The 71922-nt window shown below is 38.1% G+C and overlaps 4 protein-coding genes and 5 non-coding genes across 11 annotated transcripts; 5 read left to right on the plus strand and 4 right to left on the minus strand.

The window, feature by feature from the left end:
- The first annotated feature begins 12852 nt into the window (after window positions 1-12852).
- On the plus strand, window positions 12853-12959 carry LOC118483596. The gene has a single exon (XR_004870883.1). It is a non-coding gene; the product is annotated as a small nucleolar RNA R71 (small nucleolar RNA).
- Window positions 12960-16369: 3410 nt separating this feature from the next.
- LOC110886664 lies at window positions 16370-19252 on the plus strand. Of its 3 annotated transcripts, none has more exons than XM_022134496.2 (4): window positions 16378-16538; window positions 16625-16762; window positions 17645-17758; window positions 19047-19252. In XM_022134496.2, exons 1-3 carry the CDS (start codon window positions 16455-16457, stop codon window positions 17741-17743), a joined length of 321 nt encoding a protein of 106 aa, XP_021990188.1. In that variant the 5' UTR covers window positions 16378-16454; the 3' UTR covers window positions 17744-17758; window positions 19047-19252. The 3 variants fall into 3 exon arrangements, with proteins under 3 accessions (XP_021990190.1, XP_021990188.1, XP_021990189.1); XM_022134497.2 differs by having other exon boundaries at window positions 19063-19209; XM_022134498.2 differs by lacking the exon at window positions 17645-17758 and having other exon boundaries at window positions 16370-16538.
- A 2137-nt stretch (window positions 19253-21389) lies between these two features.
- Window positions 21390-29536, plus strand: LOC110886663 (FIP1[V]-like protein). Its single transcript, XM_022134495.2, has 9 exons — window positions 21390-22417; window positions 22869-23113; window positions 23249-23375; window positions 23450-23518; window positions 23598-23732; window positions 25060-25161; window positions 25238-25578; window positions 25707-26850; window positions 28761-29536. Exons 1-9 carry the CDS (start codon window positions 21611-21613, stop codon window positions 29277-29279), a joined length of 3489 nt encoding a protein of 1162 aa, XP_021990187.1. The 5' UTR covers window positions 21390-21610; the 3' UTR covers window positions 29280-29536.
- Window positions 29537-30586: 1050 nt separating this feature from the next.
- Window positions 30587-35082, plus strand: LOC110886661 (actin-interacting protein 1-2). Its single transcript, XM_022134494.2, has 6 exons — window positions 30587-31125; window positions 31619-31780; window positions 31872-32058; window positions 32141-32563; window positions 33355-33762; window positions 34353-35082. Exons 1-6 carry the CDS (start codon window positions 30734-30736, stop codon window positions 34608-34610), a joined length of 1830 nt encoding a protein of 609 aa, XP_021990186.1. The 5' UTR covers window positions 30587-30733; the 3' UTR covers window positions 34611-35082.
- A 542-nt stretch (window positions 35083-35624) lies between these two features.
- LOC110886660 (ABC transporter I family member 1) lies at window positions 35625-38756 on the plus strand. Its single transcript, XM_022134493.2, has 2 exons — window positions 35625-35863; window positions 37849-38756. The coding sequence occupies exon 2, from the start codon at window positions 37883-37885 to the stop codon at window positions 38558-38560; it is 678 nt and encodes a 225-aa protein (XP_021990185.1). The 5' UTR covers window positions 35625-35863; window positions 37849-37882; the 3' UTR covers window positions 38561-38756.
- A 1006-nt stretch (window positions 38757-39762) lies between these two features.
- On the minus strand, window positions 39763-39923 carry LOC118483505. Its single transcript, XR_004870795.1, has one exon. It is a non-coding gene; the product is annotated as a U1 spliceosomal RNA (small nuclear RNA).
- Window positions 39924-42898: 2975 nt separating this feature from the next.
- LOC118483538 lies at window positions 42899-43059 on the minus strand. The gene has a single exon (XR_004870828.1). It is a non-coding gene; the product is annotated as a U1 spliceosomal RNA (small nuclear RNA).
- A 1095-nt stretch (window positions 43060-44154) lies between these two features.
- LOC118483527 lies at window positions 44155-44315 on the minus strand. The gene has a single exon (XR_004870817.1). It is a non-coding gene; the product is annotated as a U1 spliceosomal RNA (small nuclear RNA).
- Window positions 44316-52705: 8390 nt separating this feature from the next.
- Window positions 52706-52866, minus strand: LOC118483516. The gene has a single exon (XR_004870806.1). It is a non-coding gene; the product is annotated as a U1 spliceosomal RNA (small nuclear RNA).
- Window positions 52867-71922: the final 19056 nt, after the last annotated feature.

The following is a 71922-nucleotide window of genomic DNA, read 5'->3' on the forward strand; positions in this document are numbered from 1 at the left end:
GGGGTTAATCACCTACCTAACTATGGTCTTATACCCACTTTCAATTTGGTCAGTGGCTGGACCATGAGAGTATAAACCGAAAGTCAAAGTAAATGTATGATACTTGACTTTTCGGTTTGAAAGAACATAAACCTGAACTAGTGAGTGGGCTAAGGCACTTACATATGGTCCATGCTATCTTTTCTACTAAAATTAAGTTCCACTTCAGCTCCTAAGGCTCCAGATTTGAGAGATAGAATGATAGAATGAAAGGTGTGGTGAAAATGGGTAAATTAGCTTCCTATTTATAGTTTTTGGTTGAGGATTTGATCAAGACATGTGTTATATGGATCTCTAGGATCATGGCAGGTGTCACAACAGCTGGCCAACTTGTTTTGGAGCCCAAGGAATCGATTTTGATTGGTTAGAAGTGAATGGAGTAGTCACCAAGGAAGGAGAAGGGCAGCTGTCATTTTTTCTGCTAATCAGACCTGCATACGGACCGTATGGTCCTATGTATATGGTCCGTAAGGACCTAGTCTGCATACTAAAAGTTTCATCAGTTGGCAGTTTTGGCCCCTGAACGCGTATCGTTGAGTTTTTGGCACTTCTAACATCCGTTAACTCCATTTCAAAGCTCCATAAGGAAGTTAAAGTATATTTAACTTCAACCATGCTCAAAAATATGCCGGGTGTAGGTTCGTTTGGTCGTACGGTCTCGTTGTTCGGCTAATTACGACGAAACACGGACAGACGCGAAAAACGATCCAAACGACGCGACGAATGGAATTTTATCAAGCCAAACACTAAAACAAAATATTTTAGTGCTTACATAAATTTTTGGGTGTCCGGGGATATTCAGAATGCGAGATATGCGCGAAAGTGCAAACTTGTGCACTTTTTGACACTTTTAGTCCCTGCATGACATAAAAGTTTATTTTTGTGCACCAAACACCTCTAAGCCGATATCTAAGCTATATAAAGGATAAATAGGGTATGTTTAACTCATGGACATATTCCGGAAGGTCCGTTATCAAACGATTTGACCTACATTTGCAGTTTGACGCAATTAGTCCCTTAATTGCGCAAAGTGGCGCGAAATACCGTTTATTGATATCCAAGCCTTCTATAGCCCATAATGGGCATCCCCGAATGTATGTCCAATTATTACAACGCTCTGGTTCGCCTAAAAGACCCCCGAGAGGCGTAGATTCAAAAGTTGATGCTTTTGGTCCCTCTAATGCGCAAACTTGCGCATATCATCATTTAATAGCGTCGAAGCCTTATCTAGTCCATGTTAGGCATTCTTGAGAGTATTATAATACAACACGATGCTTCGGGTTTTTTTTAAAAGGTCCTTCAGAGGTAAGAATTAACATGTTGACACTTTTAACCCTTATTGCGCAAACTTTCACATAATTTCGCAAACGGATCCTCTCGTCCAACAAGTGGCTCATTTGAGAATACGGACACCGTATAAGGTCACTTAGAGGCCTAGTTTAGGCATGTTGACACTTCCAGTCCTTCTATAATTGAGGTTTTTTTTGATTTTTGACGAAAATAGTCCCTCATAGTCAATGTTTGACTTTATTAGTGTTTATTACACGTGTCAACTCATTATTGGACACGATTTTACGAGGTGTTACAGCAGGTGGCATATTTCCTGCTTTCAAAACTTTAAATAACAATAAACAATAAAAAGACAAACTGGAATAACAATTCGAATTTGTCCTATGTTCTTGTCTAGACTCAAGTATGTGCAATTGTGTAACTGAGATTAAACACATAGGCTAGTGTTTAATTCACTCAGTGTTGGCTCTGATACCAACCTGTCACACCCCGATTTCCACGTGTCTCACCGGTGGGCCCGGTGGGGGATTACCGTGACGTAGTTGGCAACAATATAGTCAAACCACACAATTATATGAATGCACAGCGGAAGCAATAAAGATAAATATATTTCAACTTTATTTGTAATATCAAAGTATCACCGTTGTTGAAATAAAATCCACAGGGGATCAATAATAATAACAAAAGTATTGTTCAACAGACTTCAGGCATCTTAAGCTTGCGAGACTTCTAATGATGCTAAGGAGAAATCCCAGCCAATTACGCATAGTCTTTTTGGGAAAATACGTCAGTTTACACTGGTAAATACATTCAACTGACAATTTTGTAAAATGTTTAATAAAATTGGTTTAAATGCACAAGGCACAAACTCTTTATAACTTGGGATAATTTATAATTAAATCTTGTAAAGAATTACATGTTTGCTATGCGTTCGGTCGCCCGGATCGAGTCCGGGTTAAAGATCAATAGACACACCACATAGCATAAACCGTGGCGGGTAACCAACGGCTATACCTTTACAAATTATAGACATAATGCCGGGTGTACGCCTACACCCGGATGTCAAGGTCGTGGCCATTTCGTAGAATGTTGCCAAGGATATCCGGGACATGGTCATTAAGGAAGAAGGCCACAAGCGGAAGCAACCGATGCTTTGGTCATTCAGTTGACTCCTTGCATTAGAATGAGCAGTGGGACTAGGGGAAGGAAGGGAGGCTTTAGTCTGGACCCCCAAAGGCGTTAAGCCAAACAAAACAAATTTTTAAATGGGTCACATTGATAATACCCAACTACTAATGAGTTGGGGTCAATTGCCCGACCAAGCGGTATTTTAAATACCGTAACCCAAGCCCGTATAACGAAAAATAAGTTAAAAGTATTTACCTTTGCAATTAAAAATCTTTAAAAATCCCAAAATATTATTTTACATCAGTGTGTAAAAGGTTTGATGTCGAAATCCGGGTTTAGATAGGCGTTATGCTAATTGCGCTATTTAATTACTAAAGTTTCCGCAATTTGCGCTATTTAGCATAACTCCTATTCTGGACCTCGGATTGACGTGAAATTTTTAGGGACATGCTTAGAAATCAGTAGCCAAGGTTATGATCTGTTCACGTGTCCGAAATTCTCGTTTTAATTTAAAAAGGGCGTTACGGTCAACTTTTAAGCATTTAACGGAAAGGTGTAAAAGACTCGGACAAACAACGAACCGGTCACAGAGGGTTATACCATCATGTAACCTGGTCCTAAGAGAGTCCTAAGGCATATCTATATCATACTTTAACGGGTCAGAACTGAAGTCAAAGCAAAAGCAAAAGTCAAAGCTTTTGCGACTTTCGGCTCCGAACCGGGTCAAAACAGTGAATGGTCGGATCAAACAAGATTAGACTAGTTAATATACTTATTATCATGTTCTATGAGTGTTTAAACAGGTTACATACCACCTACATTACAGATTATGCATGAAATCGCAAAATGACATTTCTGTTGACTTTTTCTAAGCATGTTTGACTCGACATTCGGACTAGTTAGAGTGGGAATCAGAGGGTGCCCTTTTAGGGGTTTAAAGCCCACATGATTACCAACATATAACTACCTTTGATTCGACAAACCACTGGACCATTTGTGATTTATCGCAAAGTCAATCGTTAATTACGACGGATTGACTTTTAAGCTAAACTAAGCAAAAACTAAGCCATAAAAGGGTAGACACACTTACAGAAGCTTGGTGCACGACTTAGAATGTTAGAAGAGTGCTTGAGAGCTCCAGAGATGGTCAAGAGAGCAGATTTGAGGTGTGGTAAACATTGGTGCAATGTATGTCCTTTTATAGTGAAAATTTGGACTTAGGATCATTACACATCACCCTACCATGGAGCATGGATGTTCAGCAGGTGGCCCTGGGTGCTAGGGGTCATGTAGAGGGCGCCCATGCTTCATTTATTGCTCAAATGATCGTTCACAAGTTCAAGCAACAAGTCTGTCCAAAGTTTCTGCATCTGGGACTTATACGCGGCCCGCATTAGGATTCAGCAACTCACACGCGGGCCGCATGGATCCTAATGTCAGAAAACGTATCTTCCTCTGGCGCGCAGCCCGCATTAGCTCTACCTTAATCTTAACGTGGCCCGCCTGAGGGTTAATTATCAAGATTTTCAAATCTTTTGTAATGATTAGCCTGACCTTTCGGTTTCGAAGGGGTAACTTTGCGATTTGGCCCTCGATTATTTACAATTAAGGGCCTCGTAACTTCTACCAGCACTGTTAAGTCCCCGGTTAGTTTAATTACCATCCGAAAAACCTTATTGTTGACGCTTTTAACCCCTCTCATACGAATTTGATCATAACTTTCTCGTTTTAAAACGGAACTTCACGAAATGTATATAGTATATTCTAGTGAGCGTATTTTACTGTTACAAAGCCTCAGGTTCGTCAAAGGGTCACTCAGAGGTATAAATTAAACATGTTGACACAATTAACCCCTGTAGCTTGTAATCTCTCATTTTCTCCCGCGTTTCGCTCCGTACGATCCATGATTTATTCGTTTGAAGGTACGAGCATCATTTAGGGTTACTATACAGTATATTTACCCTTCGTTGACATTTATAACCCTCGAATTTACATACTTTCAAGGTTTGTCAACTTTAGTCCTTTATTTAATATTAAATGCCACGTGTAAACTCATGACACGTGTTAACACATTATTGGACACAAAATTTCGAGGTGTTACAGCCGCGCGTTGCGGCGGCGTCATACGCGAAATGAAAACATATAGACTACAATCAAACAAACTCGTTTTCGAACTAAATTTATGTCAAATCGTATGATAACTCAGATTTATACCTTCGAATCAAAACGTATTACATTTGGCCCGATTTGTTTCCAAATAGAATTTACGTCAAATCGTACTCCAATTCAAAACATACATAATAAACATTTTATAATTGACCTAGCTCATTTTTAGACAAAAATTATGCTAAAGCGTAGACGAACTCGAATTTTATACCGACATGTCCATAAAAATAAAAACTTAAGAAATTAGTTTTAGGGTAAGCTTGAAACTTTAGAAAGATGAGAGGGTCAAAATGACATTTTCAAAGTTCAGAGGGTTACCTCTGACATTATAGCAACGTTTGGGGGTAGAATGGGTTACATATCAAAAGTTTGAGGGTTAAAGAGAAGTTAGAATGTATGGGGGCCATTATGTCAAGTTGGAAAGTATGAGAGTCATTTTTATCAAATTAGAAATTTTAGCAGTGAATTTTATATATTTAGAAAAGTTAAGGGGTGATTTTTGTCAAAGGCTAATGGCAATATTGTAATTTATGGAAACTTGAGTGGTTGTTTTGTCGATGGCATATGCCACCAACATTTCTCTTTAATATTATCCACTATATAAATAAGCAACATCTTTAAGCTTTGGGTAGTTGTATCCTTTAGCTTTAGGTGGTTTTCAAAAAAAAAAAAAAAAAAGAGAATTTTACTTTTCAACCCAATTCTTTCTATTTGTTAAAATTTATCTTACAAAATTGATTTTGTTCACCTTAAAGCCAAAACTTTTCTTCTTTTACAATTTAACCTCACAATTTTTCTACTTTTCATCTTTCGCAAATTTTCGATTTACGTTTCGTACTAAATTTTACGAGTTACCACGGAGCAACGTGCTTGCGTGGTTCCACGTTTTTACGTTTTGTTCCTAATTTTGCGAGTTAACACGGCACAACGTCCATGCGTAGTTCATGGTTTTTACGTCTATTGTTTTTCATCTTACAGGTTCGTCACAATGCGTGGGGCATTGATCAACTTAGTTATTAAAACACTATAAAGAAGCAACATATCTATGCATATATGTGTTGTAATCTTGGCTTTTGGGGGTTTCAAAGAAAAAATGGTTATGTATATGGTTGTTGAAACCTTGGCTTTAGGGGTTTTTCAATAAAAAATTGATTTTTTTACTTTTAACCCAAAACTTTTTATCTTTTGCAATCCATCCTCATAACTTTTTTTACTTTCAACTTTGGTCCTTTATAGTTTTCATTTTCCGCAAATTTTTCGCTTTATGCTTCGTTCTAAATTTTGTGACTTAACACATCGCAACGTGCGTAATTGGTTTAACGTTTTTACGTTTCGTTCTAAATTTTACGAGTTTACACGACTCAGCGTGCGTGTGCGGGTGAACGTTTTTACATTGTCTATTTTTTCCCCGTTTGACAGGTTCAACATAACGTGCGGGTCCTAAATCGACTTAGTTATAATTAAAGAATCCCCGCCGCATTGCGGCGGGTCGTAATTCTAGTTTATATAATTTGAGTAGATAAAAACAAAATGGAAATGTGCTCTGGTGGTTTATGTGTCACATTATGAAGAGGTTGGGAGTTCGATCCATACCCTCTCTATTTTTTTTTCAAACAGTGTTTTGGATTTATGTGATGATACTCACATATAACTATATAATCTTTTTCTCAAGATGATACTAATATTTGACTTGCTAAAACTAAATTAGTTACACATAATTTTAAATTTATTGATTTAATATATCATAAAAACAAAGGTTCGTCCCTATATTTTTTAAATTGAAACCAACACCCCTTATTCTTTAAGTAAGTATTTATGTCTAATTAACCATATTAATGCCTAATTACTTTTAAGACTTTACGTCGCTATCTAAATTTACTTTCATGACTCTACACCGCAATATACGAAACATACTCTTTTTATCTATGTCTAATTACGTTAATATCGCAAACGTAACAAGGGTGACAGTAAAAAACACGTAACGTCACGTGCAAACACCACACATTAATGCCATCATCGTACACTGTAGCCGCAATGCCTATATAGGTTACACCGAGTTAGATCGGATACATCGAAACACTTTATATGGTTAATGCATCACATAACATGTAGCCATATAAAAACAACTAAGATGTCGCCGCCACAACGCACGGCTATGGCAACAATCTAGTGTAGATTGAAACCATTACTTAAACCTCTGTCTAAACAACAATATCCTCACCTGTCTCAACAAAATCAATATCATGGTAGAACCAACATATATCATCCTCCAAGCTCCATCTCAATCAATCATATCTAGTAAATCTCACAAATAACAAAGCTACTTGTGAGGGTCTGGAGGGGGGGGGGTGATGTAGGCAAACCATATCTCCATCTCTAGGGATAGAGAGACCACTTCCAGAGAGACCCTCGGCACTAGTAACAAATGACAGTAAAAAAAAGGCCTCAACATATAGACATAAACGACAACCAAATAACAGACATAAGGTTGTGGATGAGTAACATAGTAATAGTAAAGTATAAACAAGTATAGAAGTCATAAGACCACATATAGACATAGATGCAAAAAGGTACTCACATGCAAAGTCTACCTCAGGTTTAGGAACTCTAAGCCCCATACAATCAAGCTCCCCCCCCCCCCACCACCACCTTTTAAAAGTCCTTAACCTTAATCCCACGTCTCCATAGACCCCTATCGTGTACCATGCCCTTAGAGAGGTGTAACTCTAATAAATCATGTTTAATCCGCTCATCCCAAGTCATTTTGGGTATACCTCTACTCATCCTCCCATCCAGAGTCAAGGATTCCACTGCTCTAACCGGCGCTATCAATTGTCTCCTCTTCACATGTCAAAACCATCTCAATCTCCCTTCCTGTATCTCATCCAATATGCTACCCACTCCTAACCTTTCCCCTGAGAACCTCGTTTCTTATCCTATCTAACCTTGTATACACACACATCCATCTTAACATCCTCATCTCTGCTACCTCCATCTTGCACGCCTCTGTCTTCTTGATGGCCCAACACTCTACTCCATACAACATAATCGGTTTAACCGTAACCCTATAAAATTTCCTCTTTAATTTAGTTGGAAACCTCCTATCGTACTGATGTGCGTGAAGTGTGTTATATTTTTAGATATATATTTAAGCCCTTTTTACACTTTTAGCCAAGTTTTAAATTTATAAAACACGATATTTACTAACACTAAACACACATATGGGCAAGTGCACCCATCGTGGACGTAGTATAGTGTTGGTAAGATACCGAGGTCGTCCAAGGACACAAGAGCTTTTAATACCGGTTTATCCTCAACGTCTAATCAAATCAAAAAGTTAGAAAAATGTTTTAAACTAAGAAAAATAAAAACTAACTAAATGCTGAAAAAGAAAATAAAATAAAAACAGATAGACAAGATGAATCACTTGGATCCGACACGTGTATTAGTATAACCTTTGATTATTTTCGCACTTTTGCACTTGTTTAAGAGATTATCTTAGTTATTGTAGTAGGCCCCTCTTTTGAAGGCGACGTTACCCTCAACCCAGTAGTTTGAGTCAGCAAGGATACAATCCTAAAGGGTCGGATTATTGAAAGATAATGAATTAAGTTATTAATGCAAATTATGGTAGGCCCCGCTTTTGGCGGTGACGTTACCCTCGGCTAAGTAGTCTGAGTCAGCAGGGATACAGTCCTAAATAGCCGGGTTATAGTATTAATAGTAGTTAGCTTATGAGGGGGTCAAAGAGTTTGGATCCCCGCCATCCAATACCTATGGGCATTGAAGGAGATCCTACTAAATTTGACCCAGGTCCCAAGCAGGACCTCTAAACGCTGAACAAGGGCAAGACCTTTACCAAACCGTTCCCTTAACCCCCGACCAGGTAGCCAACATACCTCCATATAGACCGTGGAGATATGAATGGTGAAAATCTTTTATTTTATATAGACAGTAAAATAATGCCAAGACACCACGGACAAACGATAAGGAAAGATCACCTTCAACATAAGTAACTAGTTATTAAAGTCATTAATACAAAACCAAATAAAAAGTGCAAAAGATTAAAAATAAAAAGTATTATACTAAACACTTGTCTTCACCAAGTGATGTAAGAGACTTAGGCAAACATGGCCTTGATTGTCAAGAACTCTTACGATCAATCTTGGATCCCGAGACGACTCACACACTCTATGATGGACAATGGATGATGGTGGTGGATGATGGTGTTATGGTGGTGGTGGGTGGTGGATGAAGTGTGAGAGAGGTGGTGTGCCAAGGGATGAGAGAGAATGAAGCCAAGCTCCTCTATTTATAGGCTGAACAGAACGCTGGACACGGCCCCGTGTTCGCTGAACACGGCCCCGTGCCCGTCTGACATTCTCTCTCTTCATTAATTGTAATTGCGAATTACAATTAATGCGCCTGCTGTACTTTCAACACGCCCCCGTGTCCGCTGGGCACGGCCCCGTGGTGAGCAATGGAAGCTTCTACTGGTTTGTCTTTTCTGCTGCTTCCTGGGCACGCCCCCGTGTTCACTGGACACGGGGCGTGTTCAGGCTCTGTTCTCTTCTCTTTGTCTTGGGAGGTGCCGTTGAGGGTCCGGGCAGTTTACTTTTGTTCCTTTTCTTGTATTTATGGTAGAATTAGTGGTCTTTTTGCTTCTTTTGTGATTTTGAGCTCATTTCATCCTGAAAATACAAAAGGAAGACAAAAACACTCTTTTTCCAACATTAGTACTTAAAAAGGGTTAGTTTTATGCCTTAAATGATGTGTTTTATATGTTGCATTTTACACACATCAAATACCCCCACACTTGAACTTTTGCTTGTCCTCAAGCAAAACTCTTTTAATGTGGCTTACACTCCCAAATGGAATAGGTAGAAGAGAAGTTTCTTTTAACTTGTCCTAGAGTGTCGGGAATCCAAGGTTTGTATAGGTTCTATTTTTACCTTATTTACAATCTTATTCGTCATGGTTTATTTTGAACTTTTCATAAGATAAACTACTTATTTGGGCATAGCATGCCTTATTAAAATTCCATTTATATACAAGTTCACATACCTCACGGGAGATCACTCAATCACTCGGCCGAGGGTGTATATTTAAGTGAATCGCTCGAGAGCGGCACGGATTTACATTTTCCATATGCTTGCCAAGCGATCAATCCTCCTCCTTTTTAACTTTTTACCTTTGTAAATATCAAGAGGTCTTTTGGGGTGAAGGCTTGGGTTTAAAGGTGGGTGGTTGGTTAGTGGTTAGTAAAAAGGGTGAAAATCGTAACAAATGTCGGTTTTCGTGAAATACCTTTTTTTTTTCGGTGACATTTATTTTTGAAGTATTTCTCCAAACAAGCTTTTTGTAGCTTATGTTTGTTTTTACTTCATATATATATATATAATTTTTTTTTTTTTTTTTTTTTTGTCACGTAAAGGTATGTTTATGAAAAACCGAGTTTGTCACTAAAATAAAGGTGAAAAAATGAAAAAGGTTTTTGGTGGGTAGAAAATTGTTTTGGGGGTAATGAAATGAAAGGTTTAGGCTCAAAGGGGTTTTCTAGGGGGGTTTTGGGTAGGTAAAAAAAAAATAATGGTTTTGAAAGAAAAATAGTTAGTCCTAATGCCTCCATCATTTACTTACTTGGGTTTAAGTTGGTAAGGACCGGGAATGTATCGTCGTGGCAAGTTCTAGATTTGTAAAGACCGAGCGGCTATTCACACAAGAAACGAAAAATGAGCATTTAATCTAAGTATGTGTATTTTTATGCTCAATAAAGGCTCAAAACTCACTTTTTGTGGGAATGGGTTTTTAATGTGATCAAGCATATATAATCGAATTTTAGCTAGACTTGTTATACCGTTTCATAATTTTCTTATGTTAGTTCTTTTTATCACGACGCTATCGGTTGTAAGTTTGTAAAAATATAACCCTTTTATAACTTGTTATTCCCAACTTAAACTAAGACAAGTAAATAAAATAAAAAATTGAAAAAGTTTTTGAAAAAATTTGGGGTGTTTAGCGGTTCCAATAGAGTTTTGTGTAAGGCTTGTTTTAGGATTTTGCAAAATTCCAAGGTTTTAGCATCCCCCCCACACTTAAATTACACATTGTCCTCAATGTGTCCAAAAATAGAGTTTTTGGTTGATTAGAATATGTAAAAGTGTGTTTAAAAACAAAGATTTGTGTTACTGGCGCTCTGGACACGGCCCCGTGTTGACCGGGCACGACCCCGTGGTCAAGTGCCAGTAACAAAAATTATAGAAATGAAACAGAAGCCTGGACACGGGGGCGTGTTCGCTGAACACGGCCCGTGTCCAGTTACCTGAACTGGGTGATTTCCTGCAGGGGGCTCAGCACGGGGCCGTGTTGGTTGGGCACGGCCCGTGTGGAGCCTTCTGTTTTGGAGATTTTTGTCGGTTTGTTCTGTTCTTCTGCATGGTTCCATTTTTTTCTCGTTCCCTTTTTCATCCATTACCACCATGAGTGTGATTTATTCTGCAAAAACTAAAAGATTAAACTAAACTAAGGATAGGTCCGCGGAATGCCTCCGTGGTGCGCCACGTTTATAAGGGTCCTTGGCTAGACCCAATTCCCGGTCACACGTCATTTGATTGGGGTGCCTTGCCTCCCAAGTTACACCGTCGGAGAGCGGCATCCAAGCTTGAGTCGATAACCTTCATGTAGTGGATCGGGTCGTCATCCTCTATTCTTTTCCCAACTCCGAATTTTACCTCATCGTCCCCATATCTCAAAGTTAGTGTCCCGTCATTCATGTCCACCACTGCTTGTGCGGTGGCAAGGAAAGGTCTCCCTAGAATAAGAGGGACCTCGGTGTCTTCCTCCATGTCGAGTATGACAAAGTCAACAGGATAAACGAATCTGCTTACCCTTACCAAGACATTTTCGATGACACCTTGCGGGAACTTGACCGATCGATCCGCGAGTTGTATGCTTATTTTTGTGGGGCTTGTGGTTCCCAAGCCAAGCCTTTTGAACATTGAAGAGGGCATGAGATTAATGCTAGCTCCTAGGTCGGCCAAGGCATTGCGAACGGGAGATTCCCCTATTGAGCACGGAATCGTGAAACTTCCGGGATCGATCTTTTTTTGGGGTAGTTTATTGAGTACGAGGGCAGAGCATTCTTCGCCTAAATTAACTAATTGCAAATTTTCAATTTTCTTTTTATGTGTAAGGAAGTCCCTCATAAATCTAGAGTATTTGGGCATTTGTGTTAGGACTTCGATAAAAGGAATATTGACATGCAATTGCTTTAGCAAACTTTCGAATTTTGCGAATTGTTCGTTGGTTTTCTGACGAATTAACCTACCGGGGTACGGAACCCGAGGAGCCTTGGTAGGCTCTGTTGATGGGGGAGGGTCCTTCTCTTGCAGATTTGTTGGTGTTGATTCTTCCGCGGTTGGAGGTACTTCTGCAGGCCCTACGGTCCGGTTTCGTAGCGTGATGAGGTGAACTTGCGCCTTCGGGTTGGTTTCGGTATTGCTGGGTAATGCGCCTTGTGGTCTTTCGGAAAAATTTTGAGCTAGTTGATTTATTTGTTTTTCTATGTTTTGAATGCTAGCCTGTTGATTCCTAAAGTTAGATTCTAATTGTAGGAATCTTTCCGAATTTTTCTTGTCAGTGTCAGAGACGAGGCGAGATATAGTATCTTCGAGCCTTTCTCTTCCACTTTGTTGTTGAGTGAAATTTTGTGACTCATTTCTTGATTGCTGAAAGTTTGTTCGTTGTGGTTGTTGGTTACTACTATTGCCGGGCTCCCTCCAACCAAGGTTTGGGTGGTTTCGCCATCCTTGGTTGAAGGTCCCCGTTGGAGGACCCGACGGCCTAGGTCTATTGTCAATGTAGTTTACCATTTCTTGTTGATCGTCCGTTTCTTTCATGCAACTCCAATTTTCATGTGACCCACCACACCCCTCACAAGCCATAACCGAGACTGTTTTTGTCATTTCTAGTTTTTTTATTTTTGAAGAAAGGGCCTCGATTTGGGCTTGTAGAGAGGTGCTTTCGTCCACCTTATGGGCGCCCGGGGCGATAGTTTTATTTCCCCGGGGAGTGTGCCATTGAAAATTGGTTTGAGCAATTTCCTCAATTTGATTATATATTTCGTGTGGGCGTCGATTACCTAAAAGTCCCCCGGAGCTAGAATCAAGTGTCTGCCTAGTATGTGGCAACAACCCATTGTAGAAAGTGGATACTTGTTGCCATATTGCGAGGCCGTGATGGGGACATTTGCGTAATAGCTCCTTGAACCTTTCCCAAGTTTCATATAAGGATTCCCCGTCCTCTTGTGAGTATGTGTTAATTTCAGCCATTAATTTAGCAGTTTTAGAAGGAGGGAAATACTTATATAGAAATTTTTGGGCTAGTTCATCCCAGGTGTTTACCGATCCAGCTGGGAGGGTGTTGAGCCAAGCTTTCGCTCGGTCTTTTAGTGAGAATGGAAACATACGAAGGCGGATGGCGTCGTTTGATGCTCCATTGATCCGAAATGTATCACATATTTCTAAGAAATTAGTTATATGTAGATGGGGATCCTCGTCCGCGAGCCCGTGAAAGGTTGCGGAGTTTTGGAGCATTTGTATCAAGTGCGGTCGAAGTTCGAAGTTATTGGCTTCGACATTCGGGGCATTGATAGCGGCGCCGAGATTACCTACGGTGGGCCGTAAGTAATCCATGAGGGTACGTTGGTCCGCCATTGGGGTTGGGTCACCCGAAACTTTCTCTTGGTTTTTGGCTTTTAACCTTTTTCTGAGAAAGCGTTCGGGTTCTTCTAATGGTTCCTTTATGTCTTTATTGGAACTGGAGCTCATACACTACGCGAGGTTGGCGTCGGGTTCCAAGTCCTGCAATAAAAACAGAAAAGAATGTTGGTCAGAAGGTTCACCACGGCCCCGTGTCGAGCGAACGCGGCCCCGTGGTCGGAGATACAGTGGTTGTTTTTCAGATCCCAGTTACTGGAAGTTGGACACGACCCCGTGTTGCACCGACACGGCCCCGTGGTCAGCCTCCTGTTAACTTTGAAAAACAAAAACTGCCAGTGACGTTGCTGAGCACGGCCCGTGTCCGACCAGGCACGGCCCCGTGCTGAGCTCTGCAGAAGCTGAAAAAATCTAAAAAAAAAATCCTAAAAAATTAAAAAAAATAAAAAGATGATTAGGCCGTTGATTCCTAACTTTCTTAAAATCCTTGTGTCCCCGGCAACGGCGCCAAAAACTTGATGTGCGTGAAGTGTGTTATATTTTTAGATATATATTTAAGCCCTTTTTACACTTTTAGCCAAGTTTTAAATTTATAAAACACGATATTTACTAACACTAAACACACATATGGGCAAGTGCACCCATCGTGGACGTAGTATAGTGTTGGTAAGATACCGAGGTCGTCCAAGGACACAAGAGCTTTTAATACCGGTTTATCCTCAACGTCTAATCAAATCAAAAAGTTAGAAAAATGTTTTAAACTAAGAAAAATAAAAACTAACTAAATGCTGAAAAAGAAAATAAAATAAAAACAGATAGACAAGATGAATCACTTGGATCCGACACGTGTATTAGTATAACCTTTGATTATTTTCGCACTTTTGCACTTGTTTAAGAGATTATCTTAGTTATTGTAGTAGGCCCCTCTTTTGAAGGCGACGTTACCCTCAACCCAGTAGTTTGAGTCAGCAAGGATACAATCCTAAAGGGTCGGATTATTGAAAGATAATGAATTAAGTTATTAATGCAAATTATGGTAGGCCCCGCTTTTGGCGGTGACGTTACCCTCGGCTAAGTAGTCTGAGTCAGCAGGGATACAGTCCTAAATAGCCGGGTTATAGTATTAATAGTAGTTAGCTTATGAGGGGGTCAAAGAGTTTGGATCCCCGCCATCCAATACCTATGGGCATTGAAGGAGATCCTACTAAATTTGACCCAGGTCCCAAGCAGGACCTCTAAACGCTGAACAAGGGCAAGACCTTTACCAAACCGTTCCCTTAACCCCCGACCAGGTAGCCAACATACCTCCATATAGACCGTGGAGATATGAATGGTGAAAATCTTTTATTTTATATAGACAGTAAAATAATGCCAAGACACCACGGACAAACGATAAGGAAAGATCACCTTCAACATAAGTAACTAGTTATTAAAGTCATTAATACAAAACCAAATAAAAAGTGCAAAAGATTAAAAATAAAAAGTATTATACTAAACACTTGTCTTCACCAAGTGATGTAAGAGACTTAGGCAAACATGGCCTTGATTGTCAAGAACTCTTACGATCAATCTTGGATCCCGAGACGACTCACACACTCTATGATGGACAATGGATGATGGTGGTGGATGATGGTGTTATGGTGGTGGTGGGTGGTGGATGAAGTGTGAGAGAGGTGGTGTGCCAAGGGATGAGAGAGAATGAAGCCAAGCTCCTCTATTTATAGGCTGAACAGAACGCTGGACACGGCCCCGTGTTCGCTGAACACGGCCCCGTGCCCGTCTGACATTCTCTCTCTTCATTAATTGTAATTGCGAATTACAATTAATGCGCCTGCTGTACTTTCAACACGCCCCCGTGTCCGCTGGGCACGGCCCCGTGGTGAGCAATGGAAGCTTCTACTGGTTTGCCTTTTCTGCTGCTTCCTGGGCACGCCCCCGTGTTCACTGGACACGGGGCGTGTTCAGGCTCTGTTCTCTTCTCTTTGTCTTGGGAGGTGCCGTTGAGGGTCCGGGCAGTTTACTTTTGTTCCTTTTCTTGTATTTATGGTAGAATTAGTGGTCTTTTTGCTTCTTTTGTGATTTTGAGCTCATTTCATCCTGAAAATACAAAAGGAAGACAAAAACACTCTTTTTCCAACATTAGTACTTAAAAAGGGTTAGTTTTATGGCTTAAATGATGTGTTTTATATGTTGCATTTTACACACATCAGTACAATACCCCAGTTGCTACTCTCCACCTACACCATCCAAGCTCCATCTCAAGAAAACCCAAACAACAACAACAGGCATCTTAAACCTTATCCAACTCAACAAAACCCATATGGGAAGTTGCTAACATTGTCTAGCCCATCTTAACCATTATTTCCTCTTATAGTTAGTAACACATTCTTCAGATTTCACGTAACTTAAGTCGCACAAAGATCTTGATAACTTAGATCTTTCCTTCAATCAATTATCCGACAAAGTCCCATTCAATGGACGACCGAAGGATCTCAAGTTTTCAATCACTTTTGTCTTTAACCTAAAACCTATAACATATATGTGTTAACTCACCATATGTGTTATCTTCAACATTTGAGATTATTAAATCCTTATATTAGATTTTAAAAAATATAATAATCTTTCACCTAATTTAATATACTTTACAAATAATTTGTTATCCAAGTTATTGATGCAGGAGCATATCAGCATATCTTATATTTTATTTAAAATTTGAATTTCCTATTTTATCTTTTTCATAGTTATAAATTAGGGTCTAGGTTAATTGTTTATTCAGTTTTTGATTGATTATTGAATAGAAAGAACTTTGTTCTTGAACCTTTGGTTCGTTTTCTGTATCAGTTATCTTACCTAAATTGAGGGATGAGCATGGTATTAGATCATCGGTATCAAATAAATACCGGTATTAAAAGTACCTGTACCTAAAAACTCGAAAAAATGAGTCTCAGTACCATTATCAAATATACTGTCGTGCCCAAAAAATGAAAAAATAGGTACCGGTACCGAATATAACCGGTACGATACCAAATGCATAGGTTATTTGTTATCCAAGTTATCTTGTTGAGCACGCAAAAGATGAGCTGAAAAGGCAATAATCAAACAATCCGTTGGGCCATGGCGATGGAAGCTTACACCTCCAAATACCCGGACAAAATCCATACAGACCTCCTCTCCGACGCTAGACAAACTTGCTACAAGGTATCATTCGGTTTATTCAATTCACTTGCAAAATAACAACAAATCTTTCATATCCAATCAACCGTCACAATTTCCCTAATTAACAGGCTCGCGATGCGTTCTACGCTTGTCTAGAGAAAGAATCGCACATCAAAGCGAATGAAATTGCTGCAGTAGGTCTGCTGTATCCTGTTCAATGCAAGAAAACGAGAGAATTTTACGAGAAAGTCTGTCGCCGTACTTGGGTAATTGTTTGTTTAACTAAACCCTAATTTGTTTTAATACTGATTTCATAGTTAGGGTTATTGTTGGTGACTACGCAGTTAATGCGGTAAAAAATCCGGAGTGAATTTCAAGTATTGTACTTTATTTTTATATCCCTGTTCAAAATTGACAAGTTTTGCCCTTTATGTTTTCATATCATACACGTTTTGTCCTTTAAGCCTAACGCAGTTAGTTTTTTCAGTTAAATTTGGTCATATGCTTTGCACACGAGGGCATTTTTGTCAATTCAAAGGTAAGTTCAACTGCAGTTTTACAACTCAAAGCTTCTGCAACCTTTGAATTGACAAAAATGCCCTCATGTGCAAAGCACATGACCAAATTTAACTGAAAAAACTAACTGGGTTAGGCCTAAAGGACAAAACGTGTATGATATGAAAACATAAAGGACAAAACTCATCAATTTTAAACATAAAGGACAGCGCCTGAAAATGAGTATAAAGATAAAGGACAATCCTTGAAATTCACTCAAAAATCCGATATCGGTTATCGCGGTGGGATATCATGTTGAATTTATATATATAACAATTTAACGCTAACATTAGGAACTGATTAAGACTTAAAACACTAACAATTAAGACTTAAAACACTAATATCAGCAATAAGAAGAAAGAGGAATGGTAGAACTAAGAAGAAATGTACTGATATCGAGGAAAACGGTGATATATTGGTCAAATATCATTTAAATATCGACGATAATTTCGGTACTGATATTCTGACTGATGTTTTGCACTGATATCTCACCGGGGGACTAATAACCGATATATCAATGATATATCGCGATATTAACTGCTTAGGTTGGTGATTGGTGGAGTTTAAATATTTGAATTGGTGATGTGTTTTAGGTGACGCATTTTGAAAGGAAATATTGTACTAAGAAGAGGGCTCTTCAGACGCTTTTAGATGATAATGAATCCAAGAAGGCCGCAGGCGTCTATGTTTAAATCGTAGAATTGAGAGTATGATTTAGTTATGTGTTGGATACTTGGATTTTATCATGATGAGTTATGATATATGCATGTGTAAAGGGATTGGATAAGGTGCTAATGATTACTTGAAAACCGAATATGTTGCTTGATTGGAATGTTATGTACTTGCATATCTGTCATATAATTCGATATTCGCTGATGAATGATGTCGTCTAACTAGGGTTTGGATGAAGATTTCTTGTGAAAGTAATTAGTATGTGCATTAGTTTGTGGTTTTGGGAGGGTATGTAGGTTATGAATAACGAACGGGTCGATTTAGGTTGTGCTTTATCTCAGACTAGGCATACCAAAAAACTTAGCTAAATGGAGAACCGGTTGAATTGGTTGTATCGCATGAAGTTTATACATAAATCATAGAGTAAATTCCCATTTTAGTCCTTGAGTTTTTGTCCAAATTGCCATTTTAGTCCAAATAGTTATTGTTTCTCCTCTGGGTCTCTGACTTTTCCTTTTTCTTGCCATTTTGATCACATTGCCTAACTTAGTATAAAAAGCAGGTTATAATCAGGGGTATTTTTGGCATTAAATTTTTATGAGGTTTATAAATTATGTTGTAAAGTGTAAACTACCCCTGGTTATCACTACACAATAGTTATGCCAAAAATCCCCCTGGTTATAGAGTTAGGCAATGTGATCAAAATGGCAAGAAAATGGAAAAGTCAGGGACCCAGAGGAGAAAAAAAAACTATTTGGACTAAAATGGCAATTTGGACCAAACCTCAAGGACTAAAATGGCAATTTACTCTAAATCATAAATCATTTTTGTTGAAATATTTGGATTTTTTATCCTAATTGATGCATTGATCATTTAGAAGAAGTTAATGGAAGATAAGTGTTTACAGGTTGAACCATCCCGATCTTGCTCGTTTGACCCGTTATCCAACCCTATGACCTGGTCATCTTGCAATCTCTACATGTTAACTTTACCCTTTGACTTATATAAATATTGGTTCCAGTTAGATAAAGATGAGTATATACAAACAAATATATTGAAATTGTCCTCTGCCAATTTGGTTGTTTAATTTCTGAGTTTTTTACTTTTTGTATACAATTGAAACTGTGTGTTCAACATGTTGTTTTATGTTTGTAAGGACCCCCTACTGACCTACTGTAGGAATAAATAATCTCAAAAGTCAAAACTCATTTTAATTATCATAATCTCATTTGGGTGTGTTAACATTACTATTTCTAACAATTACAATAATTGCCTTTGAACCGGATTTGTATAGTTTACTTTTTCATACCTGATTTGGTGCAGGATTACCCTGATGCAGAATCTGAAATCGAAAAAGAAACGATCAAGAGCAAAGGAGAAGACCTCAATATAGTTGTATAGGTAGCTCACCAATTTCATACCCGCGTTATATTTTTCATTCCAAAACCTTTAATCAGAATTTGAGAGAAAGTCGTTAAAATAGTCATTTTTGGTGCGTATATTATATCTTATTATATGTTTATAGTCAATGGATACGTGAGTCCATAGTCGTGTATCTATGTTAACTCTCTTACCTGTTTGACATAAAATAATTAACCAGTTTATATTATAGAATCGAGATAGTTGGTAAACGGGCAACAAGTTGCGCCGCTTTCCCTTCAAAAGTAGCAACTCAAGTCAAATGTTCCATGGTCATCGAAGCTTTGCATTCGCGTATCATCACTAAACGAATTTGGAATTTTGTTTAAAAATAAATAAAGTTGATTTTGTAAATTTCATAGATTCGTGAATAACAAGTTGTGAAACAATTGTTCATTTTTGGGCCTTGAAAATGCAATGCATATTAGCGTGTTTTTTTTCTTGGGCCTTTAAAACCCAATAACATATAGTTTGATTCTTTTAAAAAAGGGTCAAACTTAATAATCCATTTGGCCACATGTTTTCAAAAATAGACCATTGCTCTGCTAATTGAGTTTTAAAAATACGACAAATTACATAAAAAAGTATTGTAATACACACACATACATACAAACATAATGCCATGAAAACTGTGAACTTATAACAATTAACCTTAATCGAAATATTCATGAGTTCAAATCTCCCAATCCTTAAAAACATCTAATTTTTCCATCAGTCGACCTTTTGAACCCACCAAATATGTTGTCCGACATGGTGAACCCGGCATAACTGAAAAATATCTATATATAAAAAGTTGATCCGATTGTTTAAACTTGGCTACCGGTTCAACCGTTGAAAGTCCTCATTGATTGACCAACCTATACACATACGGCTCGCAAATGCTAAATGGACTAGCATTGTTTGCGGGTCCCAGTTAGACCAACAATGTGATCCTAAAAAACTTTGTGCTAATAAATATAAGCTTAATAAAACATAACATATACCATGTTTATATATTTTATTTGCGTAGCTAGAGTTAATTACTGTTTTCGTCCTTGTGGTTTGTCAAAAATCACTATTTCAGTCCATTAGTTTAAAAATTACGAAATCTGTCCCTGTGGTTTCACTTACGTAACCATTTCAGTCCACCTCGGAAAGTGAAACCACATGGACTGAAATGGTTACGAAAGTGAAACCATAGGGATTGAAATCGTAATTTGTAAACTAATTGACTAAAATAGTGATTTTTGACAAACCACAGAGACGAAAACAATAATTAATTCGCGTAGCTAACATAACTAACTTGGTATAGCATATGGTTAAACCCTTCACCTTTATCCAAATTGCCAATAATTTAGACTTTTCTCAAAGTAGTCCCGAGTTCAGATCTCAGCTAAACCCACAAAATTCATTGTCCTTCATGCTAGACTCAACAAAACTACAAAAAAAAAAAAAAAAACAATATATAAAATCCAATCAAACTAACTAAATCGGGTTACCGGTTCAACCATCAAACAACCCAACCGATCAACCCATAAATAGATGGCTCACAAGTCACAAATGTTGAATGGACCAACAATGTTCGCGAGTTCCAACCCAGCCAACAATTTAATACTTACAAACTTGGTTACAATTAAGAGTGTAAACGAGCCGAGCCGAGTTCGAGCTCGACTAGGCTCGAGCTCGAGCTCGGCTCAATTTAAGCTTTGTTTTTAAAGCTCAAGTTTGGCTCATTGATAATTTTTCAAGCTCAAGCTTTGCCTCGGCTCAACTCCTTTATTATTTATTAATTAGTTTACATTAGTTTTTTATAATATTATAAACAATTATCATTATTATATTAACTAAAAACTACATATTAAACAATGGGTTCGTTTAGGCTTGTGATTCTGCTCAAGCTCAATAAATGACGCTCATACTTGTTTACTCAACGGGCTTACTTTTAGACTCGTACTCAACTTCATTTAAATTTGGCTCATTTCAAGCCTTTTCAGACCGAGCTCCAATAGCTCGACTTGTTTACACCGCTCAAAGCATTTCCATCACTTTACATCAAACAAAACCATGAACAACAAGCATTTTATCATTTTCTTAAACCACCTTTATCTTTTTAAAACTTTTTAAAAACACATCACATGTTTATAAAAAAATAAGAAAAAAAAATAAAAAAATATAAAAAATAAGAAAAAAACAGTACCCTAGTTAAACACACATCTTGATATGTACACTACTAACCTTTTCTTGTTTCAACAGAAATAGTATATAACTCCAACATAAAATCCTGAAAATTGTACTTTCAGAAACAAACAACCCTAAAAAAAGATCAAACCCTAACTCCACTGCGGCAACAATTGCATCCTCCATATCCCCAAATCCTTCAATTCCGATGAATTAACTCACAAATTCAACTTCTTTAACCAATCAATCAAAACTTCAACCATCTTGTTCAAAGTTGAAACCCTAATTTTGTTGTTATTTAGGATCTAATAATGGAAGACGATGATGAGTTCGGAGATCTATACACCGATGTACTCCAGCCGCTTCAAACGACGTCGTCTGCACCTCCTCTGCAATCGCCGCCGGTACGTTCCTCCGATAGAATCCCCAGCGATGATGAGGAGATTCTATACGGTTCCAAAAGTTCGAATAGCTTGAAATTAGGTCAATCTGATTTGAATTCAAATCTGAATTTGAATTTGAGTAATAATAATAGAGATATAGCTGCAGTGAAAACTGATTCAGGAGTTAGGGTTTTGGGGAAATTAGAAGAAAAGGTTATTGAGCAAGATTTGAATTTAGTGCATGGAGGTAATAATAATAATAATGATAATAATAATACTAAAGAGGAGGAGAATTTTGGAATTGAAGAAGGTGGAGAGGAGGATGAGTTTATGATTCCGGGTTTATCGTCGTCGGGAGCTAGGGTTTTGGAACAAGGTGGTGATGATAATAATGATTGGGATGATAGTGACAGTGAGGATGATTTGCAGATTGTGTTGAATGATGATAATACAGTGGGGATGAATATGATGGGGATGGATGGTGGAGGGGGGTTAGATGGAGGAGACGATGACGGTGGGGACGATTTGGTGATTGTTACGGGTGACGTTGATATGAATAATCATGTGCCGATGGATGAGATGCAAGATTGGGGAGAAGATGCTGGTCAGGGTGGTGAAGGAGAGAGGAAGGATTTGTTGGGTGGTGATGCGGGGAAAGGTGAGGGTGGAGGTGCGGTTGCGCAGAAGATGGGATACGGCGGTCATGGGTATCATCCGTTTCATTCTCAGTTCAAGGTCAGTGATAAGTGTTGGTATACATGTAGGGTGATCAACTGATCTTGACATGTAATTTTGTGTACTTTAGATTGGTTTATACTTTATAGTGCGAAAAAGGTGGTAAATGTACTTGGTTTTTTTACATATTGTTGCAAAGATTAAATTAGGGCCACCACTAAATGTGGTTATGTTGTTGTATCGGCTCCTTCTGTTGATAAATGAAAATATATTTTCTTTCTTTATAGATGTCTAGCTGGTCGTTTTACATGTGATTTTATATTGAGATTATACGGGGAAGATTTTTATTATTTATGTTTTCTGTTTAATGACCGTTAATGGTGCTAAGACAACCTTTGATTCTTTTCTGTGACGACAATATTCAATCAAGATACACGCAGCTCGTATTTTAGATTAACAAAGGCTACTTCTTGATATAGTTTAATCTCTTTTTATTTGGGGAACTGTGTAGTATGTGAGACCTGGTGCTGCACCTATGCCTGGAGCGGGTCCTGTAGCAACTGGTGGAGCCCCGGGTCAAGTTCGTCCACCTGGAAGTATGTTATCTTTTGCTGGTCGAGGTAGAGGTGAATGGCATCCAGCTGGCGCAAAAAACGTTCCTCCTAATATGCAGAAAAACTTTCATCCGGGTTGGAACAACAATGGAGCGGGTCGTGGATTTGGCAGTGGACTAGATTTCACCCTTCCATCACATAAGTAATGACCGTATATCACTATCATCTCTTATCTAGATTGCTGATGATTATCTATAGGTGGTTATTAATGTATGGATGATTCATTTTTTATGCTTCTACAATGAGTTTTACGGTTTATCTTCCTGTTATCTCTCAGGACTATATTTGAGGTCGACATTGATGGTTTTGAGGAGAAACCGTGGAGACTACAAGGCATTGATATATCAGATTTTTTCAACTTCGGTATGAATGAGGAAACCTGGAAGGAATATTGCAAACAGCTGGTGAGTGCTACAAAATTTTATGCAGAAAATGGTGAGCTATAGTTACGAAATATTGCCTTCATTTTGGTTTGTAGGAACAACATCGCCTAGAGGCTACAATGCAAAGTAAAATTCGCGTTTATGAAAGCGGGAGGGCTGAACAGGTATATATTGCTTTTATATGCGGTTCATACTCATGATATTGATGATAAATAAATAATATCGTTTTTGTTTATTTTTTAGGAGTATGATCCTGATCTCCCACCAGAGCTAGCTGCAGCAGCAGGTCATGATATCTCATCTGAAAACCGTAACTTTGGAAAAGTTGATGTGCAAAGTGACTTAGCTAAGGGGTCTGTACGCTCTCGGATGCAATTGGTATGGACTGATCTTTGTTTAAATTGTTTCATTAAAGGCCCACAAATACAGCATTTGCACTTCTGTAGAAGCGGTAACTATAACCAATTTGCCTACAAATGGTTTGGTTTGGGTTGTATTTTACATAGAGTAAAATGCCATTTTCGTCCCTGAGGTTTGGCCTGCTTTTCAACTTTCGTCCAAAGGTTTGTTTTTTCGCATCTGGATCCAAAAGGTTTGAAATCCTGCCATTTTCATCCAGCTCGTTAACTCCATTTTTCTCCGTTAATTCATTGGTATTATTGTCTTTTTTGTTAACTTAAAGGGCAATTCGGTCTTCTTCAGGGGTATTTGGTCTCTTTAAATAAAGTGAAAAAGACCAAATTGCCCTAAAGTTAATAAAAAAGATGAAAATTCCCCCGACTTCAGGGGCGATGCTTTGAAGGGGCCGGGAGGGGCGCCCGACCCCCCGAACTTTTCGGCCAGTAGTGTTATATATGTAGTTTTCGTATAGAAATTTTTGGGTATATATGTTTTCGACCCCCCGGTTCTATAGAAATTTTTGGGTATATACGTTTTCAACCCCCCTGAATCAAGCTTCGCCACTGCCTGACTTAACAGGGAAAACTGGGAAAATGGCAAGATTTCAAACCTTTTGGATCCAAATGCAAAAAAAACAAACCTCTGGTACTAGCTTTAACGTTATTTTACTAATTTCGTGAAAATAACGTTAAAAGCGGCGGATGGTTAATCATGCATCATGTGGTGACGTTGATAGCTGAAAGACACGAGGGTACATGCGCCAATCAGTCTCAGTCCCGATTGTTTGAGTGTTATGTGTCTTAGGTCCAAGGCTTGATACAAAACTACAATCGAGCCGGGGGTCTCCACTGGAAGCAGCCTCTCTATTCCTACGGGGTAGAGGTAAGGCTGTCTACATCTACCCTCCTCAGACCCTACCTTAGCTTTGCTATTGGTGGGGTTTACTGAGTATGATGATGATGATGACATATAACGGGTCAGATGGTGTCGGTTATAAACCCGTTTTGCGAACAAATTGATTCATTCTGGATTTCTGGTTATATTTTACATACAGCAGGCCAGATGGGTTGAACGGGTTAGAAGTGAATCGAAATATATTTAAATGCTTACAGCCTGTTAAAAATAAATAATTATAGAATTCAAGATGTTTGCGGGTCAAACCCAACCGGCCAACATGGTCCGACATATTTTAATCTGTTACATAAATCACCCATTTTGACTCGAACTACCAAACCCGCAAAATTGTCCAAATTCATACTTTAGTATGCCATGGAGGTCTAATTACATGATACTTTTGAAAATACAGCCTACTGGAAAAGCAATACAGGTGGAAACTGGATTTGGCGAACGACTTCCATCCATCGATACAAGACCACCCCGGATCCGTGATTCTGATGCTATCATCGAGGTGATTTGTCAAATCTACTTTTTAATATATCAGTGTCCACTTTCGCGTAACTGATTTCTTTTTTCTCCCAAAACAGATTGTCCTGCAGAGATCACCGTCTCCAGATCCTGAGCCTATACCGAAAGATGATGTTGCTGAACATCTTGAAGATGATAAAAAAGAAAACCTTGAGAACGAAGACGAAGTTGGATCTGAAGCTGATCGTTTTGATAAGCCACACGGTTATAATAATGGTAGAAAGAGAGAAGTTTCTGGAAAGAGAGGACCGGTTGTTGGTTCCGTTCATGAAGTGGCAGTTACTGGAGATCGGGTCCCACATTTTTCCGAAACAGAAGTTGAAGATCATCTTGATTCAAGAAACAGGACCTCTTCCTACCCTAGCAAGAAGAATAACTCGTCACATAATCACATTGACAGGTAGGACTTGATAGTGTTATATTAGTTGTCTTGTCATTTATTTTCTTTTAATTGTTTGGATTAATTTCATATATACCTTTACAAACTCTAAAAATTTCATATTTTAATTGTTTTTTGTATTATTGTAGGCAAATGAAGAGAACAGCAGCCAGCAGATCACCCCGTTTTACTGATATTCAAAACGAAGAGTCAACCGAAAGTGTTGACCATAAGCAGAGCCATTCGTCATCTCCGGTTACACTTGGCAGTGCTGACGATCGAAGTTTTGACCAAAACGATGCTAATAAAGACGTAGTTACTGCTGAAAACACAACTGACAAAGATAGCCTCAAAGATGAAAAATCAAGACATAAAATGAAAAAACATAAGGTGATCAATCAAGCAGAACACTTTTTTGTCGATAGAGGTGAAGACCGAGAGGATTCAATAATTTCAATTCACAGTGGAAATGTTCGGAAACCGATGAAGGAACACAGGGGTCGTGATGAAAAACAAGAAAGGCACCAAATGGCAATGAAGGGTATGGAAGATCAGTATTCCCATAGAAAGTGGGAATCGAATCAAGGGTATCGGTCACAGCCGAAGTCGGAAAATTACGATAGGAAAAAAGGGCGAGAACCGGAAGGGGTATGGCTTGACGACATGCGGAAAAGAAGCCATAAGGCTAGAGAAAACGAAAGAAGTGATAAAAACGAATACCGATCAAGAAAACAATTGGATATGATGCCTGTTTTAACGAGGGACGAGGGTCTAAAAACGCAAACCCGTCATCATACCGTTCCCGAGGGTATGCAGAGTAAACGTGAAGAATCGTTGCATTCCCATAGAGAAAGTAACAGTAGGCGAAAACGGGAACGGGATGATAGTTTGCAGAGAGAGAAAGTAGAAAGACAAAGAGAAAGAGAAAAAGACAAATCGTGGGTGGGCTATACTAAATTGAAAGAAGATTCTAGAAGTTTTAAGGAAACAGGGTGGGACCCGATAAGCAGACGGGAAAAATTTGAGAATGAAACCGTTTCCAGGCATCGAGGACGTGAATTACGTGATGATGTGTATGCGCATGGAAATAATAATAAGATTAATAATGAAGAAAGAATATCTTCAAGGCATGAAAGGGGATATAGTGGTAGTGCTAAAGATGTGTATGGTGTGCAAGAAAAGAAGCATAAAGAAACCCTAAAAAAGGTTAAAGAAACTGATGCTGCTGTTCATAATTCCTTGGCTACTTCTAGAAGGAATCGAGAAGATCACGTCAGTCAAAAAAGTGACCGGGTACGTAAATTAGCATAACCTAATTTTCAGAAAAAGCGTTGGTTTTACTTTAAAAGCATTAAATCACAATATGGTTGTCTCAGACTGTGGGAAACTAATAAATCTGTATCGGATGTGGAGAGAGAGATAAGATAGTTCAAGGTTAATTAAGTTTAATATATTCATGAAGCATGATCACTTACATATTATTCGTAAGTTACATGCGTTCAACATAGTTCAGTTATTTTGAATTTTTCATAGAGAAGACTTAGGATGGTGTCGGTTTACAGTCACAAATTTGTGTACATAATCCTGTTGATTATAAAGCAAGGTTTTTTTTTTCCTGTTCTGATTAACTGTCTTAGCTTTACTTCAGTTCCCATACAGGCCTTCAACAGCTTCAAGTTAGTATTTGTTATCAGAGTATCTGATAAGGGGATGGTTCAAATGAAAACCACTTTTATTGTGAAAACTCGAAAACTAACTAAAAAAGCCTAAAAAAACCTAAAAAACATACAAATTTTTTTTTTTTTTACAATTTTTTTTAGAAAAATCGCTACTTTTTATATATGGAAAAAAAATTTCAAAAAAAAAAAATTTTTTTTGGTTGTACTGCACATGTGCACTAATACGGAAAAAGCCTAAACCACTTAACCCACCCCCCACCGACACCCCCCAAAAACCTAAACCCCCCCCCCCCCCCCCCCCCCCACACACACACACACCCAAAAACCTAATCCTAATCCTAAACCTCCAAAAAAACTAACCCTAAAAGCTAAACTAGAATCAAAAAGCTAATTTTAAGCATGTAATGCACATTGTAGTACATGTTATATTGCACATGTGCACTACTATAATAATAGTATTGAAAACAAGACGACACCATAAATCTTTTTTTATGTCATAAAAAATATGCTCGAATATACTTGAATGAAAGATAAGAAAATTTGTGATCTTATGGTGCCATTTTTGTTTTAAAATGATAACGTATGGAGAAATGGGAAATGTTTGAAAAGTTGTATATTTTTTGTTCCAATTTTACCCCTCCTTCATTAAAAGTCTTCCCCCCCTCCTTTTTAGTGGGTTTTAGTTAGTTTTCTAGTTTTCACAATAACTAGTGGTTTTCATTTGAACCTTCCCCTATCTGATAACCCCTTATATATATTAAAAACCAATCCACTTTGTCTCACTATTCATCCTAGCAAATTACACGCTGCCATGTGTCAACCTTTTTTTATCACTTTAATCCGTCAACTTTATTAATAACATGTTTAGCCCCTCTACTTTAATAAAGTTTTGATTTTTTTTTCTTTATTAAACTTAATTAATCCCTCAACTTTACTAATAAGTAATAACGTGTTTAGCTCATCTACTTTAATAGAGTTTTCAAATTCATTTGTTTCCATTTTTAACTTTACTAAATAATATATACTAATATATATGTTTAGTCCCTCTACTTTAATAAAGTTTTCAGATTCCTTTCTTTATATACACTTTATTTTTTTTGGTTCAACATTTTTGAATTAATTTTCGTAACGTCGTTTTTAAACTGACGGCTTTCGCACATACTGTTTGAATGTTCTTTTCTCCATGGTTTTACTGTTGAGCGTGAATACAACACTAAGCACACATTAGTTTTTGTTAATGCGACACTGCAGATAAAAGGTTGGTGGTTATTCTTTTATTACAAAACCTATTATAAGTGGAGGACTGCAAGAACAACATAGTTTTATTGTTAATATTTTTTTGAATTTCTTTTTTCAGTAATTGTATATCATGTTATATTTATTTTTCTTTTTGCCCGTCAATCTTGCGTTTTAGCTAAAAAAAATCGCTCCAGACGATTTGCTCCTAGTGGGAACTAGCATAGTAGACAAATGTTCACAAGGTTATATGAACTTTACATTATTTTTGCCTTTTGGTTAAATCAGGTGAGCTCGAGAGGCAATATTGAACAACGGGCCAGTGATCAAAATCCGGCGACCCGGAAATCTTCCAAAAAACACAAAGAAAAAGAATACGCTTCATCGGAAGACGAGCAATCCAAAAAAGGGCGTTCAAAACTCGAAAGATGGACAAGCCACAAAGATGTGGATTTTAGTCTCGATATAAAAGAAACCGATGTCAAATATAAAGACAACGACCCGCCGACAAACCTTCCGGAGGAACCCATTAAACCTCAAGAAACCCTGGAGAAATCAAAGTCTCTGGTAGAAGAGAAAAACGAGGATGCAAAACCACCAGAAGATAAAGATAAACATCTGGACACCGTTGAGAAGTTAAAGAAACGAAGCGAGCGGTTTAAACTTCCTATGCCTAGTGAGAAGGAAGCTTTGGCTATTAAACGGATAGAAAACGAGCCATTGCCTTCTGCCCAGCCGGAGACTCAACCGGAATCCGATGTGAAACCCGAGCGACCTGCTCGGAAACGACGCTGGACCAGTGGCTAAGTTTTAATGCATCTGGGTTTACTTGATATGAATTATGAGATTTTTAACAATGTAGCCGTTTGCCGATTATTATGTTTTTTCACTTTTTGTAAACATAAAGGTGTATGTATATTTCGTGCGGAAAATGTAACGATAATAGATTAATAGCGGCCAACGTTGGCACAGAAGATGTTAAATCTAGTGATGTGACATTGAGATCTAGGACATTATGCAGTTCAAAAGTAAAATGGTTTAAAATAAAATGCATGCTTTAGGTACCATTTTTGTTACAGGAAGGTAATCAAGTGTTTAAATGGTATTATTATGTTGTATCATTACTCACTTTGAAACTCTATATTTATGATATTATAAATGAGTTTTACTTAACTGAAATGAGCTTGAATTGAATCAACCTGAATTCTTTTCCCAGTAATGGAACTATTTGTAACCATTAAAACAAAACATTGATCTTTGATTCGGTATTGACCCGTCTAAGAGCATCACCAACGCACTAGATAACCAATGACCTCCACGCGCAAACTTTAAGGACTTGACCGCGGTCAAGAACCTTTCTTCTTTCTCTCTCCCTCTCACATAAGTCGTCCGTGGACGTTTTTACACACAAACTTTAGCATCGGAGACCTCAAGATCTATCATTCTCTCTCTTCCACCTAGTCCTCTTTCCTTCGCATCAACGTCTGTGAAGATCCTCAAGAATCTCTCTCCTCCCCCCCACCCTCACACACACACACACACAAGTTGTCCATGGACGTCCTCACACACAAACTTTGGCAAGATCTATCATCCTCTCTCTTCCACGTCAACCCTCTTTCCTTCACACCAACGTCTGTGAAGATCTTGACAACCTCTCTCCTTTCTCTCTCCCCTCACATAAGTCGTCTGCGGACGTCCTTACACACAAACTTTGGTGTTATCCTCCGTCTTCCATATCGGCTCTCTTTACTTTACATCAACGTCTCTGAAGATCCTCAAGAACCTCTCTCCTTTCTCTCTCTCCCCTCACATAAATCATCCATAAACGTTCTTACACACAAACTTTAGCATCCTATACCTCAAGATTCATCATCCTCGCTCTTCCACCTCCTCAGCCCTCTATCCTTCATATCAACGTCCGTAAAAATCCCTAAACCTTACAGAAACTCAAATCTAATATTATCCACCTCAAAAATATTAAAAGAAAAGTTACCTTTAGTCCTTTACAACTGTCTAGATTTTCTAGATCTTAGTTAAAAAAAATTACATTATCTTATAACAAATTATAACCTGATATATTTATTTCACATCTGTAAAGCATCACAAAACAATAATAATAATTATTAATATAATTACATTCTCTCTTACATTAAACACCGCACGTTGTTTTCGCAAAAGTAATCAATCAATCTGGTGTATCGTTATTTGTATGAAACAGACACTTGCAAACACAAATTCCCCTGCAAAAAGCTCCCAAAACAATGGCAAATCTCGTGGAAACATACGCCTGCACCCCCTCAACCGAACGCGGCAGAGGAATACTCATCTCCGGCGACCCAAAAACCAACGCATTTCTCTACTGTAACGGCCGATCGGTGATTATTCGCTATCTTGATCGACCATTGGAGGTTCAGGTGTATTCCGAACACGCGTATCAGACCACTGTGGCCAGGTTTTCGCCTAATGGGGAGTGGATCGCTTCCGCTGATGTGTCTGGGATGATGAGGATCTGGGGGACGCATAATGGGTTTGTGTTGAAGAATGAGTTTCGGGTGTTGTCTGGTCGGATTGATGATCTTCAGTGGTCTGCTGATGGGATGAGGATCGTCGCTTCTGGTGATGGAAAAGGGAAATCGTTTGTTCGTGCTTTCATGTGGGTTTGGTTTCTTGCTCACCATGTGTTTGATGAAATGCCTCAATGACGTTTTTTTTATATTTTTAAGATCAGCTTTTGATTTTGATGAACCTAGTTATTTTCCCATTATAAATTTTACGAATTTTGTTGACCTAGAAAGTGTTGGTGTAAGAATCTGTAAACGGCTAATCGGTTTGGAAATTGGGAAGGATCCGGTCCATGCCCCGAATGCTTGGAACCTAGAGAGTATATGTCAAATGTCATGTTTTTTTCTGAATCTTGAAAATGAGTGTTAGCTTTGAAATTTGTGAATATTGTAGCTAGGGTTCGATCCACCATATGTGTTCCATGATCTTTAGCAGATGCATCATGTTTTTAAGCGATGACCGTAACAAGTTGACTATTTCACGCAGTTCTTCATGTCTAGCACTATGTAATGTGGAAGTTTGACTTGATGTTATTTGTACCACGATGGATTACACTCATTTACGTGGTCTTAACTCTTAAACAGGTGGGATTCTGGAAGCAACGTTGGGGAATTCGATGGGCATTCAAGGAGAGTTCTAAGTTGTGCGTTCAAGCCAACAAGACCATTTCGCATAGTCTCATGTGGAGAGGACTTCTTGATCAACTTCTATGAAGGACCACCGTTTAAGTTCAAGCAGTCACACAGGTTCGATTCATAAATAATCTCTACATAGAATCTTGATGATAATGTTTTTTTTAAATCAAATAGTTGTATTCATTGATATTCTCGTATGCAGGGATCACACGAATTTTGTCAACTGTGTAAGGTTCTCGCCAGATGGCACCAAATTCATCACTGTTAGCTCTGACAAACAGGGGCTGTTATACGATGGAAAAACTGCAGAGAAGATGGGTGAGCTGTCTCAAGAGGATGCCCACAAAGGTAGTATATACGCTGTTAGCTGGAGTCCCGATAGTAAGCAGGTAGTTAGAATTAAAGTTTGTTTTTATCATTTTACGTATTTTTTCAGTTCAAAGTTAGGATTTTTTTTAACCCTTGTTGTAGGTGCTGACTGTATCAGCTGATAAGACCGCTAAAATATGGACAATATCCGAAGATTTCAACGGGACCGTTGCAAAAACGTTAACTTGTCCAGGTTCTGGTGGCGTTGAGGATATGCTAGTTGGGTGTTTGTGGCAAAACGATTATATAGTTACGGTTTCTCTAGGTGGGACCATATTTTTATATTCTGCTAATGATCTTGATAAAGATCCGGTGATTCTGTGTGGACACATGAAGAATATTACGTCACTAGTAGTGCTTAAAACAAGCCCCGAGACTATTCTGTCTAGTAGCTACGATGGGTTAATATTCAAGTGGATTCGAGGGTTTGGGTATAATGGTAAGTTAGAAAGAAAGGATAAAAACCAAATCAAATGTCTTGTTGCGGTTGATGAAGAGATCATTTCTTCTGGATTCGACAACAAGGTAAAAGGAAATTCATTTTATGATCTTCATGCTTGATGTGAGTCCGAACTTTATTTTTTAAATACGACGATTTATGAGGTCTTATGCATTCAAAATACATTTTGGTTGACTTTTGATCAAATTGACCTGAACCCAAAAGCCAGATAAAAATATAACATAACTAGGGCTGCAATTGAACCGAACTAACACGAACAAGACCTTGTTCGTGTTCGTTTGTTAAGAAATATATGTGTTCACGAACTGTTCATGAACACTTACCGAACGAGATTTTATGTTCGTGTTCGTTTGTTAAGGAAATGAACACGTTCGTGTTCGTTTGATATTTTTTAGGCAATGAACGAAAACGAACGTTGATGAACACAAATTAATGTTCAAGAACACAAACAAGCATTCATGAACAGAATATATAATACATTGACACTTATTATATATTTTATTTGTCGGAATTTTGAAGTTTTTAAATAAAATATTAAAACCAAAAACACTAATGAACTATCAAACATAAACGAACACGTTACCGAACATTCACGAACATAAATGAATGAACGTGGCCTCCGTTCATGTTCGTTGAACGAAATTTCTTGTTCGTGTTCGTCTGTTTATTCAACAAACGAACTTCCCGCCGAACGGTTCACGAACTGTTCGCTGAACATTTGGTTCGTTTGCAGCCCTGAACATAACCGGGGTCGACCCGTTCATAAATCACAATGTATAATTTCATACTCATATTATGAAGTTTAGTATTTACGGTATAATATCACACTCGACAATCATTCTTATGTAATACTCAGATTTGGAGGATTCCTCTAACCGGAGATGAATGTGGAGATGCAAATATAGTTGATATCGGAAGTCAACCAAAGGACATGAGCGTGGCTATTCGTAAGCATGAACTTGCGTTGATTTCAATCGAGAAAGGTGTTGTCCTCCTTAATGGTACACAAGTCTTGTCAACTATTGACCTAGGGTTTATTGTGAGTGCATGCTCGATTGCACCTGATGGAACTGAAGCCATTGTGGGAGGGCAAGATGGTAAATTGCACATATATTCAGTTAACGGCGATTCTCTTACCGAAGAAGCTGTCCTTGAAAAACATCGAGGTGCTATTACGGTTATCCATTACTCTCCTGATGTTTCTATGTTTGCCTCTGCTGATGCCAATCGGGAAGCTGTTGTTTGGGATCGGGTCACCCGAGAGGTAATCTTACAAATATTAATTTTTGAAAATTTGAGTAAAATGCCATTTTCCCTGAGGTTTTGTGACTTTCGTCCAAAGGTTTGTTATTCCGCATCTGGATCCAAAAGGTTTAAAATTTTGCCATTTTCATCCGGCTTGTTAACTCCATCCATTTTTCTCCGTTAAGTCAGGGGTATTTCTGTCTTTTTTGTTAACTTAAAGGGCAATTCGGTCCTTTTCAGGGTATTCAGTCTTTTTACATAAAGTGAAAAAGACCGAATTGCCCTTTAAGTTAACAAAAAGACGGAAATACCCCTGACTTAGCAGAGAAAAATGAATGGAGTTAACGAGCCGAATGAAAATGGCAAGATTTCAAACCTTTTGGATCCAGATGCGGAAAAACAAACCTTTGGATGAAAGTCGCAAAATTGACCAAACTTCAGGGACGAAAATGGCATTTTACCATCCTAATATTTAACGAGTCTCCCTTTTAGCTATTTTTTTATTTGACCCGTTTGAGATAAAGCACAACCCAGATCGACCCGTTATTAAGTAAATGTGGTTAATTGCAATAGCAATGATGCTATTTTATATATTTCTTTTATTGACAGGTGAAGCTTAAGAACATGTTATACCACACGGCTCGTATAAACAGCTTAGCATGGTCACCTGATAACACGATGGTTGCAACCGGGTCGTTGGACACGTGTGTTATTGTTTATGAAATAAGCAAGCCAGCGGCGAGCCGTATAACCATAAAGGGTGCCAACTTGGGTGGGGTCTATGCGGTCTCCTTCGTTGATAACAACACTGTTGTGAGCTCCGGTGAAGACGCATGCATCCGTTTATGGCAAATTACTCCACAATAAATAAATAAATAAAATATCGAGTGGCACAAAAAGATTTCTTGAAAATGTGCCATTTTCTTTCTTGCTGCTAAATCTTTTCCTTTTTGTAAAGCTGGTTGTTATGTGTGGATGATGCAGTTGCAGTAGTTGATAGTGATGCTTTCTTGGGCTGGGTTGACCCGTGGTCAACGTGACCGTATTTTGTTAAGAATTTTCAGGGAAACCAAGCATATTGGCTCAAAAGACTAGTTGGATATTGAAGATATGCTTGTTGGAATGTGGGATCACTGGACAATTAGAGTGTGTTCAAGAGATGGTGATCTTGTTGTTTTGATTTTGTTTTTTGTTTTTTTTTTATTTATTATAATTATGTAATAAACGTGTTTTTGATGTGTTTTTATGGTGTAATAACTTTTGGATTTGAAGTTGTTTTATTGTATTGTTGATGAATCTTTATAATGTTTGGTATTTAACCTTTCATTAGATCACCAAAGTTATAATTAGTGTTTGCACAATGATGGTGGGAGTATTGATCTGGTGAGAACCCATGTGTGATTTAGCTTTTCAAATGTTTAAGGTAAATGTACTCAACGCAACGCGTAGATTCCTCATAACTCATCCTCATCTTTTGACGTATCATAATGTTTAAAGATGTGTTACGCGTCATAAGCTTATATACATATGCACTTCTCCGCACCTCACTGGTTAGAGTTTCGCCCATGCCACTAAGGTACAACGCTAATTCCAACAATTTGACGTGTACCAAATGAATTAGTAATTTATAAATCACCGTCTTTCGGTAAACATAACCCATTGAAATTCAACTATTCTTTTGACTGTTTTTGAAAAAAATGAAACTAACTTCATACATATAGCATTAAGACACGCTAACATAGAGGCATAACTTGAAAGAGTTAACTGCTTGCGTAGTTTTAAAATTACACAGTTTGTTTCCGATGAATTGAAAAATGTTCACGAGTGGGCCCGATGGTTGCATTTTCTTTACATGGATGGCCCTTACTCCCAACTCCTCACCGGCCAACGTCGTTAAATTTTCCATTTAAGTCTTGTAAAATTACCAAACTACCCTTAGTTTGTTATGTATTATAAAAAGAAAAACTAAATTATATGTTGAAAGTATAAAACCTCTTGCTGCTCCATCTGTTTCCGATTAAATTTCCAGTCGCCGCTGCCACCGTATTCCGCCGGATCGCTGCGATAGCCACCTCTTCACCGGAATCTTCTCTGTTTCAGCTTCAATTCCATACAATAAGGTTTTGCTACCGTTCTCTATTTCATGATTTCAACGTCATTTTCTGCTTGCAATATACGAGAAAAAATTATCTGAATACTTTATTGATTACAATTACACTTGCAATGTGAAATGAAGATATGTGGAACCTGTATATCATTATGCTAGGTTTTATTGGATGTAAAGGTCATGCACTCTAACTGTTTGATAAAATGCCTATGAGAACATTCTGACCCCACATCTTTTCACATAAAAAATTAACATTTTATATGTTAGAAATCATGATTTAGGTCTCTTTTTAGGACAGGAGTAAGGAACTATCTGAAATATAGATGCTAAGTTGTTACTACAAACACATGTTGCCGGCTGGATATACTTATTTTACACTTAGTTTGTGAAGAAAACTTTAATTAACAACATCAGGAATTTCATTTTTTTGCTGCCACTATATGTCGGTTTGAAGTTTTTGGCGATAAAGGTTTAATTTGTCGTTTGAACGACCCTGGATTCTATCCACACAGTGCTCTACCCTTTTGGAAAATGGGCTGCTATGCTATCAAGCCCTTGCCGAGAATAGCTTGTCATATGCTGTTTGTTAGTACCATTTGTTCGTGACTAAATGGATCTGTTATGAGCTTTAGTGTTCAATTTGAAATTTTATGGTTACAATGAGTATAGTTAATGCTACAGTTATATCGACTGTTTGATTTATCTCTCATCATGTGGCACTTCTATTGACTAGTTCTCTAGTTCACATAGTTACTTTCTGTCAGTATGTTAGTTAATTTAGTTAGACCAAGGAAAACATATAGTTTGGTTGATTTAGTGGGCACCATTCGTGATATTGTAAACAAGTCAAGGCCTGTAAACCCGTTTCTGGCCTTCCTCATCAATCACAACAGAGTAGTGACGGACTAGTTTTTTATATGCTGTGGAGAGGATGAAGTCGAGATCAGCCGATCAGGGACCCTGATCAAACTAAAGCACAGTAAAACCAAGAAACCCACCCTTTTATGTAAAGTATTTTTCCAATCACCCATTTAGAAAAAAAATGGCTGGGTTAACCTTTTTACATAAGATGTATAGGGTATTTGAAAGTTTAAAACCCATATATGTTGCTACATCCCAACTTAATTAAATGGCAGTACAAGATTGAGAATATTTTGATATTAGGTATTCAATTAGGGATGATTTTTTATTAGTTGGTTGTAGTTTACTGATTAAACTACTTCGAGATGAGGAAGTGTGTTTTACCTTACAAGTTACAATGAGTTGCACTTATGCTTTAGGAAATCAAATCGGTTGCTTTTAGAGGCGAGTAAATTACAAAAATCGTCCTTTATGTATGTCACTTATTTCAAACTGTGTCCTTTATCTTCAATAATTACAGAAAACGTACTTGATGTTTGCAAACCCTTGCAAGTTATGTCCTTTAGCCCTAACTCAGTTAATTTTTTGTGGTTAAATCTGACTAAATGGACCACACATGAGGGTATTTTGGTCATTTTACTCTCATGTGGGGTCCAACTGGGCAGATTTAACCACAAAAATACCCTCATGTGAGGTCCATTTGGTCAGATTTAACCACAAAAATTAACTGAGTTAGCGCTAAAGGACATAACTTGCAAGGTTTGCAAACATCGAGTACGTTTTCTGTAATTATTAAAGACAAAGGACACAGTTTGCAATAAGTGACATACCTAAAGGACGATTTTTATAATTTACTCTTTAGAGGCTATGATTGTTGCAGGCCTTCAACTTTTAGGGAATTTGATAGCTTGATTACATATCACAAATTTTGGCATCAAATGTAGCTCTATTTTGGATAGAATGGAACATGCTCTTTGAAGATTATAGTTTGTTTCTTCTTATAATATGTGTGATTGAATTGTATACTCCCTTTGTGAAATTACCTTAACTATATAACCATTTTAATGACGAATATATTCATTATATAAGCCTTGCATAACACCCATGTTATAATAATCTGAGATTCCTTAATTGCAGATCATAGTTCGGTTTCATGATCCACTAATAAAACATGTCTTTGCGCGGGCCACCACTTCCTCGGCTACTTCTCAACAACGTTTCTTGCATGAGAAACGCGCAACAAATCTTACGTCACACCAACATATCCATTCATGACGGTGGGGCCCTGGTGCTCACAGGTGCAAACGGGTCCGGAAAGTCAACCTTCTTACGCATGCTAGCCGGATTCTCCAAACCATCAGCCGGTGAGATCCTATGGAACGGTCATGACATAACCGAATCAGGCGTTTTCCACCAATACAAACTTCAACTCAACTGGCTATCATTGAAAGAAGCCATTAAGAACAATTTTACAGTTCTTAATAATGTTCAATGGTTTGAAGTTCTTGAACATAAACAAGGTAAGTCTTTACCTGCTCTGGAGTTCATGGGCCTCGGGCGATTGGCGAATGAGAAGGCCCGGATGCTTTCAATGGGCCAAAGAAAAAGATTGCAGCTTGCAAGAGTGATGGCGATGGATAGACCCATTTGGCTGCTTGATGAGCCTTCAGTTGCGTTGGATGATGAAGGTGTGAAGCTTTTGGAGCAAATGATTGCGGATCATAGGAGCCAGGGTGGAATAGCGATTGTGGCGACACATTTGCCGATTCAGATTGAAGATGCTATGATCTTAAGGTTGCCTCCAAGGTTTCCAAGAAGGATAACTTTAGTAGACATGCTTCCTCATTGAGGTGAATTGACAAATTTACCCTTTTGGATTTTTGTCTGTTGTTTGGGTTTATGGATTGCTAAAAAGCTTTGTTTCCTTGTACACCCTACATGAGAACATTAAAATAACTAAAGGATTATTGGATTTCAAATTATTGTATTAGGCATTGCTTCATATGTTGAATATAAAAGGAAGACAACATATTGGTTGGGAATTATAAATATCATGAATCTAGTTGAGGATCACATTCACTATTCAAATAAAAATATTCTTATTTAAATCTAATTTCATTTGAACTATATACGTCTCATTTCTTATTTTATACAAGGGGTTTCGTTAGGGTTGTGTAATCGGGTATTGCGTTCCTCGGGTTGGGTTCTTTGTTTTCTTGTTGTTGTTGGAATCGTAACCATATACCGACCCTAAGTAGGTTTGGTTCAATCGAGTTTCGGTATTCTGGTTGCTCTGATCAGTGTAATCGATAATCAGGTTTTTAATTGGGCTTAGAACAATATATTGAGCTGATAAAATCTCTATAATATGGTAAAATTACGACATAATGAAGCGATTGAAACTTCTTGGATGCCAATCTAACAAAACTAGTTGAATGCGATCATATGAAGTGATTGAAACCTGGTTTGAATGATTTTCGATCGAAGCTTGTTGGTTTGCAAGTCGAACAAAGCGAACACAAGTCAAAAAGGCTACCGTCACATTAATTCAACACCTAGAAAAAAGTCGGGATCTTTTAAAAGCTTAATCGGGTTATATAACCCGAATCGTCCATACATAATCATTTACCAAACAAAACAAGGGATGTCGGGTTTGGTTAAAAACCCTGAATCTCCTACATAATTCGTTTACCAAACCAAAGAAGGGATGTCGGGTTTAGTTAAAAGCCTATTTTATACAAAGAGTTCGATGATGGAAAACCAAAACTAGACAAGAAAACCCGACCAGTAATACAGACAAGAAAACCCGACCAGTAATACAGACAAGAAAACCCGACCAGTAATACGATTCATAATATGTTCAAATGAATTCTAACTACAATACGCAAAACATATAATCAAACAATTAAAAGGACATTTTTTGACCATCTATTTTGGTAAAAACCAGCATGTTCATTTTGCTAGGAAACATAAACAGGTAAAAAAAGCCTAAAGCTGTAATACCAGTTAAGGCAACCAAGCGAACAACAAAAGCATAAACTAATAGATTGGGCAGAGGCCGCGCGAACGCAGGCCTCCACTGGCACAAATTATGACGTAGGCTCGACCACTTGGGCCGACCTTAGGCTAGCACCCCTCCTGAGTGCAATGGAGGTCACCAACCTAGGCCATGGGCCTTTTTGATCACCCATTGACCCCGTCCAGGTAAGTGAGTAGCCCAATGGCCTATTCTCCTTTTTATATAACATCACTCACCCTTGTTTATCTCTGCTCCACCGATGTGGGATAACCTCATATTCATACTTCTGTTTCTTCTTCAGTTTTCACAACTTTTGAAACTCTAGGCAAATACTCTCTCCATATACGCTTGTATTTTCTTTATTATATAATTTTATAAATATATATATCTGTGTTTTGTGTTTTGATAATATTAATTTGCTTGAATCAAACTGCCAGATTTACCTGGTTTTTTATCTAACAACGATAATTGGAAGATGAATGGAAAAAAGAAGAATAATCGATGAGATGCAGGACTCCCTCGATTTGGATGTAGTTGGTTCATGTTCACTTCATTTGGAACATGATGTAAAGCCAGATCATTCAAGAGTGTTATCTAGTGAAAAGTAACGATGAAAATAAGCTGCACCACTTTGTTATGCCCAACCGGATTGAAGTGAATTGATATTCACTCAGCTAAGAGATAATCAAATTAGGAATAAAGGTAGACCTCGAATTGATTAACCGATAGGATTACAACTTAATACAAGAAGAAGATGGGAATACAGAAGAACAATGGAGATGGGAAGAAGAACACACTCAAGTAGCTTAAACAATCTTTTCATGATCCCCGTAATCTAAACTCCCAGTGTTATATCTAGCTTGTCTTGTTGGGCTTATTAAACGGGCCACAAGGTTGGGCCTACGAGAGTCTACACGGTTCATAACACGGATACGACAGACTGATTTCCAACACCTTCTTCATAACCGATACAAACTCTATTGCCAAGCACACACCACCAATAATAGATGATGATCCAAGGTCTCAGGTGAAGAGCAAAAAAATGATATTGATACTGAATATAAAGTGGGAAACCTAAGTCTAAACCCTCGCAATTAGGGGTGAAAACGTGTTAAACACAAATGAAACTCCTTAACACGTGGAATACCATAACTTCAGATGAGTGTCAAGATGGTGTATTTGATGAAGTGTAATCTCTGAACACGTGGAGAACAATGACCTCTGATGAGTGTTTAGAACTCTCATCAAAATGTCAAGATTTTAAAAGTCAAGAAACTTTTGAGGCAAGTATAAAAGACTCAAAAGTACAGAGAAGGAATGCAATAAACTCAAGAATGCACTATGTTTGTCACTTCAAATTGTAATGACATATAACATCAAAGTGTCAAGATTTTAAAAGTCAAGAAACTTTTGAGGCAAGTATAAAAGACTCAAAAGTATAGAGAAGGAATGCAATAAACTCAAGAATGCACTATGTTTGTCACTTCAAATTGTAATGATATATAATAATAGCACTTTTTATTTAATCTTTTTCTCTCTATATGTATACTATATATATTATAAGAAATGAGAAAAATGTAATTTATATAATTTTAAAAGTTTAAGTAATTATAATTTCTAAAACATATGGTACAATTTTCTAAAGTATATTGTATATTCTTAATTTTTAAACCAATTGCATCACGATCTTAAAGAACTACACTTTTTGTGCTTTATGAGTTTATGGCATGGGACATGAATGTTAATTATATTGTCACTAATAGTGTTATGGATTCTCTTGGACAATCTGTTTCGCTCAGTGCCTCACCCCGATGTTTCCGCCATCGGTTGGGGTGTGACAGAAACATATGTATTACATGTGATAAAACCAATGAAATATTAGATGATTATTAATAAGCGGGAAAATAAAATAAATGGTAAATAAATAAGACAGATCTGTGAAGTTTGTGATTTAATATAATTTTCTTATTATCATTATCTAAATTATATTTGGTTAAACAATTGTTTAGTAGGAAAAAAAATTGAAAAATAAGATAAGGAGATTATTAATTCAAAGTTTGATAAAAAAAATTGTTATCCTTATCTAAATTATATCTAGTTAAACTATTTTTTAATAGGAAAAAGAAATTGAAAAATAAGATAAGGAGGCACCAGAGATTGACATATGTCAAAAAAAGGCACTAGAGATTGACATGTGTCAAAAAAAGATTTTTATATATTAGTATAGAAAGAAAAGATGTGTGTATGGTGGTGTATTAGTGTTATTGTCATTTATAAATTGGTAATATTGTAGTTGGATCACATACAAGAGCAAATTTACGTACAAAGTATACGCAATTAGGAGAGGAGGACAAGTGTAATTTAGTCATGTCTCACTTGAACAACTTCCCCTAGATTTTCAAACGACTATAATTTTTTATACCTTCGGTTGTGTTGGATGATGAAGGTGTAAAGCTTTTGGAGCAAATGATTGCGGATCATAGGAGTCAGGATGGAATAGCGATTGTAGCGACACATTTACCGATTCAGATTGAAGATGCTATGATCTTAAGGTTGCCTCCAAGGTTTCCAAGAAGGATAACTTTGGTAGACATGCTTCCACATTGAGGTGAATTGACAGATTTACCCTTTTGGATTTTACTCTGTTGTTTGGGTTTATGGATTGCTAAAAAGCTTTGTTTCCTTGTACACCCTACATGAGAACATTGTAATAACTAAAAAGACTTTGCCTTTCAATATAGTTGTATTATTCATTGCTTCATATATTGGTTGGGTTGGGATGTTCAATTTGAATCATAAATTCCAATAATCAAAAGTTAAGGATCACTTTTAAAACTAACAGCACACTACAACTAAATAATAAATATTATAAAATCTACTTTCATTTGAGCTTTTATACAACACTTTCATTTCTTATTTTCCATTTTATACAACAAATCGTTCGATCACAAAAAGCCTGAACTAGAACGAGACAAGAAAACTTTGAATGTTCCGGACAGGACAGGACGAGTAATGAGAGTTACTCGAGTGTGAAGTTACTTCCTAAATTTTTTTAGGGTTTTGAAACATGTTACCTGAAGTAGAATAACACAAGAAAATTGGGAACATTCAGAACGAGTAAAATAAAGAACTTCAAAAAAACAACAGAAAGGCTAACTAAGAAATTGGGCAGAGGCCGCGCGAACGCAGGCCTCCACTGGCACAAATTATGACGTAGGCTAGACCACTTGGGCCGAGCTTAGTCGGGCACCCCTCCTGAGTGCAATGAAGGTCACCAACCTAGGCCATGGGCCTTCTTGATCACCCATTGACCCCGTCCAGGTAAGTGAGTAACCCAATGGCCTATTCTCCTTTTTATATAACATCACTCACTCTTGCTTATTTCTGCTCCACCGATGTGGGATACCCTCAGATTCATACTTCTGTTTTCTCAACTTTTGTAACAGTAGCCAACTACTCTCTCCATATGTTTTGTAAGCTGACGTTTTAAATCTAGTTTTAGTTTTGCCAAGATTAAAGTGAGTTAACCTTATTTATGTTATGCTAGGTGACAAAATATCATATGTTTTAGATTGTGATACTGGTAGAGTGATAGTCACAAAAAGCCATGATTTACTGAGATCGCCATAAAATCGAAGTTGTTTCTCTTCTGTGGTTACAATTCTCATTTCCTTACAGGATGAGCATTGTAACAAAGATGCCCATAACTTACTAACGGGTCAAAATGGGAAGGTCCCCTGTTTGCCATGTTAGCAATATAATATATCTCATGTTACCCGTTTGAAATATACGGGTTGAAATGTACACCTCTAAATTGTGACTATGTGACGAGTATTACCATAAGTAAAACTATGCTTTCACTCCGATGGTTAAACAATAGTTGCTTCTTCTGGCACGTAGTTGCATTTTTATATGTATTATGCATCGAATTAAAATGAGATGGCCACATGGGCGGGTTGGGTAACATACTAACATGTCAAATGGGGTGGGTTAATACAAGTAGTTTTTGTAAGATAATATTATTTCAAGATTAATCTAGACCAGTTTTCTTTTTCAGCTAACATTCATTTTCTATTTTTCTTAACAGTACCTGCTAGAGATTAGAAAAAACCCAAGCTGACCCATTCACTTTTTTCCTTGTACATTGATCTTTTCATATTTTATACACCTTATATTTATATATGTGTAAGTTAACCATTTACATACAAATAACTGTTTTATATATAGTTGTTTTTAGATAAGCTACTAGATACATGTAAGTACACTACTTAACAGTGTACTTTAAATGTAGAAACATGACCCTGAGAGCACCTCTTCAAAGAATACTTCGGGTGGCTGAGGTCTGAACCCAAGTTCTGCACAACAAAAACACCCAAGTCTGTAAGTTTAGGCAAAACAACCAAAAATTTAGACCAACAAATTGGGCAGAGGCTGCGCGAACGCAGGCCCCCACTATCACAAATTATGACGTAGGCTCGACCACTTGAGCCGACCTTAGGCGGGCACCCCTCCTATGTGCAATGGTGGTCACCAACCTAGGCCATGGACCTTCTTGATCGCCCATTGACCCCGTCCAGGTAAGTGAGTAGCCCGATGGCCTATTCTCATTTTTATATGATGTCACTCACCCTTGCTTATTTCTGTTCCACCGATGTGGGATATCCTCAAGGCTCAAACTGCTACTTCTGTTTCATCTTCAGTTTTCACAATATTCGAAACACTAGCCAAGTACTCTCTAGTAGGGTTGTCCACGAGACGATCCGAACCGAGCGGACCTTTGCTCGTGCTTGGCTCGTTTACAACCGAGCGAAATCCAAACGAGCATATTCGAGCGCGTAATTTTCCGAGCAAGAAGCGAGCGACGAGTAATTTCATGACAACCATAACTACTCTGAACTTGTTTGGTATGACATGTTTGGCTTTTGTTTATGTTTGGCTGGGATGTAAAAGAGGTGATGACTTTTATTTTTAGAAAAAAGGCTTCAAGAATCTACATATAGTTTGTAGATCAAATACACTTTTTAATACTATACTTCTTGTCACACTCCAATTTCATGATTTGGAGTCACATTTTTTCATCTTTTTTCTCCATGATTCGGAATATCGATTCATTATGTACCATTGAGAAGGGTAGAGATACCATTGAAAAGATCAACCGAGAGCAAAGAATGTGACATGATTTACTAGCAGATAGATTTTTATAACACCGAACATACACCTCTTAAATTATACGTCTAAAATTCATATAGCATTGCTATAACAGATACGTAAGGTAATAAAATAGAGAGTTTACTCATACTATCTATCTTATTTTATAACTTTATAATATAATCTTTTGTTTCATTACTAAAATACTTTTTTTTTAATTTAAAACATTGATCATAACCAAAACAAGTTCTATACCCTAATTATAGACTTAAAAATTCCAAAAGATACTAATTAGATGCCAATACAATTTCATTTAGGGGCGCAAATGAGATTCACTAGTTATCTGAGCTCTGCTCGAAACGAGCTGTGTTTAAATGAGCTCGAGCCTACAAACAAACTCGTTTAGTAAACCATCCCTAACTTCGCTTACCGAGCTTGAACCGGATTGTGAGCCTAAACGAGCCCACTGTTTATATAATTCTTAATCAATATATAAACATGTATTTAAATAATAATAGCTAGTGGGTTACAGCCGCGCTTCGCGGCGGGGCGACCCAATTTTTGATTCGATATAGTAGTCGAAAGAGAAAACTTACAAAATAAAGTCGTCGTAAGTACAAAAATATGTCGACACGTGTTTTATATCGACCGGAAAACTCGATTCCAAAAGTACTTAGAAAGTTAAAGGGTTGTCAGTGTCAATGCTAAAAGTTGAGAAAATACAAAAAAAAAAATTATGTCGAAATGTAAGTCAACTTAAGTTTATATCGACACGTAAATAAAAATAAAGACGTAAAAGTCGATTAAAAAGTATTTAGAAAGTTAAGAGGTTGTAAGAGTCAATGCTGAAAATTAAAGGTTAAAAGTAAAAAAAGAAAAAAAAGCAAAAAGACTAAAAAAAAAGAAAAAAAAATCACCGACTACAAAAGTATTTAGAAAGTTAATGGGTTGTCAGTGTGAATACTGAATACTGAAAGTTGAGAAAACACAAAAAAAATTATGTCGAAACGTAAATCAACTTAAGTTTATGTCGACACGTAAATAAAAATAAAGACGTAAAACTCGGTTAAAAAATATTTAGAAAGTTAAGGGGTCGTAAGAGTTAATACTGAAAGTTAAAGGTTAAAAGTAAAAAAAAGAAATAAAAAGACAAAGTCAAAGATCAAAAAAAAAGAAAAATTAATGTCGCACTATTCATCCATATGTTTCAAATTAATACATATACTAGTGTGTAGATAAACATTATACATTCCTAACGCCAAAGTAACTTATATATGAAAGATGGCGGTGGTTGTGATGTGACAGCCACCGATCATCATTTTTAAGATATATAGTAATATATATGAATTACTATTTATAAAATTATCGGAAAATAACTAAATAACATATATAAAATAAGAGTTATAATACATATAAAATTAATAAATAAATAATAGGCAAGCCAACTCCGAGCCAAGCTTGAGCTTGAAAACTACTTACGACCCAAACTTGAGCTTTAAAAACGAAGTTCAAATCGAGTCAGGCTCGATTGTGAGCTCGACTCATTTGCACCCATAATTAGGCCTGTAATCGAACTGATTGTAAATTTGTTCGACGGGAAGTTTGTTTATATTCGTTTGAGTTAATTGCTCGGATGGTCCCTGTGGTTTCACGTTTTTTCACGTTTAGTCCCCACCTTTTGAAAATAGCAGGTATGCTCCCTATGGTTTGTCATTTTGTTACTCGGATAGTCCCTGGGTAGATATCAGTTAGTTTACAAATATCTTGTATGCTCCCTATGGTTTGTCATTTTGTTACTCGGATAGTCCCCAGAGTAAATGTCAGGGGACTACCCGAGTAACAAAATGACAAACCATAGGGAGCATACCTGCTATTTTCAAAAGGTGGGGACTAAACGTGAAAAAATGTTAAACCACAGGGACCATCCGGGCAATTAACTCTATTCATTTATTTAATAAACGAACGAACGTGAACACATTTTTTTGTTCATTTAATTAAACGAACAAACATGAACACACGTTTTGTTCGTTCATTTATGTTTGTTTATTTGCATTTGTTTATGTTTGTTTTAATTTAAGTACATAAGTGGTTATATTTATATAAAGAGTAAACTGCCATTTTGGTCCCTGTGGTTTGGTCACTTTTGCCACTTTAGTCCAAAACTGAAACCTTTTGCATCTGGGTCCCTTTTATTGCCATTTTGGTCCAAAAATGAAATCAGGTCGTATTTGTTTTATAAAATCCTGCTATTTTGTCCTTTTCCGCAGAAGCAAAAGGGTCATTTTTTTTATAAATAAATACCAGATTTTATAAGACAAATATAACCTGATTTGCCCTTGAGGAAAAGGACAAAATTGCATGATTTTATAAGACAAATATGACCTGATTTCATTTTTGGACTAAAATGGCAATAAAACTGAAACCACGGGGACCCAGATGCAAAAGGTTTGAGTTTTGGACTAAAGTGGCCAAAGTAACCAAACCTTAGGGACCAAAATGACAGTTTACTCTTATATAAATATTAAACACAAAAGGAACTTTCTACTTACTTTTATAGAGTTAAATGCTCGGATAGTCCTTGTGATTTGCCCTTTTTTCATCTTTAGTCCCTAACTTTCTAAAATTATAGCTATAGTCCCCAAGTTTTCAATTTTCGTTCCCGGATAGTCCCTGTGCCTAACATCAATTAGTTTTCTCAGTTAAGATGATGTAAAATGACAAAATTATCCTTTCCTTAAAAAGGGGCAAACCACACAGACTATCCGGGCATTTAACTCTTTCCTCAACCACCATTCTTTCACCAAAACTTCAAATAAATGGGGTTTCTTGATCTTGAAAAAAACTTTGCTTTTTTATGCAGCTTATCACAGCAACCCAATTAACATTGCAATCCACATGATCTTTGTGTGGCCAATCTTTTTCACTGTTGTTCTTCTTTTCAATTTCATACCACCCCTATTCGATCTCCCTCATATTCATTTTTCTTTATTCGAAACTGATTTTTTCTTGATTTTTTTTTTATTTTGGGTTTTTGTTTACTTTAATCTATGTTGTGTTTTATGTATGTTTTGATTATAAAGTTGGTTCCTTGGCTGCTTTACTCTGTTTATTATGCTGGGTTGCTAGTAGTGTTCTTGCAAGTCTTATAGGGTTTCAATTGGCATGGAAGGTATGTTTTATTATATAGTTTAATTTAATTTATGTAACATGTAATTGATTTATAAGTTGATGTGATTAGATATGTTGATTTTGGGTGGTCGTCGGAATAACGGTGGGGTGGTCGCCGGAATAATGGGGTGGCGACAGTTCGGAGTGAAAGGTGGGGTATGATGGTGAAAGGTGGATGGTGGATGGTGCTGGTGATGAAGAATGGGGAAGATGAAGTTGGTGGGTAGGTGGTGGGTCACACATAAAATATTTTGTTTTATAGTAAGGGTATTTTTGTCATTTCATATCTTTTTAACTGAGAAAACTAACTGATCTTAGGCCTAGGGACTATCCGGGAACGAAATTGCAAAAGTTGCGGACTATAGCTGTAATTTTAGAAAGTTAGGGACTAAAGGTGAAAAAATGGCAAACCACATGGACTATCCGGGCATTTAACTCACTTTTTATAAATATAACTAGTTGGTAATTGAGCTAGCTAGTAATAAAAATGGGTTTCAAATAGAAGTTATCGTAATTAATCAGTAATTTATATAAAATTACTTTATGTTTAGTCAGTTGTGTTCATTTATGTTTGTTCAATTATGTTCGTTCGTTTGTTTTGTTTATTATTTGTTAGCTTATGTTCGTTTAAGCTTGTTCGTTTGTGTTCGTGAACTGTTCGTTTAGGTTTTAAACGAATGGACATAAATGAACACGAATATGCCACGGTCTGTGTTTGTTCGGTTCATTTACAAGCCTGCCCATAATCCCACTGTAAAAACCCCATACCAGTGTCCGAGCCTAAGACAGACCGTAGAGTAAACCGAGTATTTAACCTGCTCAACAACAGGCCAGTGTTCGGGTTTACAAAAAAAACTCAGACGATGAGGCAGAAGGGGGAAGAGTGGTTTCTAAGGGTGGTTGCCGCCTCCTACTGCCGATGAATTTCAAATCAACAGCCGTTAATTTCCTGGACCTTTTGTCCAACAAGTGTTTGATGAAATGCCTAAATGGTACAAACAACTATATATAAATCATGCTTTTTCAGTATCATAATCTTAACTCCCAACTCAACAAAACTTCATCCAAAACAAAACTATCTATGAGGCGGTGATGATGATAGATCTGTTGTTGTTGTCTGAGTAAATGAAGCAAAGTTTGAGATTCACCGTATCTAAGCTAAAACTAAGTGATAACTCATTTAAGAAAGGAGTAGAACACTCACTGAAGTCCTATGCATGAAATGTGAAGACTTGAGCCTGCTCGGGAGCTCTAAGAATGACCAGAAGTTCACTTGAAGATGTGTGGAAACATGTTGCAACTTCATGGTCTTTTATAGTGGATTTCTCACCACAAGAAGTTGACACACAACTCTACCACTGACCACAACTCATCAACATGTGTCCCTAGTGCTTAGGGATAGTTTAGGGGTCTCTTGGAAGGTTTTAAATGCATTACATGTCGTTTAGGAGGCTGAACAGCCAAGTTAAACATTTTTTTGCATCTGTGTCTTTCACGCGGCCCGCATTAGGATTCAGGCCACTTGGACGCGGGCCGCATGAATCCTAATGTCAGTAAACGTATCTTCAGGTGGCTCGCGGCCCGCATTAGTTTGCTTAATTCCTTAACGCGGCCCGCATTAGGCCTGATTTCCAAGATTTTCAAATCTTTTGTCATGATTAGCCTGACCTTTCGGTTTCGAAGGGGTAACTTTGCGATTTGGCCCTCGATTATTTACACTTAAGGGCCTCGTGACTTTTACCCGCATTGTTAAGTCCCCGGTTAGTTTAATTACTATCCGAAAAGCCTTAACTTTTATTGTTGACGCTTTTAACCCCTCGCATACGAATTTGATCATAACTTTCTCGTTTTAAAACGGAACTTCGCGAAATTTATATAGTATATTCTAGTGAGCGTATTTTACTGTTACAAAGCCTTGGGTTCGTCAAAGGGTCACTCAGAGGTATAAATTAAACATGTTGACACAATTAACCCCTGTAGCTTGTAATCTCTCACTTTCTCCCGCGATTCGCTCCGTACGATCCATGATTTATTCGTTTGGAGGTACGGGTATCATTTAGGGTTACTATACAGTATATTTACCCTTCGTTGACATTTATAACCCTCGAATTTACATACTTTCAAGGTTTGTCAACTTTAGTCCTTTATTTAATATTTAATGCCACGTGTAATCTCATGACACGTGTTAACACATTATTGGACACAAAATTTCGAGGTGTTACACAACCTCCCACCTATTCAATCATATGATTTTTCAATCTTATATTAACTAAATAAATAAAGATTAATATTCAATCTTATTATACTTTAAATATAAAAAAAAATCCGTTATTTTAGATTAATATTCAGTCCTATCCTACTTAAAAAAAAAATTCGTTAGTTTTTTTAAATATATTTTTTTATTATTTGGTATATAAAATCATATTTATTCAACCCATGTAATACACGGGGGTTTTTAAAAATATAACTTTTTTATTATTTGGTAAACAATATTACATTTATTCAACCCGTGTAATACAATAGTTTTAAAGATATAATTTTTTTTTATTATTTGGTATATAATATTACATTTATTCAACCCGTACAATACATATGGTTCTTATAGATATAACTTATTTTATTTATAATATATAAAATTACATTTTTTCAACCCGTGCAATAAAGGAGGCTTTTAAAAAGTTAATGTTTTATTATTTTATATATAAAATTCATTTATTCAACCCATGTAATACACGAAGTTATAACCTAATATTGAAACTATATGGTACTTGAAACAGTTTTGTTGTTCCTCCTAATTTTCAAAAAAATCCTCCCAAAGAAAAATATCCTTTTTTTCGATTTCGACTTGCAGCCGTCCAAAAAATCTTCCCCACTTGCGTCCAGGTTGTTGGTAAGGATATATTGTTCTTTTCTTCTTTTTTTCAAATTGCCAAAAACTCCCCACTTTGTATTTTTATTTTTTTTTCTTTTCTCGGCAGCCCAACGGTGTCATCAGTTGGCCCAAACTTAGGAAGTTTATTTCAGCCCAATGTCATCTCCAATTAGTTCACTCGATAAACAAATAAACTTCTTTTTATTCTTACAATGATCAGACCCTTGTAAATCATCCAGCTGAAAAAAATCAATGCTATCCACTTTTACTTAAGCCGTACTTTATTTATTTCTTGAGTTTTTACAAACCTTTTCACTATCTCTTGTCATGCTGAAAAAAATCAATGCTATCCACTTTTACTTAAGCCGTACTTTATTTATTTCTTGAGTTTTTACAAACCTTTTCACTATCTCTTGTCATTCCTTACAGCCACTCCAAGCCTACAAAATCATTAAAACGTCCAAAGTAGATTCCGTTCCAAAAAAACACGTATTTTCCAAAATAATGCAATATATATAGTATAAATGCCTAAAATGCAATTAAATATGCACGTTTTGGTAAAATATACCTGAAAATGCAACTAACAGCCAAGCTAGGCCATGGGCCTTCTTGATTACACCACTCACCCTTGCTTCTTTCTGCTCCATCGATGTGGGATACCCTCAGATTAATACTTCTGTTTCTTCTTCTGTTTTCTCAACTTTTGTAACACTAGCTAAGTACTCTCTCCATATATGCTTGTGTTACGGAGTAGGATCAAATACAAACCACATTTCGCATACAAACTGTAAGAACCATTTAAAAAGTGTCACGTGGCATCCAACCAATTATATGTTTTAATTTTAGGTTATTGGACACTTGTCACTCTATAAATTCTTCTTACACTTCTTACAATTAGGAGCCTTTGTAGAATAACTTGACCCTATGTTATGCTAGGTGACAAAATATCATATGTTTTAGATTGTGATACTGGTAGAGTGATAGTCACAAAAAGCCATGATTTATCGAAGTTGTTTCTCTTCAGTGTGGTTACAATTCTCATGTCCTTACAGGATGAGCATTGTAACAAAGATGCCCATAACTTACTAACGGGTCAAAATGGGAAGGTCACCTGTTTGCCATGTTAGCAATATAATATATCTCATGTTACCCGTTTGAAATATATGGGTTGAAATGTACACCTCTAAATTGTGACTATGTGACGAGTATTGATTACCATAAGTAAAACTATGCTTTCACTCCGATGGTTAAACAATAGTCGCTTCTTCTAGCACGTAGTTGCATTTTTATATGTGTATTATGCATCGAATTAAAATGAGATATTGAGATGGCCACATGGGCGGGTTGTTCGGGTTGGGTAACATGTCATGTGGGGTGGGTCAATACAAGTAGTTTTTGTAAGATTATATTATTTCAAGATTAATCTAGACTAGTTTTCTTTTTCAGCTAACATTCATTTTCTTAACAGTACCTCCTAGAGATTAGAAAAAACCCAAGCTGAGTAGCTGACCCATTCACTTTTTTCCTTGTACACTGATCTTTTCATATTTTACACACCTTATATACATACAAATAACTGTTTTATATATAGTTGTTTTTAGATAAGCTACCAGATATATGTAAGTACACTACCTAACAGTGTTCTTTAAATGTAGAAACATGACCCTGAGAGCACCTCTTCAATGAATACTTCGGGTGGCTGAGGTCTGAACCCAACTCTGCAAAACGAGAAAACCCAAGTCTGTAAGCTTAGGCAAAACAGCCAAATATTTAGACCAACATATTGGGCAGAGGCCGCGCGAACGCAGGCCCCCACTACCACAAATTATGACGTAGGCTCGACCACTTGGGCCGACCTTAGGCGGGCACCCCTCCTATGTGCAATGGAGGTCACCAACCTAGGCCATGGACCTTCTTGATCTTCCATTGACCCCGTCCAGGTAAGTGAGTAGACCGATGGCCTATTCTCATTTTTATATGATGTCACTCACCCTTGCTTATTTCTGTTCCACCGATGTGGGATATCCTCAAGGCTCAAACTGCTACTTCTGTTTCATCTTCAGTTTTCACAATATTCGAAACACTAGCCAAGTACTCTCTAGTAGGGTTGTCCACGAGACGATCCGAACCGAGCGGACCTTTGCTCGTGCTTGGCTCGTTTACAACCGAGCGAAATCCAAACGAGCATATTCGAGCGCGTAATTTTCCAAGCAAGAAGCGAGCGACGAGTAATTTCATGACAACCATAACTACTCTAAACTTGTTTGGTATGACATGTTTGGCTTCAAGTCTTTTGTTTATGTTTGGCTGGGATGTAAAAGAGGTGATGAGTTTTATTTTTAGAAAAAAGGCTTCAAGAATATACCTCATATAGTTTGTAGATCAAATACACTTTTTAATACTATACTTCTTGTCACACTCCAATTTCATGATTTGGAGTCACATTTTTTCATTTTTTTTATCCTTGATTCGGAATATCGATTCGTTATGTACCATTGAGACTAGTGATATGGGGTAGGATCCCATTGAAAAGATCAACTGAGAGTAAAGAATGCGACATGATTTACTAGCAGATACATTTTTATAACACCGAACATACACCTCTTAAATTATACGTCTAAAATTCATATAGCATTGCTATAACAGATATGTAAGGAAATAAAATAGAGAGTTTACTCACATTATCTATCTTATTTTATAACTTTTCAATCTTTTATTTCATTACTAAAATATATTTTTTTTAATTTAAAACATTGATCATAACCAAAACAAGTTCTATACCCTAATTATAGACTTAAAAATTCCAAAAGATACTAATTAGATGCCAATACAATTTCATTTAGGGGCGAAAATGAGATTCACTAGTTATCTAAGCTCTGCTCGAAACGAGTTGTGTTTAAACGAGCTCGAGCTCGAGCCTACAAACAAACTTGTTTAGTAAACGAGCCCTAACTTCGCTTACCGCGCTCGAACCGGATTGTGAGCCTAAACGAGCCAATTGTTTATATAATTCTTAACCAATATATAAACATATATTTAAATAATAATAATTACTATTTATAAAATTGTCGGGAAATAACTAAATAATATATATAAAATAAAATTATAATACATATAAAATTAATAATAAACGAGCCAACTCCGAGCCAAGCTTGAGCTTGAAAAACTACTTACGACCCAAACTTGAGCTTTAAAAACAAAGCTCAAATCGAGTCGGGCTCGATTGTGAGCTCAACTCATTTGCACCCATAATTAAGCCTGTAATCGAACCGAATGTTCATGAATTGATTGTAAACTTGTTCGACGGGAAGTTTGTTTATTTTACAAACGAACGAAGGTGAACACATTTTTTTTGTTCATTTAATTAAACGAACAAACATGAACACACGTTTTGTTCGTTCATTTTTGTTTGTTTATTTGCAATTGTTTATGTTTGTTTTAATTTTAGTACGTAAGTGGTTATATTTATATAAAGAGTAAACTACAAGTTTTGTCCTTCATGTTTGTACCAAATTGCAGGCGATATCCTTTGTCTTTAAATTTGACGAATTTTGTCCTTAACGTTTCAAAATCTTACATGTTATGCCCTTTAACTCTAACTCAGTCAGATTTTTTTGTTAAATATGGTCATGTGCTTTGCACATGAGGTCATTCTTATCATTTCATATTTTCAAGGGTTATTTTGTAAAAGAATTTTATCCAAGGACTATTTTGTACCTAACTTAAAAAAATATATACTCTCTCTTTCTTCTCTCTCATTGAAACTCCCCCTCCTTTTCTTCTCTCTCTTTACCACCGCCACCAACCATCAGTCCCCTACCTGCATCTCCTCATCTTTTTTCTCTTCTCTTTGTTGTAGCAGTTGCTCCATGGACCAAGATTTCATCTCAAAACCCTAAACCCATTTCTCTTTTCCCCTAAAACCCCAACTCCCTCCGCCACCGCCACCGCCACAAACATCCACCATGTCCGACGTCGAAAAGTATTTGTAGAGCAATCAGTTAATGTTGTGGAGGATGAATCTGATGTGTTCAATGAAAAGAATCTGGTTGAAAATCGGTTTGTGTTTCCGAATTTTGTTGATTCGAGTGGTGCGTCTGTTGAAGAGTTGGGGCATCATGCTGGTTATTATAACCCAGTAACTCAACTACAAAAGTATTTCAAATGGGAACACTAGAACCCCCCCCCCCCCCCCCCCCCCCCCCGATTGACTAAATATCGTGAACCAAAAAGCATTACAAAATTATCCATAAAAGCCTCACCTTTTTCCCTATATATAAGCAAAAATCCACCATTTTGAAACATTGGGGGATGGAAGGTTAGTGGGTGTGGTGATAAAAGATGGTGAAGGTGTGGTGTGTGTGTGGGGGGGGGGGGGGTTCAGTTACTTTGATTTCGGTTTTAGGTGTTGTGCAAAGCTTTGATTTCCATGAGAAAGAGTTTGACGGAGGAAAGTTTGTGGGATTTGTACGAGAGAGATGATGAAGGAGAGTGTTTATATATTTTCTTGAGTAAACTTCCGTTTTGCTCCCTGTGGATGAAGGAGAGTGTTTATATATTTTCTTGAGTAAACTTCCGTTTTGCTCCCTGTGGTTTGGTCACTTTAACGGTTTTGCTCCAAACCTTTCAAAATAGCTATTTTACTCCCTGATCTTTGAAGGCCATCTTGATTTTGCTCCCCACCCCTTAACCTCATCCATTTATGTTGTTAACTCATGTCACGTGCAAATCACCTGAGGGGCATTTATGTCTTTTCCCAACCATCTCTTTAATAAAACCCTAACTACTCCTTATTATAATCTTATGAGTTAACAGCATAAATGGATGAGGTTAAGGGGCGGGGAGCAAAATCAAGATGGCCTTCAAAGATCAGGGAGTAAAATGCCTATTTTGAAAGGTTTGGGGCAAAACCGTTAAAGTGAGCAAACCACAGGGAGCAAAACGGAAGTTCACTCTATTTTCTTTAAGTTTGGTATGAAATAGTCCCTGAATAAAATTCTTTTACAAAATAGCCCCTGGAAATGTGAAATGAAAAGAATGCCTTTTTAACAAAAAAATCTGACTGAGTTAGGGTTAAAGGACATAACGTGCAAGATTTTGAAACGTTAAGGACAAAACTCGTAAAATTTAAAGGCAAAGGATACCGCCTGCAATTTGGTACAAACATAAAGGACAAAACTTGTAATTTACTCTTATATAAATATTAAACACAAAAGGAATTTTCTACCTACTTTTATAAATAATAACTATTTGGTAATTGAGCTATCTAGTTATAAAAATGGGGAGAAAAATGCTCGGATAGTCCCTGTGGTTTGTCCATTTTTCACCTCTAGTCCCTAACTTTCTAAAATTACACCTATAGTCCCCAAGTTTTTGAATTTCGTTCCCGGATAGTCACTGGCGTGGATGAGTGTTAGTTTTTGGTGTTAGGTGCATGTGAAATGACAAAAATACCCTTACTGTCAAATTAATTACTAAAAGAGAAAAATGCCCGGATAGTCCCTGTGGTTTTCCTTTTTTTCACCTTTAGTCCCTAACTTTCTAAAATTACCTATATAGTCCCCAACTTTTCAATTTTCATTCCCGGATAGTCCCTAACATGGATGGTTGTTAGTTTTCTCAGTTAAGTTTATGTAAAATGACTATAATACCCTTAAGTAAAATAAAATGAATTAATTAAATATTTTTTCTTAAAATATAAAAACCAAACATCCCTACCACATTCATTCTTCATCATCAGTTCATCACCTTCAGGCCCTTCTCTCTCTCTCTAAACCACCACCACCTTCATCTCCACCACCACCATAAAACCCCACCGCCTATCAACACCTCCATCACCAACCCATCATCCTCGCCGTCTTTCACCGCCATGCCACCACTGCCACAACCACCACCAACCACCATCATCTGCCACCACCACCTCTATCACTGTAATCAGCCACCACCACCTACTCTACCCACTGTGCTTTCTTCCATGTGTAAACCCTTGAAATCGCCCTGTGATTTCATTTCAGAAATTCATATTCAATCGGTACGATTGCCACTCAAAAACTATAGGGCTTTTATTCAGGCCATGAATACGAGTAGAATGGTATAGTTTTTACCTCAAATCGGTGCTGATTTCACAGTCGGCGCCGGCAGCGACAGCGACAGCGACGACGGTAACGGCAGCGACAACGCCACCATCATTCGCCTCCACCACCTCTATCACCGTAATCAGCCACCACCACCTCTTCCACCCACTGTGTCACGGCCCCCGACCTGGTTTGACCCGTTTCAGGAGCCGCGGGACAGAAATCCCGTGATATTTATTTATGTGATTTTAGCAGCGGAATTTTATCATCAGGATCGTTTTAAAGCTAAAAACTTTTCCCGATTATTTTATTTCACAATTCGGGATAAAACCCCGATAATTTACAATAATAAGGTTTTACTGAGAAATCTTTATTTTTACAAAACATATTTCTTCATTTTATAATGAGCCACTACTTTAAGCCTGCACTGCTTCCCAGCACTTTTCCTGAATTACAATAGATCACCTGAAACATGTTTGAAAAAGGTTTTGTCAACGGGGAAATACTGAGCGAATCATTCAGTTTACTAAAACGACTCGTTTATTATAATTTACAGTATTAAGGGGAATTACAATGTTTCTGATATCTACCAACTACCCACAGTATTTGTCACTCGACCGGATCTGTGACTGTGGTCATATCACCATTGGCTGCCCCAATGAATGACGTATATCACTTAATTTTAGGTTCGCCCACCTAATGTGATTAAAACAGTAGTAATGTGCACAATACCCCACATACTGGCTGTAATTTGGTGATTACATAAACTTAATCACTGTAATTATAATTCTGAAAATAATTTGGAGTATTGTAAAACAGTTGATAAAAAGAGAATGACTCACATTGCAGATTTAACACGGACAGAATATGGTTTTAGCCTTGTGAACCTAATTTAAATAATAATGCACACAAAACCGGGTTAGTGATCAATACAGCAGTTACGATAACTCACGAGATCAAATTCTCACAACGAACGACAAAGTGCGATACTTAAACATCCATCGAATTAACGACGAACGACAAAGTATCACCCTAATGTGGGCGGCACTTAAACATTCATTGGATATATTGATCAGTCGGAAAATGAATCGTAATAGCGATCGAGTGATTACCCTGTTTTGCGGCAGCACTTCGTGATTTTAGTGTGTGTTTTTTTGGACTGTATTTGTAATAATTCGACGTACACAGAACTTATGAGCGTCGTTTTAACTTCCCTGTTCAAGTCCCAAGGTCCTCTATTTATACCCGAAAAATAGCCTTGCTTACGGACCGTATGCCATTTACCCTTACGGTCCGTAAGGGTGCAGTCTAATTATATAGCTAGCTGGGTTCGGGACTAGCTTGCATGACTCAACTCTTTTCTTAATTTCAATTGTGACAACGTATTAAATAGATAAATATCAACTAGGGTTTGCCCCCCCCCCCTGAGTTTTAGGGGCCCTGATCCTGATTCCGATTATTCTGAAAATTTTAGGGTTAGTGCAGAATTACTTGGGTGTCTCAATTAGGGTTTTCTTATCGACTAATTATCATCCTAATTATGGATTTTAATGAGAGTTGTTACATCCTCCTCACCTTAAGAAAAATCTCGTCCTCGAGATTCATTGAAATAGATGAGGGTATTTCCGCTTCATTTCTGACTCCAGTTCCCAAGTATATTCTGGTCCCCTCTTTGAATTCCACTTGACTTTCACTAGTACTAATCGCTTGTGCTTGAGAAACTTGACTTTTCGATCTTCTATTTGTAAAGGTTTCTCTATGAATTTCAGCTTTTTATTTACCTCCACATATTGAAGAGGTACTACCAGGGATTCGTCTGATAGACATTTCTTGAGATTTGATACATGAAATACATCATGTACTCCAGCTAATTCTTCTGGTAGTTGTAAGCGATAAGCTACTGGTCTTATTTGTTGAATCACTGGGAATGGTCCAACATATCTTGGACTCAGTTTTCCTTTCTTACCGAATCGTACTACTCCTTTCCAAGGAGATACTTTCAAAAGTACTTTATCTCCTATCTGGAATTCTAGTGGCTTGCGGCGATTGTCTGCATAGCTTTTCTGACGATCTCTGGCTGTCTTTAATCTTTCCTTGATTTGAGTTATCTTGTCAGTGGTTTCTTGTACGATTTCTGGACCTGATAATTGACTTTCTCCTATTTCTGCCCAACATGGAGTTCTGCACTTGCGTCCATACAGTGCTTCGAATGGAGCGGCTTCGATGCTTGAGTGATAACTATTGTTATAGGAGAATTCAATTAATGGTAAATGGTTATCCCAATTACCACCAAAGTCAATTACACATGCTCGGAGCATGTCTTCTAGAGTTTGAATCGTCCTTTCACTTTGTCCGTCTGTTTGTGGATGATATGCAGTGCTTAGATTGAGTCGGGTTCCCATTGCTTCTTGGAAGCTTGTCCAGAAACGGGAAGTGAAACGACTATCTCTATCCGATACAATGGAGAGTGGGACTCCATGTAAGGATACTATTTCATCTACGTACAACTTGGCTAACCTTTCCATGCTAAAGGTTTCCTTTATTGGTAGAAAATGAGCAGATTTGGTTAATCGGTCCACAATTACCCAAATCGTATCATTACCTTTTCTGGTTTTGGGTAACTTAGTAACAAAGTCCATTGTTATGAGTTCCCATTTCCATACAGGCATTTCCAACTGTTGTAGTAGACCTGAAGGTTTCTGGTGTTCGGCTTTAACTTGTGAACAAGTTAGACACTTAGATACGTATTCGGCTATATCCTTTTTCATTCCTATCCACCAGAAATTCTTTCTTAAATCTTGGTACATCTTATTGTTTCCTGGATGTACGGTATACCTAGATTTATGAGCTTCCTCTAAAATCTTTGATCTTAAATTTCCCTGTTTAGGTACCCAAATTCTACTTTTGTGGAATTTCCAAATTCCATCATTTCCTTGTTCCAATTCTTTTAGGTAACCTTTCATTCCTTCGGCATCGTCCTTGATTGCCGTTTCCTGAATTTCCTTCAATTGTTCCATTAAATCTACTTGTGGATTTATTCTAAGAGCACGGACTCGCTTTTGCTTCTCATGATCCTTACGACTTAAGGCATCTGCGACTACGTTTGCCTTTCCTTCGTGATATTGAATATCACAGTCATAATCACTTAGGATTTCCATCCATCTTCTTTGCCTCATATTTAACTCTTTTTGCCCAAATATATACTTTAAACTTTTATGATCTGTATAAACAGTAAACTTACTTCCATACAGATAATGTCTCCATATCTTAAGGGCAAAAACTATAGCTCCTAATTCTAAATCATGAGTTGTATAGTTTTCCTCGTGCTTCTTCAATTGTCTGGAAGCATACGCAATTACCTTCTTGCGTTGCATTAACACACATGCGAATCCTAATTTTGAAGCATCACAATCTACTTCAAAGTCTTCTGTTCCTTCTGGTAAGGCTAAGATTGGTGCATTGGTTAATTTCTGCTTTAAAATTCTAAAGGCTTCTTCTTGTTTAGGTCCCCATTCAAACTTAATGGCTTTACAGGTTAGCTTAGTTGATGGTACAGCTATCTTGGAAAAATCCTTAATAAACCGTCTATAATATCCGGCTAAACCTATAAAACTTCTAATTTCCATTGCGGTTTGTGGAACCTTCCAATTGGTAATTGCTTCTATCTTAGCAGGATCTACGTGAATACCTTCGTGATTCACCATGTGTCCTAAGAATTGCACTTCTTGTAGCCAAAATTCACACTTCGAAAATTTGGCATACAATTTTTATTTTCTTAACAAAGTTAAGAGTGCATGCAAGTGCTGACAATGTTCGTCCTGACTTTTTGAATAAATAAGTATATCGTCTATGAAAACAATTACAAATTTATCCAAATATGGTTTACAGATTCTGTTCATCATGTCCATGAATGCTGCAGGTGCATTAGTTAACCCAAAGGGCATGACTGTAAACTCATAGTGTCCATACCTAGTTCTAAAAGCAGTTTTAGGTATATCTTCTTCTTGAACTTTTAATTGATGATATCCGGAGCGCAAGTCTATCTTAGAAAAGTACCTAGCGCCTTGTAATTGATCGAAAAGATCATCAATCCTAGGTAATGGGTATCGATTCTTAATTGTAACCTTATTTAGCTCTCTATAATCGATACACATTCTCATCGATCCATCTTTCTTTTTCACAAACAACACTGGTGCACCCCAAGGGGATGAACTAGGTTGTATAAATCCTTTGCTTAGTAATTCATCTAATTGCTTCTTCAATTCTAGCATTTCGGTAGGAGCTAATCGATAGGTTGCCTTGGCTATCGGTGTAGTTCCTGGAATTAGATGAATCCTAAATTCTACCTCCCTATCTGGTGGTAACCCAGGTAAATCTTCTGGGAATATATCTAGGTATTCTGAGACTACAGGAATTTCCTTAAGTTCCTTTCCTTTAGTACTAATGATTACTGAAATCATATATACTATTCCTTGTTTTCGTTCATAATTAGCAACTTTCATTACTGATATGAACTTCAGTGGCTTTCGAGGTTTATCTCCTGTAATCATGATTACTTCTCCAGTAGGTGATTGAATTTCTATAGAGTTTTTATCACAAATGATTTGAGCATGGTTGGCTATTAACCAATCCATTCCTAACACAACATCAAATTCAGCTAATTTCATAGGTAATAGGTTTGCAATAAATTTATGACCTGCAAGTTCTATTCCTACTTTTTGCAAAACCTGATTGATTTTTACTGAATTCCCATCTGCGGTTTCGACTGTAAAAATCTGCCTAATGGTAGTTAAGGGTAACTTAAGAGTTTGGCAGAATGAAGTATTTATAAAACTTTGGTTTACACCAGAGTCAAATAATACTTTTGCATAAACGTCTTGAACTAAAAACGTACCGGCTATCACATCCGGGATGAGCTCTGCTTCTTGAGTGGTTAGCTGGAATGCTCTGGCATTCTTCTTAGTAGCTCCTTCGGTCGCTTTGGTTTTGTTGTCTACTGGTTTGACTAACTTAGGACATTCTGTCTTGAAATGTCCGGCTTCTCCACAATTGTAACAAATTATGGATTTCTTTCTGCAGTTTTCTTCATGATGTCCTATCGTTTTGAAAAAATTGCAAAGTTTATTACATTTTCTAAAATGTTTCTTTTTGCAAATTTTGCAGAATGGCAAAGTTGAAGATTGCCCTGCTCCTCTTTTCTTGAAGCTACTATTACCCACCCTAAATCCTTGGGTAATTTTCTGAGCTAGTTCCTTCTTCCTGTCTTCATCTCTTGTGCGTATCAATTCATCAGTCAGAGTGTTAGCTAATTCAAATAGTGTGAGGTCTCGCAGCCTTAACGATATTGCGAATTTCGCTAATTAATCCCCAAATATAGCGAGAAATGAGTACCGGTTCTGGCGAAGCCAGTGTTGGTACCACTCCAGCATATTCAAAGAATGTCGAAGTATAACCACGACAATCCACACCTAACATCCGATGAGTTAGGAACTTATTTGCCATTTGTTCCTTTTCATACTCAGGACAAAATTTTCTTTCTACAAGATTCTTAAATTCTTCCCAAGTCATAGCATAAGCCCTATTTCTTCATTTAGCTTGTAGTACTGTGTTCCACCATTCGAGTGCTCATTCTTTAAATAGATTTGATGCGTACATGACCTGATCATCTTTGGCACACTTACTTATTGCAATTACTGCTTCGGTTTTCTCTAACCAACCCAGTGATGCAGTTGCCCCTTCATTGCCTGCAAATTCAGTGGGTTTACAAGCAAGGAATTCTTTGAAAGTGCAACCAGGTGTTGCAGCTTTCAGTTTCTTAGGGAGCGGCGTGTGCTGGGATTCATTATTATGATTATTGCCCCCATTTATACTATTACTGAAGTTATCTTCAGAAGTACGTTTACTAGGAACGATATGTTGCGGTTCGTTTGGACTTTTTACAGCAGCAACGAATGCTGGAATGGCATTGGCTATTCCTTGAGCAACAATATTTTCAATATCTTGTCTAGTCATATATTGATTCCTTGGATGTTGCTCTGACTGATTAACCTCATTTACCGGTTCATTACCACTATTTGCCATCTGATAATATATATATAAATTTTTTATTAGTATTTGATAAATAGCAATTATACACAAACAATCAGACAATTTACAATACACATATAGTCAAAACTATCGATTTCTCGATTTCATTTTATATCAGTTATAGTATGCATCACTACACACAAATATTTTACAGGGTTTTATTCGTAGTTATGTTACAGACTGATTTTACTATTTACTTTTACTATTACACAACTATAGTTTTACCACCTTCCTATCTCTTGCCACTTGTCGTTCTAAAAACGCATTTCCCTTTCATCATATTTCCAGGCAATTTGTCCCCCTATCTCCCTGATTCTATTTCCTGCATCCATCAACTCTTCACCAAAATGACGAAGTTCCGCCATATTTTCGTTACTCATTGGTGGATTAGGTAGGGGTTCTGGATCGAATTGTGGAAAAAAGGAATAAGGGTCGTTGACAATATTTTGAAATTGCCAATCATTTGTCCACCATTCATCCATTTCTACAGGTTGGGAGTGGACTATTGGTTCTGGAATTGCTGGTTCAAAGTTCATAGGGAGTGGATTTTCACTAGGATAGGTAAAAACATTCGTATTGACAGGCTGAATAGTTTCACAGCTTGCCAATAGAAAATCTATTTCATCCTGAAAAGTTATTCCCTCGTTTTGGTTTTGGTTGGAGCTTTCTCCAATTTCTATCTGAGTTGGTCTAGAACCTTGTCCTACTTCCATTTCTATATCTTTAGAATATTCTTCAAACTGTTTTTCCATTTGCCTAGAATCTTTCTTGACTTCAGGTTCCATCTCTTGCTGTTTAGAACTCTCTTTGATTACAATTCCTTTTCCTTTTCCTAAAGGGTTGTTTATTTTAGGAAGTTTCGGAGCTGGCTTTTTCCTATGGATACGACTACCCCATACATAATTCTTTCTTTTCTTTCGTTTTGGCTTTGTCAAGGGTGGAGCATTGAATTCTACAGGTTGTTCCACATCAGCAAAGTATCCAGTGAAATCTTGGGAAACTTCTACATTCACCGGGTAAAGATCGAGGTTCTGAAAGGCTTCAGATATCTCATTCATGCTGTGTAGCATATATGCAAAATGCACAAAAATACTAAGTTAAAACTTTGGAACAAAGTTTAACAAATAAACATCAAAGTTTTATTGCACACTATTTGTACAAAATAACAGGAAAGAACACACTCGGATTTATTTATTTATTTACTGGGAAGTGCTATTACTAGACTTAGGGTTTTTAAAGATTTGCATGTTCTGCTACTGTAGCTAACATATATAAATTTGCCCATTTCTCGTCTAGCTTGTCTTCCCAAGGTGATTTATTGATTAATTCCTGGGTTTCCCTCTTAATCCTCTTTTCTCGGATTTGCTCTTTACTTTTCTTAATAATCATACTCCTTTTTCTAGGAGAAAGCGGTTTTTCATATTGTGCTTTTCGCACAAATATTCCTTCTTCAGGAATTGTAGGGAGTTTTGAAGATGAACTTCCCTCTTCATAGACTGACCTATCTAATTTAAGATAGATATCTTGTAGCTTTTGCTTACCCATACTGTAACTAACAAATAATCAGTTTAATAAAACACATAATCACATAATAGTAATCAGGAAAAAATTAAGTATCTCTAAATACTTAATTAGCTTAACTCAGTGGCTCTGATACCACCTCATTTCTGTCACGGCCCCCGACCTGGTTTGACCCGTTTCAGGAGCCGCGGGACAGAAATCCCGTGATATTTATTTATGTGATTTTAGCAGCGGAATTTTATCATCAGGATCGTTTTAAAGCTAAAAACTTTTCCCGATTATTTTATTTCACAATTCGGGATAAAACCCCGATAATTTACAATAATAAGGTTTTACTGAGAAATCTTTATTTTTACAAAACATATTTCTTCATTTTATAATGAGCCACTACTTTAAGCCTGCACTGCTTCCCAGCACTTTTCCTGAATTACAATAGATCACCTGAAACATGTTTGAAAAAGGTTTTGTCAGCGGGGAAATACTGAGTGAATCATTCAGTTTACTAAAACGACTCGTTTATTATAATTTACAGTATTAAGGGGAATTACAATGTTTCTGATATCTACCAACTACCCACAGTATTTGTTGTCACACACCCAAAATCCACCCGCGGAGTACCACCGCTTGGAGGCGTGACATGACCAGGATCAAGCCATCAATCATATCAATCATAGCATTTAATAATAAAAGTAATTAATGTAATTCATCATGACATGATTGATGTTTCAAAACCAAACATTGTTTAAGTAGCGGAAGCATAGTAATGTAAACTCAAAATAGTTATAAGTTCAGATATCACTCGTGATCCGTATCCCACAACGACCTGCTCCTCCTTGTGCAAGCTCCATAATGTACCTAAGGTCCTGCAAGGCATGCAGCAAATAATCAACAAACTAGTTGAGCGAGTTCACAGAAAGTAAGTTCATAACATAGTGCATAAGTTTAACTAGTGGGGGCTTCCCATACTAGTGTGTACTAAAGGTGGGGGCTTCCCAAACCTTGTGTTTATATTACCGGTGGGGGCTTCCCACGTTTATCCTTACTAATGAGGGCTTCTCATCAGTGGTACTTACTAGACTAGGGCAACCATGTGTTCTTCTTAAACCGAGAACAGGAATACGTACTGGGTCACGTAGGCTTTACGTGACGTGCCCTTCCCCGAGGACAGTGGTACGCGTGGGGGGCTACGTAGGCTTTACGCAGCGTGTCCTTCCGACCCGGAAGACAGTAGAAGGTATTGGGTTACGTAGGCTTTACGTAACGTGTCCTCCCGACCCGGGAGACAAATGGCAAATACTGGGTTACGTAGGCTTTACGTAACATGTCCTGACTATCCTGAGGACGATGGTCTATAGTCTAGTGTTTGCGTAAGTACGAGTAATCATTCCACATCAACATTTCCAACCCAATTCCCACCCGGGAATCCCATGCCTTGGCTGTGTGAACTCACCTTGGTTTGCTCGGCAGATACACAAAGAGTACAGGTAAGCTAGTAAATGGTCAACCACGTCCTATCATGGTTATTATACAAGTCAGGTTTGTATAAAGCACGTTGGTTACTAACACGTATTGATCATGGCAATTCACACGTATTTCATAGCAGTCCAATAACAATCAGTTAAACAGAATCCAAGTGTTCGGCCCAAATCAGTTGGGCTTGCAACAGTGAGAATCCAATAACATATAGTCCGTCTCGAGTCGCAACGGGACTCGCAACTAGGGTGTTCTCGAGTCGCAAGGGAGCTGGTCTCGAGTTGTCATGGTCCGGTTTCGAGTCGCAACATGACTCGCAACCGTGGTCTCGACCCATGAGGTTTCGAGTCGCAACGGGACTCGCAACCATGGTTTCGGCTCATGCTGCTGTGTTGGTGTGAGATCTCGAGTCGCAACTGGAGGTATCGAGTCGCAACCGTGTGGCTATCAATTTGTAACAGATTTCCTGATTTCCATACCTTAGCATATCGGTTACAATCATTTAACACGTTTCCAAATTTATAGGAATCAATTAACAGTTTCTAATCCACCAATTATCGATCAAACAAGGAAATCAAGTATCAAATTCACATGAACCCTAAGCTAATCAACACGTAATCATGAACAATGATCAAACATGCAAGACCTTCAATCGCATTAACAGTGATTCCTATTACTAGCATACACACTAGCATAACCACAAAATAATTCAACCAATTAATCAAACACCCGATTCCTAACATCATACTATTTTCAAATCTACAATGATTTATATATACTATGCATGCAAACCGATTATCATGAACATTAAACCTCATCATCCAATACACAATAATCAATCATATAATCAACATACTAACCGAATAGAATGGGAACAAGGGATTGATCCGAAACAAGGAATGATCTACGAAGGAGAAGGTGATCCGAGTACTTGATCTTCGATCACCAAGAGGGTTATCGCCGTCGGGTTCCAAGCAACGAGAGAGAGGTGTCTAGGGTTTGTGTGTGTGTGTGATTTGTAACAACAATGAGAATCAAACCCTTACCAAAAGGTTTTGTGTTTGCGAGTGGGGAGTGGGCCGAGCCCACTCGGCTGCCTAATGGGTCCGTGAACAAGGTGTGGCCCAAAGGGCTTGTGCACTCGATTGTAGTGTTGTGTGGTTCGGGTCATGATGTGCGGTTTGGGTTCGTGTAACATTCACATAACATACATACACATAAGGCACATAACATCATAACATTCATTAGTTCAAAATGTCACATAAGCACGTAACGTTACATCTAAGCAAGTCTAAAGTCCGAGTTGTCACATTATCCCCAACTAATTGGAAATTTCGTCCCGAAATTTGGTATGCACTCACTGAGGAAGCTAGGTAAACTGTATTGTTCACTGATTTTCCTGGGGTGTCACATCCTCCCCCCATTGATCTGGAATTTCGTCCCGAAATTCCGAAGTAGTAGCTTCAGCCTCAGTAGTGGTAGCATTGGTTTCGAATAACTGGGGGTACTTTTCTGTCATCCTGTCTTCGCGTTCCCAGGTGTACTCTGGGCCACGTTTGGAGTTCCAACGAACTCGAACAAGAGGGATTCTCTTGCTTTTGAGGACCTTCACATCCCGGTCCGTGATTTCTACTGGTTCCTCGACGAACTGCAACCGCTCGTCGATAGTGAGTTCCTTAAAAGGAATGATGAGGGTTTCATCTGATAGGCACTTCTTTAAGTTCGAAACATGAAAGACATTGTGAACTGCCCCGAGTTCAGCTGGTAGGTTTAGCTTGTATGCTACTTTGCCAATCTTTTCTATGATTTCGAATGGTCCGACGTATCGCGGATTCAGTTTGCCCCGTTTGCCAAAACGAACCACACCCTTCCAGGGTGAAACTTTTAATAACACCCGGTCCCCGACCTGAAATTCCAAAGGCTTTCTACGCTTGTCCGCGTAGGCTTTCTGACGGTCGCGTGCTGCCGCCATGCGTTGTCGTATCTGTGCAATCTTTTCTGTGGCGTCCACTACTATCTCTGGACCCGTGATCTGACTATCCCCCACCTCTGCCCAACAGAGAGGTGACCGGCATTTACGCCCGTACAATGCCTCGAATGGAGCGGCTTGAATGCTGGTGTGATAACTATTATTGTATGAGAACTCCACCAAAGGGAGGTGCTTTTCCCAGCCGTTGCCGAAGTCTATAACGCATGCCCGAAGCATGTCTTCAAGCGTTTGGATCGTACGCTCAGACTGCCCATCCGTCTGAGGATGATATGCTGTGCTCATGTCTAACCGTGAGCCGAAAGATTTGTGCATCGCTTGCCATAGCTCTGACGTGAATCGTGCATCGCGATCCGAAATGATAGATGTGGGCACCCCGTGCCTCGAAACAACTTCTTTAAGATAGATGTCTGCGAGAGTGGAGAACTTATCCGTTTCCTTTATAGGTAGGAAGTGTGCAGACTTGGTGAGTCGATCCACGATCACCCATATGGTATCATTCCCCCGCTGGGATCTAGGTAGGCCTGTAACGAAATCCATGGAAATTTCTTCCCATTTCCATTGCGGTATCTTAGGCTGTTGAAGCAGGCCAGCTGGTTTCTGATATTCGACCTTGACTCTCGCACAGGTCAAACATTTTCCAACGTACGTAGCGATGTGGGCCTTTATGCTAGGCCACCAATAAGTAGTGCTGATGTCGTGGTACATTTTATCCGACCCTGGATGTACCGAATAGCGAGACTTGTGAGCTTCATCCATTACAAGTTCGCGTAGACCGCCATAGAGTGGGACCCAAATACGCCCCGTTACATAGTAGGCGCCGTCTGCCTTCTTTTCCATTTGCTGTCGTGAGCCGCGTAAGGCTTCAGCCTTGACGTTTTCCGGTTTCAATGCTTCTGCCTGAGTCTCTCGTATCTGTGCAGGAAGGCTAGACTGAATCGTAAGCTGTAGCGCTCGCACGCGCCGTGGTAAAGTGTCTTTTCGACTAAGGGCGTCAGCCACGACATTGGCTTTGCCTGGATGGTACTTGATAGCGCATTCGTAATCGTTCAGTAGCTCAACCCATCGTCGTTGACGCATGTTCAAATCCTTCTGCTTAAGGATATGCTCGAGACTCCTGTGATCGGTGTAAATCGTGCACCTGGTACCGTACAGGTAGTGTCGCCATATCTTAAGCGCGAAAACAACAGCTCCCAGCTCTAGATCGTGCGTCGTGTAGTTCCGTTCATGAACCTTGAGTTGACGAGAGGCGTAGGCAATAACCTTATCCCGTTGCATCAATACACATCCAAGACCCTGGATGGATGCATCACAATATACCACGAAATCATCCGTGCCCTCTGGCAATGAGAGAATAGGTGCGCTGCAAAGCCTATCCTTTAGATACTGAAAAGCAGTTTCCTGCGTGTTGCCCCAACGGTAGGTGACACCCTTCTGTGTCAGTAGTGTAAGTGGTTGCGTGATCTTCGAGAAATCCTTGATAAACCGTCTGTAGTAACCCGCCAAACCCAAGAATTGGCGTATTTCTGTCGGCGTTCGTGGTGCAGGCCAGTTTCTGATCGAATCTACCTTGGATGGATCGACATGGATCCCATCCTTGTTTACTACGTGGCCTAAGAAATGGACTTCACGAAGCCAGAAGTCGCATTTAGAAAGCTTGGCGTACAACTGTTCCTTTCGAAGGAGTTCCAAAATAAGACGAAGATGCTGCTCGTGTTCCTCCTGACTCTTGGAGTAGATTAGAATGTCGTCGATGAATACTATGACGAACTTGTCGAGATAGGGTTTGCACACCCTGTTCATAAGATCCATAAATACAGCAGGCGCGTTCGTTAACCCGAACGGCATGACAAGAAACTCGTAGTGACCATAACAAGTTCTGAATGCAGTCTTGGAGACGTCCTCATCCCGGACTCTCAGCTGATGGTACCCCGACCTCAAATCTATCTTCGAATAGTAGCACGACCCTTGCAACTGGTCGAATAAGTCGTCTATGCGTGGGAGAGGATAACGGTTCTTCACCGTCACCTTGTTGAGTTCCCTGTAGTCTATGCACATTCTGAACGTACCGTCCTTCTTTTTCACGAAAAGCACTGGAGCTCCCCAAGGCGAAGAGCTTGGACGAATGAAGCCCTTTTCCAAGAGTTCTTGTAGCTGTTTTGACAGTTCCTCCAATTCTGATGGAGCTAGACGGTATGGTGCGCGAGCTATGGGTGCTGCTCCTGGAGCGAGCTCGATCTGAAATTCGACCTGACGATGAGGCGGTAAGCCAGGTAAGTCTTCAGGAAATACCTGAGGAAAGTCACGTACAACCGGTATATCCTCCAGTTCCTTTCCCTTCGTCGATGCATTTGAAACAAGAGCCAAAATGGCTGTGTGACCCTTACGTAAGCATTTCTGAGCCTTCAAGAAAGAGATGATGCCAACCACTGCACCACTCTTGTCGCCTTGAACTTCGAGAGGTCCTTGACTAGAACGTGGAATACGAATTATCTTCTCACTGCATAAGATTTCTGCCTGGTGTTGGGATAGCCAATCCATCCCAATCACGACGTCGAAGCTACCCAATACTATGGGAATGAGATCAATAGAGAAGGCTTGGCCAGCTAGGATAAGATTACAACCCTGAACTACGTGCGTGGCTTCTAGACTTTTACCGTTAGCTAACTCTACTACATGTTTGGTGGGTAAAAGTGTTGGTGCACGTTTTAGCAGTTGACACATTTTCACAGACATATAGCTTGTATCCGCACCCGAATAAAACAAAACAGTAACGTAAATATTGTCGAGGAGAAACTTACCCATAACCACATTGGGATCGTTCACTGCGTCGCCTCGACCTAGTACGAATGCACGACCACGAGCTTCATTGCCGTTGTTGTTGTTTCCCCCGTTGTTGTTATTCCCGTTGCCCTGGTGATTATTGTTGCGATTCTGGTTCAACTGAGGGCAGTCGCGTTTGAAATGACCTTCAGCCCCACACTGAAAACATCCCCGGTTTCCACGCTGTGGCTGCTGCTGCTGGTTCTGTGGAGCTGGTTGCTGAGGCTGCTGATTCTGATTCGCAGGCCGTGGACTCCTACAGTCTTTGGCCTCGTGACCCATTTTAAGACACCTTTGACAACGACCTTTGTTACACGGGCCATTGTGATGTCTGTGGCAATTATGACACTTGGGTTGACTTCCCTGATATCTCCTCTGTCTGTGACCACCAGAGGATTGCTGATTGGGACTCTGATAGTGGTCAATCTTCTGCTGATGAGCTTGTGGCTGAACAGTCGCTGAACCCCTGCTGGAATCTCCATCCCATTTTCTTTTGCTTTCGCTAGTAGTAGCAGGAGTAGCTGAAGGAGTGACTGTAGCAGTAGCGTTGACACGCTTAGGCAGTTTATTCTGATCCACTGCCTGGTCGGTGATGCGATGAGCGAGACGCTGGATTTCCTGGATGTTGTCGAGGTTAGCCGAGGTAACATGGCTCTGGATTTCTGGTGCCAACCCCTTGAGATACATCTCGATGCGCTTGTATGGAGGGTCTACCATAGTTGGGCACAGTACGGCCAGCTCATTCGACCGTTTAGTATACGCTTCGATCTCTGATCCAACCATTTTCAAATTATACAGCTCGTCTTCCAACTTGTGAATATCTTCACGCGTGCAATACTCCCTCTTGATAAGTTCCTTAAAATCGTTCCAGGGTGTGGCGTTAGCAGCTGCCAACCCCAGAATTTGCACCTGCGCGTTCCACCAGGTTAGCGCGATTCCTTCCAACGTGCCGGTGGCAAACTTGATGTAACAACTGTCACTAAAATCCCTAATTAGGATAGTAATTAGCTATTAAGGAAACTCTAATTGAGACACCCAA

This window comes from Helianthus annuus, chromosome 10 (assembly GCF_002127325.2).
Source record: "Helianthus annuus cultivar XRQ/B chromosome 10, HanXRQr2.0-SUNRISE, whole genome shotgun sequence".
NCBI classification, from domain to species: Eukaryota; Viridiplantae; Streptophyta; class Magnoliopsida; order Asterales; family Asteraceae; genus Helianthus; species Helianthus annuus.

Bases quoted from the DNA above. Each gene is read 5' to 3' on its own strand.
- LOC110886664 (XM_022134496.2), top strand. From the start codon at position 16,455: ATGGCGATGGAAGCTTACACCTCCAAATACCCGGACAAAATCCATACA. The intron at 16,539-16,624 runs GTATCATTCGGT...CCTAATTAACAG, and splicing joins CTAGACAAACTTGCTACAAG to GCTCGCGATGCGTTCTACGC. The intron at 16,763-17,644 runs GTAATTGTTTGT...GATGTGTTTTAG, and splicing joins AAGTCTGTCGCCGTACTTGG to GTGACGCATTTTGAAAGGAA.
- LOC110886663 (XM_022134495.2), top strand. From the start codon at position 21,611: ATGGAAGACGATGATGAGTTCGGAGATCTATACACCGATGTACTCCAG. The intron at 23,733-25,059 runs GTATGGACTGAT...TTGAAAATACAG, and splicing joins TACGCTCTCGGATGCAATTG to CCTACTGGAAAAGCAATACA. The intron at 26,851-28,760 runs GTACGTAAATTA...TGGTTAAATCAG, and splicing joins TCAGTCAAAAAAGTGACCGG to GTGAGCTCGAGAGGCAATAT.
- LOC110886661 (XM_022134494.2), top strand. From the start codon at position 30,734: ATGGCAAATCTCGTGGAAACATACGCCTGCACCCCCTCAACCGAACGC. The intron at 31,781-31,871 runs GTTCGATTCATA...TCTCGTATGCAG, and splicing joins AAGTTCAAGCAGTCACACAG to GGATCACACGAATTTTGTCA. The intron at 32,059-32,140 runs GTAGTTAGAATT...CCCTTGTTGTAG, and splicing joins GGAGTCCCGATAGTAAGCAG to GTGCTGACTGTATCAGCTGA.
- LOC110886660 (XM_022134493.2), top strand. From the start codon at position 37,883: ATGTCTTTGCGCGGGCCACCACTTCCTCGGCTACTTCTCAACAACGTT.